Source organism: Melitaea cinxia, chromosome 4, assembly GCF_905220565.1.
Source record: "Melitaea cinxia chromosome 4, ilMelCinx1.1, whole genome shotgun sequence".
NCBI lineage: Eukaryota > Metazoa > Arthropoda > Insecta > Lepidoptera > Nymphalidae > Melitaea > Melitaea cinxia.
In genome coordinates this window covers 12827557-12891014 of record NC_059397.1, presented here as the reverse complement: position 1 = coordinate 12891014, position 63458 = coordinate 12827557, and the positions used below count along the sequence as shown (strand labels likewise).

Here is a 63458-nt window from a genome sequence, read left to right as displayed (position 1 = left end):
GCAGTTCAGCTCAGGTACTCTCCTGGTTCGCCGTGCAGGTGATATTCCCGGGAGTCACGTGGCAGGATTCCGCTATCGACCGGGGGCGGCAGGAACGGGTAGTTGAAGACCCGGCGGAGTGCACTCTCGTCGTTGGGGTTGGGTGGAAACGTCGAAATTGGTGACCCAATCGTCGAAAGCGGTGACCCAAACGTCGAAATCGGTGACCCAAACGTCGAACCCTGGAACGCGCCATCAAAATATAAAAATAAGCGTTCCAGCATTATTTGCAAACATCCACGGCACTGCGTTATAAAAGAAAGCACCTATATTGTAGCAGTAGTGCCGTGGAATCATAAAGCCAGAAGCGGAGATAATTATTTTTTAAAAGTAGGTTAACTTATATTTAAATATACAATTATAATAAAAAATATTAAAAATGAGGGTAGATTTGAAAGATGATGAAATGTAAGAAAATAATTCAAATGAGATTTATGCTACTGAATACAAATGTTATATTTTACAATAGGCATGATTACTTGCATTAACTACATAAATTGCCCGCTATATAAAAATACGCTATATAAATTAGTCATGGGATACTCATCCCAACTTACCTGTCCGGTAGTTGTGGTATGGTATACGGGTATGCGACCCCGGCTTCCCTAGCTATTACTGCCCTATCCCTTGCACTCCTGGGTGGTAATATCCTACATTTCCTATTTTCCCACTCTAACTTACCAATCTTCCTTTTTCACACCACCTATCCTTTCCCTTTCCCTATCTCCTACCCTCCCCGCCAATCCAACGTCTGCCGCGCGGATGGATGCATGGCTAGGGGCAAGCCTAGTCGTAAGCGTGCCATATTGCCCTGGGACCGGGCGACCCAGAATAAGGCCAGCCTTACCCTGGCATGCGGGGCTCTGCCAGGGTGGACAAACTTTTCCCTAGCTACTCGTGGGAATGCAATGGATAACCGAAAAAAATTTATTCACAAAAATGGCGGCGGTGTGGTTCGCCACCCATCACGTCTCGTTTCTCGCGGGGGCGAAAAGCGGCCCATGGAGAGCCGCTTCGCTACGTTGAATGTAAGAGGAGGAATGGATGGTAAGGTAGATGAAGTATGTCAGATGATGGATGAAAGATTCATAGATATTTTGTGCGTGAATGAAACCAAGAGGAAAGGGTGTGACACCACGGTACATGGACCCTACACGGCATACTGGTCGGGAGTCCCCCAAACCAGCCGAGCCTGTCAGGGAGTTGGTGTGATCCTTTCCTCTCGAATGGTTGAATGTGTGATGGAGCATGAATGTGTAAGCCCAAGACTCCTCTGGATTAGGTTGAAAGTCGGACTCACTCGGTTGTTTATCCTTGGGGTCTATGCACCGACGGATCTGCGCGGAGGTGGGTCATTAAAAGACCAACAAGAGAGAGAGGAATTTTGGGATAGCATGAGAGAGGTCTTGAGTAAATGCGGAGGAAATGAACGGATCGTAATGTTAGGGGACTTTAATGGGTGGGTTGGAGTAAAGCGTGATGGGTATGAAAGAGTTCTGGGTACGTTTGGGGACGAAAGAGTGAATGACAATGGGAGAAGTCTGCTTGAAGTATGCTTGGAATGGAATCTTTGCGTGGTCAACACAATGTTTGAACACAAAAAGATCCATTTGTATACAAGAGATGAGGGTGAGTCTAGAAGTATGATTGATTTTGTAATTGTGGATGAAAGACTGAGAAAGAAAGTGCTTGACACTCGGGCATACCGCGGTGTTGGTCTCGACACAGACCACTTCCTGGTCATAGCCCGAATACGTGGCCTCTTTAAACGATGGCGCCACCGAAGGGCCGAGCCTACGAGTGTTTTAGCCAGAATAAAAGTGGAAAATCTACAAGGAAAAGAAAAGAAAGATGAGTATGTAGAGAAACTGAAAGAAAGTTTTAAAGGCATAGAAGAGATAGGTGTGATTGAGAATTTGTGGGAGACTTTTAAGAAAGGGGTCGTGAATAGTGCTATTGAGGTGTGCGGGGTAGCTAAAAGAAGGAAAGGAAGAAAGAACTATAATGTGTGGATGGATAAAGATGTACAAAAGGCTGTGCAAGAAAAGAAGAAAGCGTGGTTGGATTGGTTAGCAACAAAAGCTAACCAAAAGGTTCAAAAGGCAACGGATGACGAGGTAAAGGAAGCAAGAACGAAGTATAAAAGATTGAAATCAGTAGCGAAAGAAGTTGTGTCTAGAAAGAAAGAAGAACGAAAGGATGATTTTGATAGGAGGCTCACTGAAGATTTCCAGTCAAACATTAAGTTTTTCTGGAAATCCATCAAAACAGCCAGAGGAAAAATTTCGCCCTCGGAGCTGAGCACAATCAGGAGTCAAGATGGGAGCGTTATAAATGGAGAAGAATGTGTGTTAAAGAGATGGAAAGAGTATTTTGAAAGTGTGTTTGAAAGAGAGGAAGTGCAGGTACAACATCCGGCACCTTCCATTGAGAGTAGTATAAATGTCGATGAAAGTGAGATAAGCATGGATGAAATAGTGAAAGCGCTGAAAAGTATGAGATTAGGTAAGGCTGCAGGGTATGACAGGATCACCGTCGAGATGCTGAGGGCTGGACAGGGTATAGTGGCTAGCCAGCTGTACTGCCTTTTCAATTTGTGCTGGCGAAATGGGCAAGTACCGGAAGACTGGTGCAAAGCCGTAATCGTGCCGTTATATAAGGGAAAAGGGTCACGGCAGGACTGCATAAATTACCGCGGTATAAGCCTTCTCAGCGTCGTCGGTAAATTGTATGCGAAAGTGTTGATTGAAAGGGTTGTGAATGAAACAGATGAAAAAATATGGGATGCACAAGCGGGATTTAGAAAGGGAATGGGATGTACGGATCAGGTCTTTTCCTTGCGGTGCATAGCCGAAAAGTTTTTAGCAAAAAACAAAAAGGTCTATTGCGCGTTCGTGGATCTAGAAAAGGCCTATGATAGAGTGGTGAGGAATGAATTGTGGTCAGCATTGTCCGTGTACGGTGTGAGCGGCGCACTCATGCGAGCACTACAATCTCTTTATAGGGATTCTAGTGCTTGTGTGAGGATAAACGGGGCATACACTGAATGGTTTAATATCGAAAAAGGTGTTAGACAGGGATGTGTAGCGTCACCGTGGCTGTTTAACTTGTTCATGGACAATTGCTTGACAGAGTTAAAAGAGAATGAAAGTGGGTTGAGAATGGGTGAGTTACTCGTCAAATGTCTTCTCTATGCTGATGACCAAGTACTACTTGCGTCCTCGGCCGAGGAGTTGCAGGAGATGGTAACTGCTATGAGTGGAGCTTTTGTTAGAAAGGGAATGAAGATGAATGTAAAGAAGACGAAAGTGATGGTGTTTGAAAGAGATGAGGTAGTGACAGACTGTAATATCGTGATTGGAGATGAACAAATCGAACAGGTGAATGAGTTTGTGTATCTGGGTTCGAAGTTTACAAGAGATGGAAAGTGTGAGAGTGATATTGAAAGAAGAGTGAATGCAGGAAACATGGTGAACGGAGCTTTGAACTCCTTTATGAGCAGTCGGAAGGTGTCTAAAAAGGCTCGTTTGGCTGTGCATGAGGGGGTGTTGCTTCCGACACTTATGTACGGAAGTGAAAGTTGGGTATGGCAGAAGAGACATGAAAGCAGAATAAATGCAGTTGAGATGAGAGCGTTAAGAAGTATGATAGGAGTTAAACTGAGTGACAGGATGAGAAATAGTGAGATAAAGAAACGGTGTGGTCTGAAAGAAGATGTAGTGACAAAAATTGAGAAAGGTATGCTGAGATGGTTTGGTCATGTCGAGAGAATGAATGAAGAACGACTGACGAAAAAAGTGTATAAGGCGAGTGTGAGTGGAAGTGTTGGAAGGAGTAGACCTAGGCGGACATTTCAAGACCAAATCGGGGACGTCTTGAAAAAAGATCAGGTCAAGAGTACCCTAAACCGACGAGCATGTATGAAGGGAATAATGAAAGTGGATGAAGCGAAACAAGTATGTAAGGATCGTAGCAAGTGGAAAGAAGTGGTCTCTGCCTACCCCTACGGGAAAGAGGCGTGATTATATGTATGTATGTATATAAAAATACCACTTACCCAGTTGGGGGGCGATAAACACTGACACTATAATATTTGTTGAATCGAGACAACGCTAAGCAAGGATCACACAATTTTATAAAGTACGGTTACGATGCTTAAATATATATTAGCCACCGTATAGAGACCGTAATAAAAGGTGTGATGTGCGTTAACTATTTCTTGAGACAAAATTCCAAAAATGAATGACGCGGCGGTGACCAGTACTGCCGTTTTTATAAGCCGAGACAAAAGATTCATTTGAATTTTTGAAAAAAGATAAAATGTTGCCCGCGCGAATATATAAATGCCGGTTGATGAATTTATTATTTTTTTTTTTGTAGAAAAAAAATAATTTATGATAAAATAGTGTATCATAAATTACTGTAGATTTTCATTTCATTTAAATATAATAAGCTAATGTTTTTTTTTTGTAAGAAAAATCATTTCACGTATTTAAAATATTAAATTTAAACATATTTTAATTTAGCAGCACAAATAATGTACGTATAACGTTACACAGTCCACTGCTGGACATAGGCCTCCACAAGTTTACGTCAAAAATAACGTGAACTCATGTGTTTTGCCCATAGTCACCACGCTGGGCAGGCGGGTTGGTGACCGCAGTTACTGGCTTTGTCGCACCAAAGACGCTGCTGCCCGTCTTCGGCCTGTGTATTTCAAAGCTAGCAGTTGGATGGTTATCCCGCCATCGGTCGGCTTCTTAAGTTCCAAGATGGTTGTGGAACCTTGTTATCCCTTAGTCGCCTCTTACGACACCCACGGGAAGAGAGGGGGTGGCTAAATTCTTTAGTGCCGTAGCCACACAGCACACTAAGGTCAACCAGATTAAATTAACATTTCAAAAGTTTTGTTTGCAAATTATCTCGTCATAAATTAAAAAATGTACATATACATTTATGTATATCTTATTACTTATTGCTAGAAATAAAATAAAAAAGTAATTATTACAACTATTTACGTAATAAAAGATAAAAAAACCAACTGCTTTATTTACACGGCCTACTGCTACAAAATTTAGAAAAGTCAAAGAAAAAAATATAACAATTTTTTTTAATAAAATTTAGTTTTTTTTCATATTTTAAGTTAATTTTTGTAAATATTTAAATATATATTATATACCTATAGTATTGTATTCTTAAGTACTATTTTTGCAGGACTAACTTTAATAGATAAAAATAAAACGAAATTTATGTTTTATTTATCCCTATACTTGGCAAGAAAAAATATTTTAGAAATATTGAAAAAAAACATAGTAAAACACGTTTATATGTGGTTATTGAAGGGATAAAAAATAATAAAAAAAATATAATATAAGTAATTCAACAGTTATTGAGTGTATCACATTAGATACATTGCCAGGCCCTTAACAATCAACACAATAAAGTCTTCGTATCTAATTTGCTACACTGCCAGTCTTTGACTGAAGCTAAAATGAGTTTTAAACATAATAATATAATATATAAATAACATAATAAAACCTAAAATGTCAATATTCTCTGTGAAATAACAAAATATAAAAAAACAAAATTAACATAAAAAACAGCCTTTGCATATTATAAATCTAAATTTTTGGTAAATTGAGATCAATGATTAAAATCAAGTCAAAAATCAGTGTTAAAAATAGTTTCCTTATAATAATATTTATAAAGTATTAATTCTTGGCATGATATTCTATGAAACAATTACGTTCTGGCAATAAGCACAACCTCAATTTGCAATTTTGACAAAAAAATTTAGTCAACCCTTTTGTGCAACCTTCCTTTGCTGGTTATTACAGTTAGATAATGAGTAACTTGATCATACCGAACAGTATCTGACGGTCTTTCAGCTACTGGGTTCTAAATAGTCTTGGTTGATTTCATACCAGGCCTGCTGATATCGCTCATATCAGTTTTTTCAAATCTCCGTAGGCTTTCAAAAATTTCAATTTTAAAGGTTTTTAGGGTTTTTTGTTTTTTGTCCATCCATCCTGGCTTTTCTATCACACCGATATAGAAGCCAGGAATTGTTTATACAAATGTCGAGCATTTGAGAAAATATTGGTAAATACCAACGATGGCCTCGGGGTGGTTTACGATATAGAGTGATCAACATATCGGCGAGATCAACATCGCCCATGTAAGAAGTGTTAATTTTTTTATTAAATTGGGGCAAGTCACTCGCATTTTTCTACTTTGTTCTATTTTGTAACGAACCACAGTCTGGGTATGATACGCATCTACAAAGTTACTTGCAGCAGTGACACATTTGTTATCTAACCATTTAACGACAGCAATCTTATTTTTATTACAAACGACTTGTGCTCTACCCTTTTTTTTGGATTTTTATCCGTGGGTAGTTTTTTCTCCGCTCCTCGTAGCCTATTTGCTCGGATTGTACCCATTGCAAAAATGCTGCATTCATTGCGTAAATATTGTAACAGCTCAATAGATGTGAAAAATTTATCGAAACAAAAGACTTTGCAAGCAGGTTGTCGAATAGACTTTGACTGTGAAAAGCGTAGGTCTCTTTGAACGAGTAGCTGTTGAAGGAAAATATGCAAATAATGGCGACGACGATGGTGACTGATGATGCCGCTTCAAGTTACTAACTCGTAGTGCAGGTACCTGTGAGGGAGTAGCTAGTACAGATGGAGATGAGGGTGATGGTATCAGACACTAAGGTCTAGTCTCATTTGCTGATGGATTAGGCGATAAAATTGACGGTGAATAAGGGTTGATCGATGGTGATGACTCTTGACTGTATGACTGTACCAAAGACTGAAGTAAGCACTTGATTAAACTCAATATCGTCATCAGAGAGAAGTTTTAGGTTTTCTATTGAAGATGACAATGATAGAGGTAGTGAACTGCTGTCAGAGTGCGTAAGGCGGGTGTAGTATTGAACTTCATCCTCAGATGATTCACTTTCGTCCAAATCTGATTTTTCTCCCAGTTTCGGAACAAGAGCTACGAGTTACCAAGCTCTTCTTTGTTGTTGCATAATAAGGTGAGGAAGTATCTTCGAATGAAAATAAGAAATAATTGTAATAAAATTGTCATCTTGACTATATTCTGGTCACAATAGCCAATCCAATCGTAGCCTAGTTATAAGCGTGGTTAGGAAAGCAAACTCAAGTAGTATCTTTACAAATCAGGCAATGTCACATATTTGATACACAGCAAAAAATGTCTAGACTGTTCGCCATCTGGCAATGTATCATATTTACTACACTTGAAAAACACAATAGATTACATGCACTTACAATTCATTTAGGTACAAGAAAATAAAGTTAATGATTAGAGTATATAATAAGCTTTGGCAATTGGACTACTTTTGAAAACAATTTGAACAAAAAATAATAAATAATGATTATTTTTATTTTGCGATGCGTAGACACATTCGATCGGTCCACCATTTTGCGCTCTTACGGCTGATTTTTCGTTGAAAGCACTTAAATAGTATTTTTGGTAGAAATATATGTGTATTTTCTATCATATTAAACAACAAAAGTTTTAAAAACTCGTTAGAAAAATTCTCGAGATTTTCTAAAAGTTGAACGTATCAAATTGGACACAGTGTCAAGAATAGGGTTATGAATCTTATCATATAGGCAGACACCAGGTCTTAAATAATTGTGTTTGCTGGCAAACGAAAAAAACCGACTTCAATTACATCGACAAGTAATACAACGTAGACGAAAAAATAGTCAACCAGATACGCATATCTCGATGAAATTCAAATGTGACCACATGATGAACATCGGCTTTCGATTAAATTAAGAGTCATCAAAATCGGTACACCCAATATAAAGTAATGCGATTTTCGAGGGTTTCCCTTGATTTCTCTGGGATCCCATCATCAGATCCTAGTTTCCATAACATGGTACCACACTTATGATATCTACTTTCCAACAAAAAAAGAATTATCAAAATCGATTCATAAACGACGAAGATATATACGGTCGAATTGAGTAACCTCCTCCTTTTTTGAAGTCTGTTAACCCTTAACTGGTATCGTGGGGGCCGCGCGGCCCCACGCATGACGTTTTCTTGGCTTTCTAATAAACTAAGTATTGTGAGCAGCTGCCATTTTAAGTATTCTCTTTTCGTCATTATTCGCGGTGGGTGCCGAACGTTCAGCGCAGTATCACTTACTAGGACCCAGGTATGCACGTGTTGGGGTCCGCGCGGCCCCCACAATACCAGTTACGTAAGTTTTTTTAGGCCAAAACTTCATAAATAATAATTAAGAGATATACGCACAATATACATCTGCTGATCTTTTTTTTTAAAGTCACTTATTCCATAATTCCATAAAATAATCGAGTCAAGGAAAAATATGGTTCAGCTTAAGATTGTGGGCACAGTGGGACCGTTGTATCCCTGCATACAGGAGATAGATAATATAGTAAATTGAAAAGGTTTTATTTTTATTTTCTTGTACCATTAGCTCACTTCTTTTAAAATCCCAATATAAACATTATTTTTTAATTTTAGTTAGTAAACAAATATTTATATTGTCTGAACAGAAATTAAAAAAAATCGTGGCTAATAGTTATTTCTACAACTTAATTAAAAAACTACAATAAAATAATAAAACTATAGCAGTTGTCTATCTATTTATTTTCAAAGATACATCTTTTCTATAACACAACAATTTAATTATTATTATTCTACATAAGTTACTAGGCTTCGTCTTTCTTACCGAAGGGATTCATTTTTGACAGCCAAGATGTTGTCGTCCTGAAAACATAGAAAGCAAAGCAATATAAGTTTTACAGCTTTGATATTTATGTCATTATTTACTACATAAGTAGGTTCTGAATTTAAATTTCCTAAATATACTATTTTTCACTGCATTACACAACTATTTTATAAATTCATACTTGAATGAATATGCTGTGGTTTTCAAAATATAATTCAGAGTCATGTGTACAAGAATATGTACAAGAGTACAAGAATGTAATAGAGTTAAACTATGCATACACGCAACTCCTGAATGTCTCACTTTGCTGTAAGCAAAAAAACACTAAAATGTATAAGAACACATTTTTAAGGCAGATTATTTAAGGATTCACTTGGTTCCTTCATTTAATAAAAAATAATCGTGTACTATACTTCATTTAGTAGTTTTGCCACCTTTTAGACAAAGCAATGCAACTCACGATATATCATCAGCAGGAGACTTGTCAGCATCTATATTGGCAGCTTTTAACTTCTCTACCAAATTTTTCCTATAAAGACTCTTCAACGGCAAGGGCTTATTGGCAGCTTCCTTCATTTTGGCTACTTTGCTGAGAGCCTCGTACCAAGTTAGCCCATACCACTCGATTTCCTCGGGCGTGTACTTAAAAAATAATTAATATTTAGTTTTGAAGGGTTTTTTGTTTTAATTTAGTAATCTATAAACCTTTTAAATACAACTTACGGAAGATAAATAGGTCTTATATTCTTCATAAACTTCCTTTTGTTTTGAAGGATCATGAGCATATCTCGGGCAACCGTTCATCAATTCAATAAGTATTTGTTTTTTTAACTTCAAAGCTAACATCGATACCAAGTCGCAAGCTGGTGTTTTAAGCAGATAGTGGTCGAAGCCATAATGATCATTTATAAGTTTTATGGTTCTATCGGTTACAGTAACGGATAAGTGTGTATTAAGGATTTCTGACTTTACAACAGTTCTCTTAAGGACGGGTACCCAATAGTGAGGAACTCTACGACGGCGTGGGTCTCGCTTTTGAAAACCTAAAGATAATTTTTATTTATTAAATTCAAAAATACAACATTTAAACTTAAAATAAATGTTATTAAAACTTGATAAAAATGAAAGTTAAATTTTTCTTGGTAAGGCTTTAGATTAAGAACTGTCGAATTATCTAAGTTCAAAATTTGACCATTTATCAGCATAATTTCTTTACAAAAAAAAATAGCTCTAACTTATCTAACTTTAAAATGACGGTTCTTAATCTAAAGCCTAGCCTTTTTCTCTTTTTTAATTCAATAGTAAAAGAATTTCTTTCACTCTTTTATTGTTATTAGATTAATCATATTTAACCTTTTACTATAGCTTCTCCACCCCAAATACCCTCATGAATTTCAGTCGGATACTTCAGAGGTATTGGGATGTTTTGGACAGGCAATGTTTCTCCAGTTAACTCGTCACGTTTCCATTTACTGTCCTGAGGGATGTAATGAACAGCAGCAGGCTTTAACACCTTCCATTCACGCCAAAACTTCTTGTAAGCAGGTGGAAGTTCGGAAGCTATGCCAATTTCGAATCGGTTTTTTTTCTTAAAGGTTTTAGACAACTGGCGCGCCGTTGCCTACATAACAAAAATGAAACGTATTGCTTTTTATTAGGTAAGGTCATTATGTTTAACAATGATAATAGTTTGTCATGATGCAACAAATATTCTTGTGAAGTGATTTTTTATTGATAATACCTGAATACGAGAAGATGCCATCTAATAGATTTTTTTTATTACAACATAAACTGAAATATTATTCGTCTTTGGCAAATTTTTCTGTAGCTTAAATACTGTCAAATATAATATTGACAGTTTAAAGGTTACTAGTGAAGTATTGTGCTCTGTGACTAGTGACTTTACAACATGTAAGGTTATTAGAATTTACGGTTTATACTTTATAAATTTATATTATACTAGCGACCCACTTCGGCTTCGCAGGGGTGCAATGCTGATACTAAATATAAAATAAACATTTGCAGTGTAAGCGTTAAAAATGTGTATATTTACGACATCACGTTATAAACCTTTAAAACTATTAGTGTTTCTCTACTATATTATGCATATATTATACATATAAACCTTCCTCTAGAATCAATCTATTTATTAAAGAAAGCCGCATCAAAATCCGTTGCGCAGTTTTAAAAATCTTAGCATTCTGACAGCGGAAAGCGACTGTTTTATATTATGAAATGATAATTCCCCTATTAATCCCCTATAATTTTTTTGTGTTATAGTAAGTATTTATTTGCTTGAATTATAATTAACATATTTTGAATTATTATAAATTAATAACAATTTTTTTTACACTTCCTATAAAACCGAAAAATAGAAATTTCTGAGATAAGAAATAACCTATACTAACGTCTGTATTTCTCATCTGTGCTGACGTGGTTAAAATTCTGCAACTATATCGAAAATGGCATGCAATAACAAGTGCTGAGTGGTGGCAATTTATTAAATATTTGCATCTAATTTGCTTAGTTTTTTTAGTTTGTTTAATAGTTTAAATACACCTATAATTGATATTATTCGTTGTTCCTGGGTGTCGTAATCGCATTCGTCGTTTTAATGTTGGCAAAAGAAATACAATGTCCGAAAGTACAAACATCAATAAAATTCCTGGGCAGGATAAAAGGCTCGATGCTTCTGACTCTGATATAGCAGCGCCAAGTGAAGTAGCTAGTGTAGCAGGAAGTGTAAAACACAGTAAGGTAAAAAATAACAAGTTTAACAACAAAAATGCGTTTAAGTGATGTCGAAATCGTTGGTGTAGTACTATCCATATTGGTCAATTTATTTTCTTATCTCAATTTTTTTATTATAGATAATATAGGTACATAATTGCTTTTTTGCATAATAAGAATTGTTTCACAATTTGTTTACTTCACTACATACTATAAATTTGACGTTATTTTTTAATATGTACACATATTTTGCTTCATTTTTTAACTTTAACAGTTAGTATAAACGATTTTAGCAATATATACAAGAGTATATCATTATATAAAATGTCGACAAAAAGATTTTAAAATGTGGTGTGGTAATTTATCATAACTTTACTCTACTCGTCCTAGTTATCCTTGTATTAAACACTTACATAATAAAATACCTTTATTATCCAATTTCAAATCCTACAATAATTGTTAATGGGATAAATATCAATTTGACATAATTTAAATTTTATTGTTATTATAGCAATCAATCTCTTCAGAAAGGCAGATTAAGTTTGAAAGAGCTCAAAAGTGCCTAGAAAATGCTGCCCTGGTATCAAAAAGGATTAAAGAACACCGCAAGGCCACTGCGGAGCTATTGGGTCGTCCATTTGGTAAACAATTTAAATCTGTATCTTCTTGCCTGTTGCTATCTGTATCTATACCTATAATAAAATCAAAATTTTCAATTCTGTATCATCTAAAAAGAGTATTATTTTTGGAGGGTGCTTGACAATGATTACTGAAGTAAAAAAGTAAGACAGTCTACCCATAATTAAGCATTAAATTTATTATTATTTAAATCTCGCTTTTAGTCCATACTACAAGCTAAGAAACTGGATACTTTTTATTGTAAAATAGCATTGTTCCATTGGTAGAGAAAATGAAATTTTAAATCATGTCGAATTATTATAGCACATAAAAAATATATTTTATGACATATTATTTTATTTACATAATACAGCAAACACATTCTATTTTTATATGACATTTTAGAAGAAGATGTCGGAGACACAGCCTCGGAAATGGCAACCACCGTAAGCGAGAAAACAGGATACTCTGTAGCAACAGAAACATCTACCACTTTGTCTGTACAAGATGCATTAAATAGTAAGCAGATATATCTGATCATATTTATTATTCTAGTATAATAGTAACAGACTTAATTGAAAATACAACATAAATTACTATTTTCTTAGTTCCTGGAATCAGTGAAAGTTTGGCAAACACTCTGAAACAAAAAGAAATACTGATGGAAAGAATTAAACAATATAAAGAAATAAGCAAGAGGCCAATGAAGAAAGTAGTTACTACTGCCAGAAAAGACTCAATAAGTAATACATTAGATGTTAAAATGGTAAGTTTAACGTTAAAGTTTAGTTTAAGTTTAAAGGTAAGTAAGGTTAACGGTAAAGTTAAAGATATTTGTTTTACATATACCTGTAACTATGATTTCATCAACATTCAATGTATATATTTTATAACATACACTTACAGAATTCTGTTCCTAAAGTAAGCAACTTAATGCTTGTAAAAGCAGACTGTTATAGCCAAATATATATACATAAAAATAAAACATAGATACAAATATTAAACCCAGACTCAGGCCAACCCACACCCCACGTAGCAGAAAGTAGGGTTAAAACAAATTGCACCAAAGATATTGCAATAAGAATATTGTTTATTAATATTTAAATTCAATATTTTTGTAATTGATATATAATTAGGACATTGTTAATGACATATTTTTTAGGCCCTGTTATTAAATGTTATTATTTATACTAAGCTAGGAGACAAGTGTTCATGGTTATTAATACTAATTTTTTTGTTCTTTAGGGTCCTGACAACACAGACACCACAAAACTTACAAATTTAATTAAAGAAAAAGATAACAATCTGAGTATAATGCAAGTTAAAATGAGAGCAATGGAAACAACAATTTTAGACTTGCAGGAAAAAATTAATGAAAAAGATCAAATAATTGAAGCCAAAAATAAAGCAACAACATTAATATCAGAAAGTTTAAGCAAAAAAGGTTTGTAAAATAATTATGTTTGCTCTCAAACAAAAAAAACCAGATTTCAATTACATTGACAAGTAATACAACATAGATAGATGAAAATATAGTCGAAGTAAATACACGTTTTCGAAGATTATTCAAAAAGAAGTCACTAGATCATAATCAAATTTTTATGAGACGACAAGACAAGCATCAGCTTTCGATTGAAACAAGAATCATCAAATTTGGTACACCCAGTGAAAAGTTATGTGGTATAAATAGGTACAATATAGGTCGATGAAAAATTAGTCAAGTTAATACGCATTATTTGGGATCCGTACGTCAGGGAAAACCAGTAGTTGTCAAGCTGGTCTAAATTGACAAAACGCACAGATGGAATTAACGAATGTATTACGCATTATTAGATATAATAATAACTCGAAAAGTATGTGTCATATCTTAATTAAATTTAAATGGAAACAATTGACACACATACTTTTATTTTAAAAAAATCATTGGAATCGGTCCACTTATCGAAAGTTCTGAGGTATCCATTAATAATTTAAAAAATACAATTGAATTAAGAACCCCCTTTTCCGAAGTTATAAAAAAATTATATTCTTCTCTATTTTTAATGTCAAATACTTTTGTAGTTCGATAAATAAAACCTTAACAATGACTTTTATTTTTTTAATGAAATTTATACATATTTTTTAGAAAGAGATACATTGGATTTACTTGAAGATACTAAACAACAGATGATAAAAATGCAAAACAAATTTATAGATATGGAAAGTGAATGGAAAGAAGAAAAGTCAAAGCTAAAGCAGGAAATTGAAGAAAAAAACGATAAAATAAAAAGTCTTGAAGAAGCTAACACAATTTTGGAAAACTCGAGATTTGATATAAGTGTTGCCCATTCTAAATTAGCAGAAGAATTAGACTTGAAAGTTAAAGAGATTAATGAATTGCAATATAAAATTAGGCAATTGGAAGATGATTCTAATAAAAAAGTTAAAGAAGATGATACAGAAAGTAAAATAGAGAAAGGCTCACTTGAAATATCAAATATGGAAGAACTCACAAAAAAAATTGAGTTACTGGAACAGATTAATTTAGAATTAAGGCAGGCAAATAAAGAGTATCAAAATCAACTTACTGCAACTCAGGAGACAAAAGCTAATATATCACCAAGTAAGAAAGGCAGTCCTCTTCCTACCCGTAAAGGAGGCAGGAATGCTGCTTCGAAACTAAAGTCACCTTGGAGTCATTTGTCTTCTGAAACTGCACAACCAGAACCAGATAAAAAAGGAAAATCTGAAAAACCAAAATCAGATATGGTAATTCAGTCTCTGAATAAAGAAATTTTGCAAAAAGAATACATACTATCAGAAAAAGATGCATTGATTACAGAATTGAAATCTACAATTGAAATGAAAGATGCAACTATTAAAGAATTACAATTATTAGTTGACTCAAAAAAAGAAAAGGTACAAATGGTTGATGTTGGTGTACTTATAGATTTGACTACTAGTACTGAAGATTTGAAAGAAACAACAAAAGAAAAATCTAATGTTACTGAAACAATATCACCAGAATTGAAAGATTTAGAAGATAAATTAAAATTGGCACAAAATCAAATTGTAACACTTAACGAGGAAATAGATGCCGGAAATAAAAATATGATAAAGGTAAAATCTAATTTTAAACTCAAAATTAAGCAAATGCAGAAAACGATTGAGAACTTTAGCAAAGTATCTGATACTAATGCAGAAATTGTGAAACTCAATGAAGTAATTCACCAACTTACTCAGAAGGTAGCAGAGTTAGAAGAGGAAAAGGGCAATCTTCAATTGCATTTAGTCGATTATGATAGTGGAAGATGTAAGTATAACTATTAAATTTAGTTTTAAGTATGTGAACAAAAAACAACTTATTTTTCATTTATCTTATGTTGTCACATTACAGTAACGGAATCTGAAATATATAAACGATTGGTCGAAACAGAAAATATGGCTGAAGCAAGACTGAAATCTATAAGTTTATTGGAAACTCAGAAATTTGATTTGGTTCAAGGTATGATTAATTTTATTTACTAAAATCAATATTTCATAGCAGTTGATATTAATATTAATATGATATGACGATACAGTCTGTAACATCCCACTTCTGGACATAAATAAATGAATATATAATAAACACCTCACACTCAACAGCCCCCACTAGGATTAACTCCTGTGTCGCAAATCCAGACACATACACAATACACAAGCACAAACCTCCAGACCACGGCAAACATCTGTATGGCTAATACAAATGTTTGCCATGTGCGTGGATCGAACCCGCAGTTGCGAGCGCAACAGCCACAAACCAGTGCTGTGGCCATTGCACCAACGCGTCGTCTAGGCTGTTGTGCCTAGGCCTCATCCTCCATATAGGAGAAGGATTGGAAACAATCATCACGCTGCTCCACTGCATATATTCCCTACTATGAGTAATGATTGCTATCAGGTGTTGTTGTTGTTGTTCACGGGCTCTTTTCCGCAACTCGACGTCTTGGGGCGCCTTTTTTGCGTGATCGGCTGGTGGGCACTATTCGAAATTAAGAAAATAATTGCTATCAGGTGTATATAATAATAACCGAAACCGACAGGTTAATGTGCTCACTGAGTCACGGTGGGGAGGCCCACAAGGACAAACAATTAAACCAGAAAAGAAGACGCGTACATAGCACATGCACCACTACACCAGAGCGGTTGTTAGTTAATTAGTAGTGTAAGTAAACTTAGCGTTTTCCTGAAGAGTGACCTAAGCGACACAGTGTCTGTCTGACACTGTCCAAATAGTCTGCAATAGACGGACTAAGGCCAATTGAGATGAAGTAAACTAATGATATTTAAATGAATATGTATGTAAACACACTCTTCAGAAGAACACGTTAAAGTCACTTCGGGTAGGACGAGGAAACTCATATTTGTCTTCAAAACTCTACGCAATGTTGTTGAGGTTCTGCACTGAATACTATTCGCTACCTCACTCTAAAAAAGTCTATTATTACGTATTGCATTACTCTTTGGGGTGGGTCAACAGAAACCCACCGCATCTTGACAAGGGCTCTAAAAGCCGTCTTATAATTAAAGTTCACATAGCCTCTTAACCTACTTACTTCCCTACCCACAAATTATATGCCGATACGAGGCTTTTGATAGTGAAGCAATTTGTTACCTTGCAAGTGCATCTACACAAATATTCTCAACTGTCCTATCCTGATCCTGATCTTCTTTCCCGAAAACGAAGATTTTAACCATGCAAAAATGAATACAGTAGACTAAAAACATTTTTTTTTAAATATTTTGTAAATTATTTTCATTATGTTTCAGAGCTTCATAGTTTGCAACAGAAGAATTTAGAAATGGAAGATAAACTAGCAGATATATCTTTACTTCAAAATGAACATGTATGCTCAGAAATGAAGTCTGTTCAATTAGAAGAGCAAATAGATCAGCTACAAGCATCTAAAAAAGAATTAGAACACATTATAGAAAATTTAAAATTGGACAAGGAACAATTAAATAGTAGCATACAGATCCTACAAGAAGGAAAGGAAGATTTAATTCAAAAGCTAGAAAATTATATTCAAGAAAATATTGAACTTACTGACAAATTAGAAAAACTCAGCGCTGAGAAAGTAAGTTCAGCTGAGTCCATTGAAATCGTGGAATCATTAACAACACAAGAAAAATTAGAGCTTGAAGAATATAACAAATCTCTAGAAACAGAAAAGAAAACTAGTGATCCTAATCCAGAAGAATATATGCCTCCAAGTCAAGAAGATAATGAAAAATTAATTGAAGAAAGTATTGAACTAAAACAAAAAATAGATTTATTTTTAAGTGAAAGGCAAGAAGTTATGGAAAAAATGAATGCTTTGACATCAGAAAATGAATCTTTAAACAAAGATATACAAGAAATGAAAGATCAATGTGATACCTTGAAAAGTAGCGTAAATGTATTAGAAGAAGAAAAGAATAAACTTATTTCACTTAATAATGAACTCAACCATCAAATAGAAGAACTTAAACACGAGAAGAGCGAAATATTAAAAGAAACTGTAGAAGTAGTCAAACCATTGAGTGTTGAGGACGTAATAGACGGTACAGCAGGAGAAATAGGTCAACAAGATGATAAAACTGCTGGAGATAAAGGATCTCGAGTAAAGTCTGTAAAACAGCTTACTAAAGAAATTCTTAAATTGAAAAATATAATAAAAGAAAGAGAAGATGAAATTGCTGATTGTCAAATGAAAATATTGTCGTTAGAAGAACAACAAGAAAAAAATAAAGAAATATTACAGAACATTGCATCAAATGAGAAACTAATTAAAAAACTTACAGACGAAAATAATCAACTGAAAAGAGAAATAGAAACCATTAGTAATGAAAACAAAGCAGAACATCATTTACATCTTACTCAAACACAAGAACTTTTGCAAAATGAGATACAAAAATTGCATCAAGAATATGCATCTGCTTTGAATACTCGTGATTCTAGGATACACGAATTAGAAAACTTACTACTAGAATATGAAAAACAAGTCAGAAATTATAGTAATACCTTACAGCAAAAGGATAAAGAAATGTCAGAATACATAAATCAAATTACTAAACTAAACGATGTTTCACAGAAATTAAAATCTACGGTTGATTTACTCGAAGATGAAAAAGCAAAGGATCAAAATTCTGAACTTATAAAATCATTGAATAAACAAATATCTCTTTATCAGAAAACTTTGTCTGATTATGAAGAAAAGCTAAGATCACTTGAAGATGAAAAAGTACAGCTACTTACTTTCAAATCAAAATTAGAAAGTAAGAGCAATAATCTTGAATTGGAACTAAAAATATTGCAGGACCAGTTAGCAGAAAAACAAGAAATTATCAAAGAATCGCAAATATTACAACAAAAACAGACAGAGGAATTGTCAGCTGTTTTGTCACAAGCTAAAGAACGTGACGAAGAAATACATGAAATAAAATTACAGTTGAGAAAAGAGTCCATAGAGAATGAAAAGTTACATAATATTGTTGTACAAAAGAGTACTGAAATTAATGAACTTACAAAGTTATATGAACACGCTAAAGAAAAATTGAATTCTGTTTCAGTAGATAAAAATGCACAAAATGAGCAATACTCAGCGATTGAGCAAAAAAATAAAGAGTTAATGGAAAAATTGAAAAAGTTCGCTATAAACATAAAGAAAAAGTCTGCACTATACATTGAGTTAGAAAATCAACTTCACGAAACCCAAAAACAACTTGAGAATAAAAATGAACAGTATGAACAGCTTTTAATACAAGTTGAAACAATACCTGCGTTACAAGAAAAGCTAAAACACGCAGAAGAAGAATTAAATCGACTGCAATCTCAAAAGATATTACTTGAGCAAAAATCGCAGGAGATTTTACATTTACAATCTCAGATTGAAACGTTACACAAGAATAGTGCTAATAATGTGGAAACAATTACCAGATTAAATGAGTCAATAAATATATTGAATAAAGATCTATATTTTGCAAGTGAAGAAAATAATAATCTTAAAGTGCAAATTGAAACTTTAAATAATAAAATTGTTGAATATGAAATTGAACAAAAGAATAACGCCAACCTTTTAACAAAAATATCATGTTTAGAAGCTGATATAAATCAGAAACAGGATAAAATTTATGATTTAACTAATCAAATTCAAAATTTTAATGAAAAATTGACCCAAGTGCAATTTGGGCATGACGCAAAGGTTCAAGAAAGTGATATGTATATTGAAAGCTTACAATCAGAAATCGACAAGTATAAGAACAGGATATATCGTCTCGAAGAAAGTATATCCGCAATGGAAAATCGGCGACAATCTTTAGAGCGGAAAGCTGATAACTTGGACACTCAATTGCACGAAAAACAAAAGGCTTACAGTGAGTACAAAGATCAAGAAGATGAATTAGTATCCCGACTTGCTATACTCATGGATAATGACAGAGTTGTCGAAAAACAGTTAGTTGAAATTGAAAGTGAAAACAAAGAATTGCACTATAAAATACAAAATATCAATGATAATTATCAAAAGTTACAAATGTCATACGCTGATTTACAAAATAACTGTGATATGTTACAAATAAGAGCTGATAAAGTTGATGCAATGGAAAGCGATATATTGAACTACCAGTCTAGTATTCGAGAATTGGAAGCTAATCTTAAAAGAATAACAAATGAACAAAATGCATTGCTAGTACAAAAGAAAAAAGATATAGAAGAATTAGAATCAGAATTTAATATACAAATCGAAAATACTTTTAAAGAAAAGAAAATATTAAGTGAAAAATATGAGAAAATCAATGAACAAGTGTCAAAATTGGAGTCAAAGCTTAATGAATATAAAAATACAATAGAAAATTTGAACATAAAAATGGCAGAGTTGGCTCATGAAAATCAACTTTTAAATGAAAAATCAACTTCAGAAAAAAAATTTACACCCGATTATACTGAACAATATATAAGTGAAATCAATAAGTTAAATTCAATACTGAATAGCAAAAACCAAGAAATTATGGACCTTGATAATAAAATACAGAATTTACAAGCAAATAATTTGACTAATATGTCAAAGATCGATAATGAGAATAAGGAAATGGTTACAAAACTTGAAGATGCTACTTTACAAATTAATAAGCTATCGAATGAAATCGAATTTTTAAAAGAAAACAATGAACAGCTAAATAATTCACTATTAGAGAAAGAAGAGCAAATTAAACAAATGATGGAGAATAAGAAACTAGTCTTCGAAATGAACATACCAAAAACAGAAGGAATGACTATTTCGTCTACGATAGAAGCAATGAATGAACCAACTACTCCTGTCATAGCCTCTCTTCAATCACAGATATTGTCTGGCCCAGAATCCCATTCGCAGACTCAAATACAAACAAAATCAGGAGAGGTACGATCTGCTGCGGATTTCTTTAATTTAAAAGAAGAAATAATTGTTCCAAGTCAATGTACGGAAGTTGACATTAAAGAAGAAAATGATCCTTTTAACTCCGAAGAAGGTTGGGGTATTGAAACTACTGAAGAATCGGATGTAATACCTGGTTCTTCACATTTACATCAACAAATTCAACAACTTAATGAAACTAACAATAAATTGAAACTAGAAATGGATACTACTAATGCTAAGTTGTTGAAAGCATTAAAGAAATTAAAGGAATTAAAAGTAACTAATGATATGCTGTCAAATGAATTACAATTGACTAAAAAAATATCACAATCCTCAATGCTTGACATGGCTATCGAAAATGAGTTATCAAGCACTGTTGAAGAATTAGAGAAAAAATTACAAGAACTTAATACGGATCTAAGTAAAGAAAAGCAAGAAAAAGAAGCCTTAAAGAAGCAAAATGAAGTGTTCAAAAACGCAAATGATAGATTATTAGAAATGAAAGAAAAATTGGATAATGAATTACAAATGTGGAAGTATAATTTCAAACAAGTTAATGACAAATTCTCTTCCTTGCAATGGGGTGGTGATGGTAAAGATTCTAATGATACAACCTCTCGAGTAAGTGGAAAAACAGAATCAAATGAAGAGTTGTTAAAATTAGAAAAAGAAAATGATGAACTGCAAACAATCATTGATAATATTAACTCTCAAAATAAAGAATTGACAGTGCAGCAGGAACGACTAAAGAATGAAATAAATCAACTAAATCAAGAATTGAATGAAAAAATAAAAATTTGCGAAAATTGCCACCAACTAAATGAACATAACAAAAAGCTACTACAAGAACAGGATCTTTTAGAAAGTGAAATAAATAACCTTAAACAACAAAGTGTAGTATGCACTAACTGTGAAAAATTTAAGTTAGAGATTCAAGAATATCAATGTAAGTATGAAAGGCTTGAAGAAAAATGTGCCATGCTTAATGAAAGTGTACAACAATGGGAAGTTAAATATAATGAAGTAATGTCTCAAAATGAACATTTAAGAAAAGCTTTTGAAGAATATAAACTCTCTGCTGCCGAGAAACAAAATGAGCAAAGTGTGCATGAACCAGATATTTTAGTGCTGGCAGAAAAGTGTAATAATTTAGAAGAACATTCTTCAAAGTTAAAAGTCCAGATAGACGAAGCAAACAAAAGAATTGGTGAGCTTGAACAAGAAAACAAAGATTTGGTTGACACGGTTGATGATTATGATAAACAAGTTAATGATCTTAATGCTAAATTACTAAATCTTAATACAGAAAATGATCAACTATTGTCAACTGTTGCCGAGCTACGTTCTTCAGTGTCAAGTGCCATGGATCAAAGAGGGTTTGAAATAGCTGAATTATGGAAACAACACTTAGCCCAAAGAGAAGTCGAATTTCAACAAATAGAGCACGATCTTAGAACACAACTAACTTCTTCTGAGGCTAAGTATGAGCAACTTCTTGAAAATGTTCAGTCATCGAGTCAAGAAGAAACAAATAAAATTGTTATGGCAGAACAAATAAGTACTCTACAGAATAAGTTACAAGAAAAAGATGAGCAACTAAAAAGCCTTCAAATCAAATATGCTGAAGTTATAAATCAACTTGACATATTGCGATCAGAAATCGAAGACGATAAAGTTATGCAAGAAAATAAAGGGCTTTTTCAACAAGAAGAATACGAAAAGATAATTGAAGAGTTAAATAAAAACAATAAAGCCCGATGTGATGAATATGAAACTACAGTTAATAATTTACGAATAGAATTAGATGCCACCAGCACCGTTAATACCAATTTAAATCAACAAATTGAAGAAATACGAAACAATTATGAAAACAAAATAGTAGATTTAAATAAGCAACTTCAATTAAAAGAAAGTGAAATTTACCAAAAAACACGTGACTTCACAATATCTTTGACACAAAGAAATGAGGAATTTGAAAACGTTCGAAAACAGTTAATTGAGTTCGAAAAGAAAGTAGAAGATTTAACATATGAAAAAGAATCTGAGTTAGCAATATTAAGATTAAAAATGCATGAAAATACTGAAAGTTTTAACAAGGTAAAAAAAGATATTGAAGATGAAAAACAGGCTATTTCTGAATCCTTAAAGGAAAAAATTGTTGAGTGTACAAATCTGAATAAACAAATAAATGATTTAAATAAAGTCTTAGAGGAATATGCAAACAAAGCACTCGAAACGCAAGCAGTTTTAGAAAGTCAAGAATTAGAAATTGTTACACTAAAAGATGAAATATCGAGTTTAGAGGAAACTTTGAGGGCAGCAAGTAGTAAAATAGAAAAACATGTAACATTTTTGTCCGATACTAAACTGGGTCCAGAAGGTGAGAGATCATCAGGAAGTGTTGATAAACAACTTTTGGATGCGGTACCGCGTGCTGAATTAGATTTGGCATTGTATATGTTGCATCAAAGAGATGTAAGATGTGAAGAACTTACAATGGAATTAACTCAATTACTAGAAGAAAGAGACACTCTACAGTTACGACTCTCTGATAGCTTAAGATCTTTTGAAAAGTTGAAGTCACGTTGTAATTCTGCAGGATTAGACCTATCGATAAGCTCGAGTCAAGAAGGAACTTCAGAATTGCCCACCTTAAGTTTTGAAAAAGAAAGTCATATTGTCGACACCCATAAAGGACAAACGTCACGCAGTAGTAGTATAAGTCTCCCTGATGGGGATAAACCAAAGTTGCAAGCCAAGTAAGTATGGTTTAAAACATCCTAAATTAAAAAATATAAAGACAGAATGTTTTCCTAAACTGTGACTATTAATTTATTAGCTAGAGATACTTTAAAAAGTTCAAAAAAAAAATCTATGAAATATTAAATGCATGCTAATCGTTTTGTCTGAATTCTAAGTTTTAAAATGGACAAAAAAAAATTTTAGGATATTTAGGATGGATATTTTAGGAATTAAAAAAAAAAAACATTTTAATTATTTTTTACAGGTTATCAGAGTTACGTAGCGTTAAACACAGTCGTGACGTGCGATTACGACAAGAGAGTGAACAGCGGCAGTTAGGCATGCGACTGTTGCATCGCGACGTCGCCAACTTACCTGCTGAGGCAGTCGAACAACTGACTCAGGCGCATCACACTCTTTGTAAGTATTTTATTTGGTAAAAAACTTCAAAACTCAAATCGTGAATCATATTTCTCACAAAAAAAAAAAAAAATACAGTCGAATTGAGAACCTCCTCCTTTTTTGGAAGTCGGTTAAAAACACTAATAAATTAAAGTAAACTAAACATTCATATTCCCGTTCTCTTCCCGTGGGTGTCGTAAGAGGCGACTAAGGGATAGCAAGGTTCCACTGCCACCTTGGAACTTAAGAAGCCGACCGATGGCGGGATAACCATCTAACCGCTGGCTTTGAAATACACAGGCCGAAGACGGGCAGCAGCGTCTTAGGTGCGACAAAGCCAGCCCTGCGGTCACCAACCCGCCTGCCCAGCGTGGTGACTATGGGCAACACAGATGAGTTCACGCATTTTTGGCGCAAACTTGTGGAGGCCTGTGTCCAGCAGTGGACTGCAATAGGCTGAAATGATGAAACATTCATATTTAATTAATTTATTTTTATGATCGACCAAATTGAAAAAAAAGAACCTCATAATCGTACGTTATACCACTAAGTTTAGAAGTGTTAGGAACATAAAGTTATTTTTTTTTTAAATAATATAAGAATTAATGTTAATTATAAGAACATCAGCAAAACAGCGCTTTTAGACGGTTAAACATGAATTACAAAAAGCAACAATAGCGGTTATATTATTAATTTGAATAATATAAATGGGGAAGTAAATTTATCAAGAGAGACGAGACAAACTGCTTAGCATTCCATGGAGTCACCGTGCGGGTGTCGGGTCCATCGTGTGGCAGAAGGAGAAACAGCAGTTCCCAGGACTTGCGACCTAGGTGTAGGTTTAAGGAGAATATGTTAGTGCAGCCTTATACACTCGTTCTAAAATAGAACTTACTGCAGTTCTCGACAGGCCAAGGTCTTTCAGAAGATTATAGAGAGATTTTGCTGGTATACCTCTCGCTCTGACTTCTACCGCGTATAAATTAACCACATAACCATTTTTATTCAGTTCGTTTGTTAGATCGTAATATTTATTTAATTTTATTGTGTGGTCTTTAGGAATGTTGGTTTCCCGCGGTACAGTGAGCTCTACTAGTATTATATGTTTAATGTGTCTAGAAAAGAGGAATATGTCAGTTCTGGATGACGAAACACTAACATCCTCTGGGATTTTATAGTGCTTGTCATACGTATCCATTAAAATAGTCCAATCAGGTGCCGTACCTATGATTGAGAAAGGCTTGCTTTTAGAGTTGACAGTTGAGCCTTTATAAAGTTAATTTGTCGTTTATTTGTGGTCAATCCTTTTTGGGCTCTAGCTACTGAAAGATTTACTGCTTCACGTATGACTTCAAGTACTATATCATGTCGATGTGAATTATATCAAGCAGCACCTTGCAACCTACCAATAAGTGCCTAGCAGTACATACAGCCTCACCACAAGTATAGCAAGATTTTTCAGAGCCTTTCCCCCATCTTACTATGTTACTTTTGGTCTGGGAAGGTCATTTGAAAGGCATTAAGATAGAATTTTAATAGGGCAGGAGACCAAGCATATAGTAAGGTGCGTCATTTCAGGGCTAACGAGATGCAGAACTCACCTTATGGTTAACGACTCACTTTATTATATACACTTATAGCAATTTGTATTGTATACACTTATAGCAATCTACTTAAATCTATGTATACATAACCCTATCTTTTTTTTTAGCACGAGACACTCAAAGCACGCCTACCGTCCTTCTAAATTGGCTACGAGGGAAGAGCACACCTAAAGTAGTGCATATGTGAACATGAGAGTAATTCATAATATAAAGTACTATAGTCAAAATGATCCATTGCTCTTTGTTTTGTCACCACAGCACTGCACACCTGAATGTTTGGAAATAAAACATACAGTTACAAATTGTGCATTTAGTCAAGCTTGTTATTGAATAACGAACAGTGTCAGTACAGGTAGTAACCTTATTTTATAATCTATGTATAATAATAATTATGTATATAAAAATGTATAGATATTTCTATTCTATTTTATACTAGTAAATATCTTTCTAATTTTATTCCAACAGTCAACTTTATTCGTGACATTTATAATAAAATTATCAGTATAGTGGATAGTTTAAAAAATGTGTTTTATTTCATTTCTTATGTTAGTGTTAAAAAATTATTTCTTACTATTCTGATACTGACACTAAAAACGAATCGTTTTTATTAAAAAAGCTTAAGTTATTCATTCCAATATAAATAAATTGAATAATTGTTTATTGAAACCGTTAATAAGAAATGTTTATCAGTCTATTTAGAATGCCTTAAAATCTTATTTGATAAAATTCCTTTAAAACACTAAGGTCAATATTTTAAATTGTTTTTTTTTTCATTACACCATCTTAAACAAGTCTACAAAGTTTTACGTGAATATGTGTTAGTAGATACAGACTTTAACTTAATGTAGGTATTTCTCATAAATAATTTGAAATAGAACTACAAATGTTGAGAAACACCCAAGCCGATCGATTCGAAAATTACATAACGAGTAGAATATAACTTCCAGAATGATAGCGTTGTTGCTTCGGTGACTGTGAGCTGTTACACAATGTATTATTAACTTGTAAAAATTTTAAATACGATATAATTTACTGTTACTCTATAGTTGAAATATAATATGATACCTGAACTGTCAGTGTATAAAAATATACGATACTAAATTATGTGCCTTTTATTTTATTGAATTATTTCTTATATTGTTATTTACTGTATTTTTGGTAACTTAAAAACTACATTTAACAATGCTATATATTATTCATTGTAAATAAATTAATCAATACATAAAGTGTTAATGCGGACATTGTATATGAAAATGTAAATTTGTTTTCCATTAAATGGTAATTATTTTAAAAGAAGTTTTATTTCATCTCGAATTAGTTGATGCGTTTCCACAGTGAAAATATTCATTCTAGACACGCATAGCGTCTTGCGTGCAAATCTCTATAACCATGCCAGCAACACGCTAGACGTGTCGTGAGAATTTTCGTAATATCTTAAAAAGTAGACCAGTTTATGATTCAAACTATCAGTAGACAATTTGTAGGCTACAATGTATGCAACTTAAAGTGGTCCATAGAATTTCGCTAAATTTGTATCATATAAAAGATCTGGCACGATTTGGCGAGTCAAAAATCTGATGAAAGCATGAACAAAAGCTATCATTTATATTTATTAAGAAGTGTGATTAATAATTGTGATAGATATTACTGGTTAATGGTGGTAATGCCCGAGCATAAGGACTACGTTTTCATAAAATTTAAATTCTGTACTGCAAAACGCTTTGCGTATAAGTTTTTTGGTGAATCAATTTATAAGAGCATATTCATATGAATAACATTAGTAGGATTGTGGAGGGAATGAACGTGTTAATAGATATTTATTTTGGTAATATATAATTATGTATAGTTTTGTTATTTTACCTAAAGAGCGCAAACAATGAAAATGTGCTTTTAAATAAAATCCAGACTGTTTCTTGCAGATTATAATATAAGAGAACTTTTGTTTAATAAATAATAAAAAGATGTATAGTTTTACATATTTTATTGCGTATGGTTTTAAATATCTACATCTCAATTTGCAACATCCACACAATACTCTTAACTTAAAATTTAATGATCACATATAAAATCAAATTTTTGCAACTTCGCTTGTCATATAACTTTAGAATTTAATTTTCTATAATATATGTACATAATCAAACCGCCTTGGCGATGAAAACATCACTTGTATTAAGAGTTTTACAACTCGATAAATTATATACAAGACACCGTTGGGAAAATCATGTTTTCCCACTACGTACTTTTAAACTATTTCATAACAAACATTTTTCTTAATTCTATCAAAAAGCCAAAGATAAGCAAGAAAATTAATATTTTAATGCGTATATTTTCCCACATACATGTAAACGTTTATATACCGTATATAATTTCTATATACATATAGTCAAAATGAAGATTCTACGTATTTAGGTAGTAGTACCACAACCATATATACTATCTATTAGTATTGAAATTGTTTCACGGTGCTAGCTAATTTAAAGAAAATTAATTTTATTTTTTTATTTTTTTGATATAATATAGTCAATTTAAATTTACGAATACTTTATAGTAGTGTTACTTATGGCACCACATGCTTATAGAATAGTATATTTACATTTATACCTAGAAAATATATTTATACAACGTAATGGCTAAATAAATATATCTGAATGGTATTAAAAATATGTTAAGTATAAATTGTCTATTGAACAATGAACATATACTTTAATATCAGTTATTAGATTTACATTGTGCCACTACTTTTGATACATATTATTTATATCTTAGAAATGGAAGACATTGGACTATTCTATAACATATTTTCAACTTTATATAAATGCAGAGCAAACAATTAAAAATAAATGTAAATCTTACATAATATTTATATATACCATTAGCTTTAACACTTAATATTATAATAAACATACTATTTGCATTCTCCACCCGTACTTATGCTCTATAAAATATTAATTATCTGTGGAAATTATATCACATTATTTTATGTAGGTAGATAGTATTAACTTTCTTCTTCGTTCAAGTATGGAATTATTAAGTACAAAACTATTAAACTTGACTATTGCATAATTTTATGTTCAGTAGTTGTAGGAACAATTAATTTCACGTTAAAAACTACATCTAAACCTAGCTTACCAATGTTACAAAAATCACATATTTTTTTTTTCTTAAATTAAAGACTGGAAGTGACTATGATTTAAAGTTAAATCAACTTTTTAACACTATCACATTAAATGTTAGGTACTTAAATGCTAAAGATAATAATAGTTGGTACAACGTTTGTCAAAAAGGAACAAAAAGAGAATCTTCAAAACAAAACATTTAGCCCTTCGTCTACTTTATATTAATATTAGGTATATTCATGTGTACATGAGAAGAATCGAGTTGGTTGTGCCATTTATCTATTTGTGTGTGTTAAAGATTGACGTACTATACATATTATATTAAAGTTTATACAAAATAAAAGCGTAATTTATTGCCTTCCCCCGATATACAAAAACTGTTGTTGAATCTAATACAAATTACGTAATTTTTGTCAGATTTGTAAATTTGTATACAAAAAATGTCTAAATTATTTAATTTGCATTTTTGAATGGATTATATTATAATCTACTTATTTATCAAAGCCGTCGATCATGCACGTATCTATTTCAAACAAGTAGATCAACTCCCACATGATACGTTTTTGAACAAAATTTCCTTTGGTCCCATATAAACAATTTTGCTACGACCGACATAATACGAAATTTATATTTTGTGCATTTGTCAAGCAAAATTGAAATTTTATCTTAAAAATAAAGAGGTAGATTTTTTATTTCAAGATAACAACTAGAGCTGGAAAATATAATCATATTTCTTAATTTAAGTGAAATTTTGTATATTTCAGTGCAATGCCTCTGCCTAGTTTCTTGCTCTATTTTAGGACTAGAGGCAAAAATGTAGCACGCAGGGCTCACTCACTATTAACGAAAACTATGTACATATAAATCCTTAGACTAACCGCGGTGTAAGCATTACCTACGTTAAACACGTGCATATGTTGTCAGTCTTAGTTTCAGTCCTCGATCACGGATGCACCGTCTAATTTATTCTTGTAGTTTATAGTATTTGCGTACTAAATTAATTAAAGCAGTCTCCTCGCCGTTCAGAAAACGAGAATACTTGCTACTGGATTTTTTAAAAATGCACGTCACGGACGTCAGTCGGGGTGGCGGCATTGCTGTGAGCTTTGTCCTGGGTCGGAGGCGGCGTCCACCCCGCCGCCTCCCGGCCTTGTCCGTTTGGGACAGAAATTACGCGCTCTTCAATAAGAGTTTGCACCATCTCTTCAATTTGTTCTAAGCAAGTCTGTAGACAATCCTACAAAGAGAATATTAACTATGATAATAAGATTTTAGATTAACATGGTTACTTCTATTACTAAAACTATTCAAAAACGGGATATTTACCATGTTTTTTTTCATTTTGCGGAGCTCGATATTTCGACATTAGCTGCGAATGTCTTGGTCACGAGACTCGAGATCGAGCTCCGCAAAATAAAAATAAAAAACATGGTAAATATCGCGTTTATGAATAGTTTAAGTAATGACAATATGGATAAATATAATAAATTTAACATTATATTGTTACGTATGGTTAATTAACAATGTTAAATAATATATTACCAGGTCGATGCCGGTTAACTCGTGCAATCGTGATAGGTGTCCGTCCAATCCCAGGCCGCGTAGTGCTGCTGCGATGCTACAGGAAGCAAGAGTACTAGCAGGATACAACGTGAATTCATAATCTGTAACAAGCGTAATATAATTGAATAAATTATATATATACTACAGATAAAACTAATAATTAATTATTCAAATTTCCTGCTGCAATCTATTATGTGCTATGTCATTTAGTTCACCATTGCTACAAATCAGTCGAACTAATAAATGAGCAGTTTGCCTGCATATCAGTCAAAACCAGGTCACATACGCTTCAACTAGGTACATGTGTATGTGGAACGGATGTAAATAAATCTATTCCGTAAAATACCGTGAGTATTTTATTGTTAAAACAAAGGGCTACAAATTGCTAAAGCAACGACTTGCGGCTACAAAACGCGAGTGCGAATACATTAGTGCGTAGAGGCTACACACGTATCCGATAATGAAATGCTCTTTTCTCCTTCCCGCAGGTTGTTGGTCCCTTTCTGGAGAGTGTAGCCTCAAAGGAGCCGGCATCCGCCCTCGCGCCCGCATTCCATAGCCCGCGCCCGTTTTACTGGAATATTTCTCACGGACTTGCTTTAGCAAAACCATTATACGTATACAGATACCTCTTAAAAAGGCTCTACTGTAGACCGATTTGGGCCTGAACAGCTTGAGTTGTATGGAACAACCTGTATTTGTAACCGTAAAATAATTGGCATGTAATTAAATGTGGGGAGAAATTTCTAGACGTAATTTAAAAGTTCCGCCATAGTTTTGACTTATGAAAGTATATTGTAACTTTATCCTGGTCGCAATGCTGTAAAAAAGTTAAGTGAGAGTGCCTAAAATAGTTATTGTATATGTACTATAGAAAATTATACGTATTATTTCATTAAAATTTTTGTACATTGATATAATTTGTCATAGTGTACCTACTAGCTGTAATGCTAATTTTATTAAAAACGATAACATAACAGGAAATGTATTGAAAAAACATAGCTACATGACCTTGGAGGGCGAGTGGACTTAAGTTAGATACATTAACTATTTACATATTATACAAAATAAGTATATGTAGCAGATTTTTATTTTATAATCGTTAATTACTAACAGCTTATGAAATTTTCGTCACTTTAAAATTATTATGAATTTAATTATTATCAATTCCGTACAGATCCTTAAGAACTTATTTCATTGTTTTGTATGTCTATCTGCTCCATTATACTGAGCAGTGTATGGATACCGAATACTCTTTCAGCTTCATTTAAGATTTTTTGTGGCGGCGAACTCAAAATAAAAGGTTCGAGTAGAGTAGGAACAAAACGAAGGAGATGAAACAACGAGAGCGGCCGCTCATTGGAAGCATTTGCATAATCTGATGTTAATCAAACGTCGAAGCCCTACCGCCTCTACGGCGGACCGACCGGTTCGCTTTTATTGCAACGGATATTATGGAAGACTGAGCACTGAAAATAACGAATCCTTATGTGAACTTTTGAACTACAAGACATCAACATTGTATTAAAACGTATTAAACTCCCCTTTTGCATTGCGTACGTTATACGTAAGTAATGACGACAAATTTAAGCTAAAACGTATTTTACCGAATGTTAAATATAAAATTCCTTACAAAACCAGCGAGCTGTTCGCATGAGCCTCACGACGGTGACATAATCGTCGTATTATCCTTGAACGTGAAGTGTAGGTACCGATAGACGGTGCGGGCGGGCGCCACGACGTTCAGTCTATTCGCAAGGTGAACGATCTCGCGAGGCCGCGCCGGTAGTACATGTATGTATGTAATACCCACCGGAACAAATATGTGTTCTCCGCACCTACGATCCTACGTTCCCTGTCTGCTGATTTCGAACGTTAACAGAAATGTCCGCCCGACATATAATCATAACGTTTTGATATGATACCTGTCTTCTAGTAATCAACGCCGCCCCCATCCTATCTTCTACTTAGTCTGAAGATACCTTTATACCGTTCATTTTGCAAAATCCTAAATATTCAAAAGCTTATTATAAGCATATTACTATTTAAAGTGATACGTGCTTTAATAACATGTTAGCAAGTTGGGTTCTTATATTGTAACAAATTGAACCATTGAAATAATGATACATAATGTTGGTCTGCCTGATACAGGAATTTTTCTTGCAATTCTTTCGACATCAACTTTAATGGGCTCGAAGTGAGCATAGGTATTCTGTAAATGTAATTTTCTTGATTTATGATATATCGTCGTTGATATGCAACACCGCGTAACCAACAGTGGCAAGAAGGTCGTAAGTACACAGTGACGAATTTTACAAGAGGGAAAAAACTCGATTTTTTTCTATATTTCTACGTTATGTGGTTTTGGAAATACTATTGGATGATCGTTGCTCACGCGGTTTTGACTTTTTATTCTTTTGAAGCTTTTTTATTAGATGAAGCACTCTGCTGACCTCATGGGACGATGCCAACTGCTATAAAGATCCTCCACGCAGGAAATCATTTGTAGTTACGCGGTATTGCAATATATCCGACGATATATGGCTCTATAGCCGTAACGTTCTGTTATAATTGTTTATTGTTGTGTAAACCAGTTTCAATAAAAAGATTAGAGCAAAAGAGATATTAAAAGTATATTATAGTATACTGAATTAGTCGAGCCGTTGCGTTATAAGTATGAGATGATATCTGAGGAGCAAGTGAAATAAACCAAATGTAGCGTGAACTTCATCGGCAAAAAAAAACAAGACGACAGCGGCGGCGAACAACAAAAACCGTTGCACAAAAACATATGATCCCACGAGGAATACGGGGGGCCTGGGGGGTGCGGGGAGAAGCCCTGAGGCGTGCTGGAATGCGCTCGGGCGAGCGGCGTGGGAGGCGCCGCCGCCGGCGCGAGCGCACCACACACACGCGCCCTAGCCCTCACTCTACCCTCACTGTAAACAAACCTATTCACATCTCACCGCCTCACCGGTCCTTGCGCCCACTATTCTTATCTTCTTCATAAGAAAAGATTTTATACACATATTAGCCATAGTTGCTAATCGTTTCTATAGATTAATATATTTTTTTTTTCATTGTAGTGAGGTTCTTTTCCCAGAAATTTGAAAGATTATTAAATAGCAATGACAAAGCACATATACTTCTAAGTTAGTAAATTTCCTCAGTACCTAATATTTCGTAGTTATTTCTATCAACGCTGGAAATTAAAATTGAAGGATATAGAGCATAGGGACGGGACTTGTAATATAGAATCAAAAACGTTACCCACTTAAAAGATAATTAATTTAACAACTTGAAAAAAATCTCATTTTGGAATGTATTTAACTTATAAGGAGCTGTATCTATAGAAACTTCCCTTCTGATAAAATAAATAAATACGTATGTATATCAGATACAAAAAAAAAACGTGTCGAACCCAGACGAACCATAAAATATACGAACGAAATTTTTATACATTTATGTTAATTCCTAATTCTTAAAAAATACAAATAGCTTGCATTAGTATAAAAATTTAGAAGTTCAGTGACACATGAAATACACATGACGACTGCGGCGGACCTAGTGCGACATTGTCGTGACATGACGTGGTATCGAGATGCTAATTAACGTCTACCTCCGCAAACAAAACACTTCAAAGAATGTATATTTTTACGATCACTACTTAAGCTGATTGTTTACGATTTTTAATTTAGTTAACGTGCGCTTCATTATAACACATAATTCGACAAAGATCAACAATAGCTTAGCCTTATTTTGGCAGCCAATACTAACGTTGTTTTCATTAGCAACCTAATTTGCCTAGAAAAATGTAGTAAGTAGAACCAACCTCTAGCCGCAAGCGCGATGAATGTCTGCGCGTGCCTTTGGACCATTGAAGTGTTAACGTGTCCTCTTAGCGGCAACCGTGACAATAGCAGCGGTAAGAAATCGTGCGCCGTCACGCCCGCGACATCCCATTTCAACTTGGATAGCACCAGCAGTTCCCAACTCTGTTGACAATAAATTCACAGTATTAATTAAATTCTCAAACATTCACGTCCCACACACGCCAGATTACACGATTCATAAATAAACTGATTGTGAGAACAATATTCAGACAGACCCATTTGTTTTTGTAATCAAACTATTTGTGATATATTATATCTAAGTATGATAAACAAAACGCTTTAACCTGTCGTTATTTAACCGGAAGTTGATTCAGCAGTGCCTATTTGATCTTTGTGAAAGAAAGTGTTGATCGTTTAGGAAAATAATGCTGCATTCCAGCCACCACATCCGCTGTACTCATAAACATGCCGTTTTGTTCGACTTCCCGGAAAGGCGCGTAGGTAGTCCCCGACTCCCCTGACATTGTTATGTTAGCAAGCTTCTTATCCTATTTTTTTTATTATTATAGTTAATGAAAACAATTGTTTTTAGGCCGTTACTTTCTTAACACAATGTACAATTACAGTGCAGTAAACAACGTAGTAATAAAAGTTTTACATCCATTAAAATCACTTAAATTACTAAGTATTTAAATAGTGTAAAACAAAGCTTTACGTTATATTTATTAATATTTAAAATTGTGGAGCAAATGTATTAATTTATACATCATAATTATATCAACAGAACTTTATCTGCTTTGTAAATTGACCTAAATTAATTAACAATTCTAACATATTAGTTCCTATACAGATGCGAAAGTGGTGATATGAATGGTTGATTTTATGAATAACTTGATTATTTCGTGTTCGCACAAACGCATACATGTAAAGGCAATGTATGGCCGTTGACAGATAATACTCGATGTTTACTTAACTCAAAGGCGGGGTCGGCCGCAACGGCAATCATTGCATACTCTCTATGGCTAACGATTTTATCTTTTATTGTTAATACTTTAGAGTTCAAACTCACGTAGCAAAAAATGAATCTTAGAACCTATCGGTTATTGATAAGAATAGCTTGTGAATGAATGAAGTCTCATCAGTGGAACTCACACGATATAGTATCGTGTAATAGACAGTTCGCCTGAACATAGTGAAGCGACAACTTACTTAGAGTTTTGATGGAGAAATATTTTATAACAACAATGGACTTGGGGGTTGTATAGAAGTGGGCAAAAGCGGTTACCGTGGCAGCGGTATGCGGGTCGACCGCGGACTGAAGAGATTCCGTATCTTTTGGCTCGGGGTCGTTGAAAAGCTTCAAAAACAATGAGATCATAAACTATTCACCGCAAAATCTTCGGCACGATGAAAATTGATCTAAATTCCCATTCACCAATTATGTATAATAAAAATAATTTAAAATTCATTCTTGTATAATGAAATAAATTATGTGTTTAACCTTGAATACGTATGTCTAACGAGAAAACTAAAAAACAAAGTATTTTTTTAGCTTTTTGAATGTTACTATTCGATTTTGTTAAAAAAGTTTTAATGACATTAGCTTCTTATTTATCTACATGCGACGTTGTAATAACTGGTTAATCCTATTTTAGTAGATATATAAATATAAAGCGACTTCAATAAATTCATATATTTGAAGTTATGCCGAGAGTAATAATCCGCCAAGGAACGGTGACGAGCATTATCCGCATCATATCGTAAATTTATGGACGGTGTTCATTAAAAAATACAAGCCGACTAGGGCATGGCGCGGCGGTAGCACTTACCGAACCGCGTTTCAGCCAATAAAGTAAACTATGCAAACAGCCCTCACCCGCGACACACTGAATTCCACGGTCGGTTCTTATGCTTTATCCTATTCCTATTCCTAACTGGGTGACTGCGGTTACATTAGGAACAAATTAATAAGAATAAGTCTAGTGCCATATCGTCATAAAAATAATAATTAATATTGAGATATCGTATTCTAAAGAAAAATGAATAAACAAAAAATATTTTGAAGAGTAATTCCGATAATTTTAACATTGCATTAAGAAACGCTTCCAGAAAACTATCAGTATCTGTTGGGCCATTAGATCTACTACATAGTCAAGCAAGTTTTACGTATTGCGTTATAGGTGTAAATGACTATAAAAATATTTATTTCTGAATAACAACAGGTTTATAATTTATATATGCGTATTTAGTATTCAAAATTTGGAATAGCAATATTAAAACTTTGAGGTTACATGTCAAGCATTTATTAGCCACAAAAATTCGTTTCTTTTTTATAACTACATACACAGCACACGCCCGCATAGAGGAACAATTATTACCCCAACGGTACATACTTTTAAGCGTAGAATGCAATATTTCTGATTATAGTGTTGGGGAGACATCTTTTTATAGTCACTTTAAACAACTCTTTTAATTTAAAGTTTTGTTTTCAGACCAACTTAAGTTATAGTATAGTAACTACGAAATGAACATGCTCCGATAATATTGAGAGCGATGGTTACGATTTGCAATAGCTATAGTAGGTTGAATTATCTTTGGCAAACGACGTAGACTGTCGTCTACAGTCAGGCCACCACATCTTGATTGGAATGCGACTGGTTCTTGTCACCCCCTTCCCCTCTACTCTTCCCAATACTCCGACGACTGTACTCGTGGGAAATAATAAGAAAGTATAATGGAAATGGAATAACCAAACAAAGACCTTTTTATTGTTAAATGCTCTTACGTGTTTATTTTGAAAATACAATGGACAAAAGGGTTCAAGGTTTCATCTGTAGGTATAGGTTTTCGCTGTGTTTTGCCGGGGATAGTTCGTTTGACAGGAAATGAACGAACGATGATGAGATCGACATGTATAAAGTAATTGAGAAAGTCCTGGAAGAATTTTCCTTACGTAAATAATAATATTTGCAATTTGCATGCATAAACAAATTATTGATTGATATTAATGTAAAAAAATAATGTTATTAGTCTGAAGCAACGCAAATATAATGAAGATTTTCAAAACCTTTTAAAAAAGGGAAATTATGTATACCTATAATAACAACTCAAACCATTCCTTACTCAGCCAACAGTTCTTTAGGTATTGTTAAATTAAATATATATATATATATATATATATATATATATATATATATATATGAAAGCATATTTATTTTAGTTCGATGAATCAAAATAAGAGAATCTAGTAATCTGCCTCTTGAACTTCTATCTTCACAGTGACCCGAGTGAGATAAGCTGTATTTACGACGTTTTTTTTTGTATTAACGACGTCTTGTGCCCCTAATATCTTTACAATGTTTACATTTATTAATCATATTATCAATTCTGCAAATCAATTGTTTTAATAACAGACAAATATATATATATATATATATATATATATATATATATATATATATATATATATAGTATAAAATACTTATAGACACAACTAGTTCTAAATATTTTGATATGAGTGGACGTTACGTTACGTTTACGTTGGTCTAGAATTCTAGATACAGTGAAATTTCTCCCATTGTTCAAATGGCTGTAAACAGCGATTATCTCCGGCAGTCTCACTACAATTCTCATTAAAGAAAGACGAGACGTAGTACATTGAATATTCTTATGTCAAAGCTCAACGACGGCTCATAAATTTATGCTTCAATTATAATAAACGTACATTGGATGTGAGAATGCACGGGTTTTATGATCGAACCCAGACCGCGGGAACCCTGTATTAAAGCTGGCACGGATGCCGGAGCGTGCGTACTCTTTTTGCTCATTTCTACCCCGTACATTGAGCTTCGTAATCAAAGCTAAGTCCCGATCCAATTTAAACTTACATAATGCTAAGGTCGAAACCATTCGAAGCTACCTATTTTTAATATGCAGTATTACCATAAAATATTAGTTCGTAATGTAGGGGGGTTACGGTTGGATCCTGCTATCCGACACACTTGGATGAACTTCTCGTAAGAGCATAATTTTATATTATCCATTGAGTGTGACGGCGCCGTTACAACAGGTTGAGCTATAATTATTAACGTTCACATGCAGCTGAGAGAAAAACGTACTATCAATTAGTATTTTTCTCTTGTTTTACTACTAAAACTTCTCAGTATGTATCTTCTCAGTATGTCTACGAGTTTTTGTAGAGGAGCTACGAAAATGCTACGAAACGTATTTCAGTAGTACTTTTATGACAAATATTTTCAAAATCAATTTTGTACTCTATTTTTAAATGTTATCATAAACTTCACAGTTTATAAATGCATTGTTAATATATTTTTTAATATAAAAATTTGTGATTCAATATTAAATACATGACTTAAATTTTATTTTATATATGTTGAATATGTATAGTTACATTATTAGAATAAATGTTTAATACGAGTTGAATTTGCATTCAAGAGGTTCCGCGCGTATGATATAGAGATACGTATGCGGTCGAGTAGAGAGCTCCGAATAACGAAAAGGGTTTACTTTTTCTTTTATGTTAAGAACATGCATTTTTAATATCTTTTGGTATCGTAGAGGCTTAAAATTCTTAAGCTGGCATGTCACTAGACGACCATTAAAAGTGAATCATGTAAAATTAAAAATAGTAAATTCGAAATACCCATTTAATGCGGCACAGTATATCTGATAGCACTGATGTGACGAACGAGCAAGGTTAGCAGCGGTCGCGGGCGTGAGAAAAAATAAGCGGCGTGCTTCGCCTGTAATTGGCCTGATTGAAACGCGCTTCTCGTTCGGCGGTGTTTCCAAGAAGGCTGTCGGCTCGTTAGGGGACACTGTCCGCAGGGCAGCCCTCCTCTCAGACCGCTCCCTACCGCATTCTTCATCGACCTGAATGGTCTTGCTCTGAACGCTTTTCCATTACATCACATACACAGTGGGGTAATCTTGTACAAAATTATTACTTTTTTTAGCCGACTTAAAAAAAGGAGATTGTCAATTCGATTGTATTTTTTTTATGTGCGTTACTTCAGTAATGAGTGGAGCGATTTTTTTTCTAATCGAAAGGTGGTTCTTGACATATGGTCCCGTTTCAATTTGATCGAAATCTGGTAAGTACTTTTTGACTAATCTTTGATAACGAGTATTTACTTGACTTTTTTTTTGTCCAACTGCGTTGTATTACTAATCAATGTAATTGAAGTTGTTTTTTTTTTCGTATGCGAACAAATATAATTATTCCCTAAAGCATTGGTTATCAACCTGTCCTTATTGAGATTATACAGGGACAAATATTGTTTAATATGTTAAAATAAAACAGGTCGAGTACGACATAAATGTATGACGCACAAAGATGTGTGGTGCACTTATTATCTACTGAGCGAGTGGCGCTTGAGGCCCCGCCGGGTGGCCACGAGTCGCCCGAAATGCAACAAACCACGACACACTATAATAATGCATCGTAAAATTGCCTCACAATTCTTAACAATTTATAGAAAATATTTGTCTGAAATCATATAGTAGTTAGAGTTAAGATTGTTATTTGTGATAGTCACATTACAAACATTATATTCTAGCGTCTTAACTACAAAATTAAACTACACTTTAACTGTTATAAAATTTGATTTACGACAATTATCGCGAGAAAATATTGACCATTCATGCTTAAATGTTCATACTTAGGTACAAAACATGTGCTATTTCGAAAGCTAACGAATGCCAACGCCTTTAGAATCAAGAATTTTACGACACTTACGACACGAGGCTAGATTTAAAACTCGAGAACAATTCATTTTACTTTTCTTTATAACCGAGAATATAATATTAATAATATAGAATATAATATTTATTAAGTATACGAAATAAAATCACAGAATTACCAAGTTAAATATAATATAACAATAATAATTGAATCTTAGCCAATATGAGTTGCTTTTCATATTACACCTTCCTATTCCTATTTATAAAAAAAAAAAAAAATATTTATATCTTTTACGTCTTCTGAATATCGTGTCACTTGAATATTTTAAGTATAATTTATTTTGAGTGCTACATTATTAAATTTAGATACAATGATGACGACTTAGATTAAAAATATAATTATTACTGGAGAAATTTTGAAGTAACACCGTTACTAATGCAATTGAACCGCCATAAATCTGGAATTTCAATCTCTCACGTTCGCTGAGAAGCAAGGTTGTTAGAAATCAGTCGAGTAAGCGACACGAAAGCGTCTGGCAGCTTCTTGAGCGAACCCCTATTATATCAACGTGCAGCATTATTTACACAACAATGTTTCATTTAATTGTAACTGTTTTTTACCTACAAGTATATTATGAAAAACTTTTATAATAAGACAACCAAGATTAATATTACTTTAAAATACTCAACAGTCGTAGCGCAAGTCGAATCAGTGCTTGTATTATAGAAAACGGACGATTTTTTTTTTTGTTTAACGCTCTAATTTCGGGATCTCTTGTTCCGATTTTAATTTTTTTATGATATTCCTTATTGCGTTAGAAAGCCGTTTGTTTATTGGGAAAGGTTTGATACTAACGATACATCACTGTTAGACACATAAAAGCAGAGTAGTAAACATATAAAAGCGTGGCGCCAAGTAGTTATATTACTTTTGAATATATGTATATGTAAAACTTACACAGAGATCGGTGAGCGTAATGCTGTTGGCAGTGTAGAATACGAGCAGTTCTGCAGGCAGACCGTGGGAACTCGGCTCCCGCAGCTTGGAAGCGAGCAGTAAGCAAGCCGTTCCAAGGAGTTGTAATTGGCTTTTGCCCACCGTACATGTACTCAAAAATCTATCCAAATACGACATTGCCAATGGAAAGACTTCTTCTTGGCAGCTTTGGTCTTCACACACCTGAAAAAGTACATCTAGTTTAATAATGGTCGAGTATTTTTCAACAGACCGCGGCACACCTAATAATAAATTTATCATCTGGAATTCCTGATAACCTATATAATTCATAAATTGTAGTACTCGTATTGCGATAAATACAACGCGCATTACTTTCCTCCTAGTTAAGTTTCTTATCGACAATGGTTACTGAACGTTATTCGCTAAACAGTTTTCAATTTGTAACAAATCTTAAGTGTTTGTTATGTGTAACGGTACACTTATCGAGTATAAGCACGTATTGACGATAAATACACACAATTTCCAGTAAGGGATTGTATTTTGAAAGTTACGGAATTATGTAACTAACTAGAAATAACGCATCGAAAAATAGATCGTAAAGGTAAAAGCTAATAATATTGTAATGGTCCAATTGTTCAGTAAGCAGAGAATGACATGGGAGACGTAACTTGTCCCCACATACTTTCGCACGGTGTAATCGGAGTGCTGGGATTCTGATTCTATTATAGCTTCAAGAGAACATGCGCATCCCATGGCGAGTTTAAGTGAGTCTCACGCTTGTTTGCTGCGGCTCCTGATTAACGTATGTCACAACGAAACAGGCTATTGTTCTGTTGCGAGCTTCCTACTTAGCGTTAGCGTACATAAAACTGTTGTGTGATAACACGAATGTTGTATTGTTTTAAATTCCTTTAAGTTGGTATATGCTGTGTTTTATGAATTTTTTGTGTGTTCTAGTGCTGTTTCTTTTTTTTAATTTAATTATATTTGTATTGTATCCTTATTACTATTTTAAACGTAACTGACTTTGTGTAAAAGTGTTTTAAAGTGATAATAACAGAATATGAATTTAAAACTACAAAATCGTTTACAAAAAACGGTTGTTGGGAATATGTTCTGTACTTTAAGACTGAACTTGTATTTTCATAATTGTAGTAACGTTGAGATGTCAGTGACCTCAAATTCACGGGGAGTTGTTTCGGTCTGCTTGTGCTGAAATTTGGTAGGTATGCAACTGGTTTAGACGGTACGTAACCACGAGGTGTCGGTAAACTCTGTAAAGTAGGAGGCACATGCGCGCTCCTCCGCCATCGTGTTGACGTCAGCAACCGTCGCGCTCATTGCTCGAAACCCACGTGGCCGTGCTCGATTTTACAGCTGATTGAATACATTCGCCTTTAAAACTACTAATCTATATCTTTACAATAATTATTTATTTATTACAAAGAAGGACACCACAAATTAGTTCAAAAACTTATTTTGTAACAAATCTACTAATAGTAAAAATAGCATATATAACAATATGCGATGTTTTTATTAAATAATCTTTTTATAAAATATATTAATGAAATGTAAATTTTGTGCAATCCTGTGTTTATGTGATATAAACGAAAGATAATGGACGTCCGGCGTCAGCTGTGTGCGTGTCAAAATCAGCTGATTATTCAAATAGAACAAGCGAGTCGCATCGGTCGGCGACCGCCTGCGCGTTCCGGCCGGAGCCCCTCGCGCGCCTCTCCGCTGACTCCCGACCAAACGCTATGTACACCACTTTCCAATGACTAAAATACAGTATCTACCTATAAATTCTACTTTCTATACTTAACGTATGTATCTAAACTATATTCATGTTGTAAGGTGTAAGCAGACTGTGTTATAGTAATGACATAATTGTTTTAAATATTTTCTCTCATAATTTAATATATATATTTTTTTGACATGATGTACTTTATATTAAGTGAAAATTGTAACAAAAATATAATGTAGTTTTGATTCAGTCCAAGAAACGTTTTATTCGAAGATGACGACAGCCTAATCAGCTGATCGCATAAACAAAGAAATAATTTTGAACAGTTCTAAAATTTGACTGCGTTATATTAAATTTTAAATCGGCAAGTCATAATTTCATTATAGGTATTTACTTGTTTTTATTTTTTGGTACTTAGATATTCATATGATAATGATGAGAAGCATACGTGAGTCACCGTTACAGCTGATACAGAGACCATACACGTGGTCTGCGGTGCTGAGTAACAAAATGGCGAACGGTCGACGAGACGAGACACCAAGCGAATGGTAGTGACCGGGCGATGTGGGTGCGGCTGCGCATTCAACGGATCGCACGGAGCGCTTACCTCTAGCATCCACTCGGCGACGAGTCTGCGCATGTGGGGGGTGATTTCCGTCTGCACAGTGCCGAAGTAGTTAGCAGTTACGGCGTAGCGCTCCTCTGTACGCAACAAGTTATCAAGCACGCGCCGGCGCAATAGCACCGGGTCGGAAGCAGCCGCGAGCGACGCCGGTGACGGCCCGGGCCGGGCGCTCTCTCCGCTCCCTGGGCTCACGCGCTCCGCACACAGCAGCTCCATGGCACACCGCACTGCGGTTTATGTAGCTCTTTTTCGCTTTGCGTGTCGCGGAATTTTGTTGTCGCGGACAGCTGATCGAACGCGCCGAGCGAATACGTTGTGTTGCTTCGGCGGCGAGAGCCTAAGTCACAGTGATCGCCGGTCGTCCGTACCCGTACCGCCCGGCGAACATATGATCGGCGGGGCGCGGGGCGCGGGGCGCGGGCGACGAGCCGCCTGTGAGGCCCGCACGCAGGTTTCTCCCGATTCGACGTTCGAATAATAATACATAACACGTTTTCTTACTCGCTCACACTCTAGTCATTTTTGCCTCTCGTTCTAGTATTTACAAAATGAGATGGATTCCACGGACTGATTATAATAAAAGTGACCATACGACCACAATACCTATCTGTATCTATCGATAGATGACTACTTTAATTATAGACTGGTTACATATCCTTTTGACCACTCGTTAAGAAAGTACCTATCCCGTGCACTATGCACTACTATGTAAATAAATACAATATAATACTATGTTAGTGTTTTACAGCAAAATGTGCTTTATGTAATTCGATATTTACAGGGAGATTAAACTAACCACATGTCTAACTTAAATCTAATACATTATTTAGTTTTTAAAATGATTTTAAAACATTATAATTAAATTGCTGAAATAGGCAAATAGGTACCTATTTGTGAATGGTTTTGTGACAACCATTCCTTTTTTTCATAGGTACATACATATTTAATTTTATAGAACGATAATATATGTTTTACTCGAACTGCCATTTACCTTATTTAATCCTTCAAATCATTGTTCCGTAACTTCACTATAATACAGAAAATTAGAACCCACAGATTAGGGTTATTGAACTACCTCTATTTAGTTCTGTAGGAATCCGAGGAAGTATGCAATTTACGGTACCTTGAATAAGATTGTAACGGACCTAGTTTGAAGAATTTATTTTTAAGAGAATTAGATTACATTTAAATATAAAGAATTAGCATTTAAGAATTATAAATTTTTGGCCTATAAAATAAATAAATAAATAAATAACTTCGTTTGAAATCAGTTTTGATAATAAATTATCTTATACAATTACTGTACTCCTCGATATTTACGCACACGCAGCGCATTACGATCAGCTGTCTTCGTCAGCTGATTACTGTAGAAGAGCTGTGACAGCGCTCTTTTTGCATATCTAATTAATGACGAATATATTGTGAAATATTTAAGGTTTAACTAATCAATATAAAGTGAAGTGTATTGTTGTACTATTTTTTTTTTCTTTTGTAAATGGACGAACTTACGAAGTACGAAACCGAGGATTTTAATGATATATAGTAGGTAATGTATTATATAATTTGAAATATCCAATAGTAAATATGGCTATAAAACAATATCTATTGAACGCCTCACACTTAATCGTAAGAAAGTACTATTGCAAATAAGTCAAATAGGCCATAAAACATGATGTCATAACTCAAATCAAAAAACTTTAGTTACAAAAGTTAACGCAACTAAAACCACAATAAACATTTAGTCATATAACACACATAACGTGCTTTTAAATGAGGTCTGTGCTATTTGTATCAGCAAACTGAAAGTATATTTGTCTTACAAAAATGGAAAAGGACCAACTGTAATTATACATGACTGACAAGTGACCTTATTGGTCAAGGTAGTTATATTTCTAATAACTGGTAATTACTAATTGTGTTTTGTATTCATGCTTTTTTACGTTGTAAGCTGATTTTCAATTAAAGACATAAATTGATTCATATTTTAATATGATACTGATTGTCTGATGTAGTTTGACCCTGGCACGGTGTAACCTATGTACCCCTGCTAGAGGATGGGTTGAGATGGATGTACGGAGGGCAGGGAACCTACTTCAGTCAGTATCCACAATATCCGAACTGAACACAGTCGTAATCCAATTCTTCCCATCGATTATAAACAAACCTTTACTCTCAATAATGTTATTACAAATTAATAATAATCAAAATACTTTTCTGCTTAGGACGAATTGACTCAGTGGTCACAGAGATGATTACTGTGTTCCCGGCACGGGTTTGATATCCCCTTTTGGTAAATATCTGTATGTCATAAAATCCTTTCTCGTGGTTTAAGCATTTATGTTTGTGTTGTGTGTTTCTAAACAGCCGACATAGCATTTTCATCGTACTGGGGCCATGGAATATTAAAAGTTTATTTATTGTCGTCGCGTTAGAAGAATAGATCTTTTAGCACAATTTGGACAAAAATTATATTAAAATTGATACCATAATAGATAAAATCATGTAAAAGTTAGAGAAAACGGTCGTTACTTGGTGGGCTTGCTGCCTATTAAACTATAGCTTCTAATAAATCTATACTAATATTACAAAGTGAAAAGTTTGTTTGTTTAAACGCACTAATGTCGGGAACTACTGGTACAAATTCAAAAAATATTCTTGTATTGAATAGTCCATTTAGTGAGGAAGGCTATAAGCTATATAGCATTAAAGTACGACCAATAGGAGCTGCGCATTAAGAAGAAGTCTTACGAAAACGGAAAAATATTCTTTTTTGAGAGCTTTTGATGCGTGCGTTTGCGTAAACGGTTATGGCCACCCAAAAATTATGTATGACAGGATTGATCGCCATTTAGAGTTATTAAAAATGCAAGGTTGAAGTGGATAACAAGGGGTATTAAAAATATTTTGCGTATATAAGAAAATTATAAATAGTACAAATAATCAGACTTTATTACCAAACTAATCAGGCTACATCTGTTAGGTCAAAGGAGCTAGTTCTAGTATTTTTTTTTATATCCAAAAACAGAAGACGAATTGTTTAAGATAATAGGCATTATAAATATACCAAATCAGTCGGTTATGATGGTACAGGTGTATGTTGTACATGTAGTTATAATATATATTCAAACTTATTCTTAAATAATGCGAAAATATCATAGGTCCTGATTTGTCAACAAAGCAAAAGCAGATTCTTCTGATAAATTAAAAAAAAATTGTATTATGAATCCATCGTTTTAAAAGGGGATCGTAAAAATGTTAACAATCACAGGCCAATAACCTTAATTTGAGAAAGCCATGCATGATGACGAATTGATTTAATAGATAAAAATAACATAATAAAAGAACAAAATGACTATAATTAAATAGTTGAATTTGCGAAACAACTCTTGAATCCCTCAAGGAAGCATTTTGGACCATTACTATTCATTTTGTAAATAAATAACTTTCCTGACAGTACAAAATATCAATCGGTTTTATTTGTTGATGATGGAGCATTAGTAGTACCAGACTTAAAAACTACGAAAAAGTAGTAAATAAAACTGTAGACTTCGTATTATCCTAGCTTGAACCAAACGATTTATCAATAACACGTATTATTCATTATTTAAATGCTAGAATAATAAAACTTAAGTTAAAGATTAACTGTGGCGGAATTCAACTTGAGACAAGCAATGATGACATGTACAATATTTACTAGGTATTCAGCTAGCCCACTTTTCACTTATAACAACGTTACAATTACACTGGTCAACAAAATTTTAACTTTTTTCTGTCACATGAATACTTGTATCAAATTTTGAATGTACTAGGGCCACCAAACAATAATATGTGAATAAAAAAAATTGACACGTCAGGTTTCCTTGTGACATCAAAACATATTTTCGTAAAAAGTACAAACATCAGCTACATTTAGAGAAGTTATTGCTTAATATACAATAAATATTTATGATTTTCGCTTCTGAAAGGTCTTTTTTAAGTCTCCAATAATAATCTATAATATATATAAAAGCGAAAGGTCACTCACTCATCACGAAATCTCCGAAACTATAACACCTACAAACTTGAATTTTGGCAGATAGGCTCCTTATAAGACGTAGACATCCGCTAAGAACGGATTTTACGAAACTCGACCCTTAAGGGGGTAAAACGGGGGTGGCAAGTTTGTATGAAAGTCCTATGTTTTTGAAATAAGAGACTTGAAATTTAAAATGTATACTCTATAGATGGTGAAAAGGTATCCAAATAATGTATTTTTAGAAATACACTCCCTTTTGGGGTTAAAACGGGGGATGGTAGGTTGACTCATTCATCACAAAATCTCCGAAACTATAACACCTACAAACTTGAAATTTAGCAGGTAGACTCTTTATAGGGCGTAAACATCCGCTAAGAACTGATTTTACGAAATTCGACCCCTAAGGGGGTAAAACGGGGGTTGGAAGTTTGTGTGAAAGTCCCATGTTTTTAAAGTAAGAGACTTGAAATTTAAAATTTATGCCTCATAGATGATGAGATGGTGTCCAAATAATGTATCTTCAGAAATCAACTCCCTTTTGGGGTTAAAACGGGGTATGGTAGGTTGACTCACTCATCACAAAATCTCCGAAACTATAACACCTACAAACTTGAAATTTAGCAGGTAGATTCCTTATAGGGCGTAGATATTCGCTAAGAACAGATTTTACGAAACTTGACCCCTAGGGGATAAAACGGGGGTTGGAAGTTTATATGAAAGTCCTATGTTTTTTAAGTAAGAGACTTGAAATTTAAAATGTATGCTCTATAGATGGTGAGAAGGTGTCCAAATAATGTATCTATAGAAATAAATTCCCTTTTGGGGTTAAAACGGTTAGGTAGACTCACTCATCACGAAATCTCCGAAACTATAACAGCTACAAACTTGAAATTTGGCACGTAAGTTCCTTATAGGGCGTAGACATCCGCTAAGAACAGATTTTACGAAACTTGACCCCTAAGGGGATAAAACGGGGGTTGGAAGTTTGGCAGAGAGGTATATTATAGTTAGTAGACGTCCGCTAAGAATGGATTTTGCGATATTCCACCGCTAAGAGGGTTTAATTGCGGTTGATAGTTTGTATGAAACATATACAGCAGCTATAAGTTCGTCGATAGGTTATTTATATTGCAGCCTGAAAATAAAACTAAGAATGTGGTGTATAGAGAGGTTTTATAAAAATAACTATTAAATTATACTAAATTGTGCCTTTTAAAAAGTTACTCAGTGTAAAAAGCATTTCAAGTGATCGAAATAAAAAAAATGCGTTAAACATCTTAATAGTAATGCATATCTTCATAACCACGCGGATGTAGTCGCGGGCAACAGTTAGTGTATTATAAAACAATGCCCCCAAAAGTGTATGTGATCGATTTCCTCAAAATCTACTGAACGGATTTTCATGCGATTCAAGAGGAAGGTTTACGAAACGGCTAAGACGATTTTGATGAAAGTTTCACTGGAAGTTTGCCAGGAAAACTTTGTGACACACTGATTTCAACGCGGGCGAAGCCGCGGGCACAGCTAGTCTAGCTAATAATAAGATAGAATTCCTGGACTCCATTTTCCTCGATAGCGCTTCTCCATTAAGGAAATATCCTGATGGAACCTCTTGCCTTGTTTGGCACTCACAGTTCCCAAATTCGCCAGAAAGAAATCCAGATGAGAGTCCAGCATATGTATTTTTAAGGACATATTACACACCCCAAAGCTTTATATGACATTATAATTTCATTTATTAAGTCTTTGTAATTTTCCGATTTATGGTTTCCTAGGAAATTTTCGACAACGTTCAGAAAACATTTCCAGGCAAGTTTTTCCTGATCATTCAGTTTTTCTTCAAAGCTCTTATCATTTATCAGTTACCATATTTGTGGATCTACAAATATTTCATCTTTAATATTTGCCTCGCTGAGTTTGAGCAATTTCTCTTTAAGAGATACAAATCCAATGACATCTTTAGACATAGTTTTTACGAAAAAATTTTTTATCACTTCGGCATTATGTAGAGTCTGTTGGCCGAAGACAAGTTTGGATACTGAATAGTGTGTTCGAAATTGGTTGTAATGCCTTTTGTTTGGGTCAAACAAAAATAACAATCACTTACATGATCCTTTGCTTCGGACAAAATCATTTTCAATAGCAAATGGCAAAAGCTGTGTTCTTGTTTAAAACAACCTAATAGCAGTCTCACACACTACGCTACACAACATTTATGTGGAACCTAGGATTTATCTTAATTCCTCACAGTAAATCCAAAATAGTCTACATAGTACTGTTCAATTATGTGATGTGAAATTTCGACGCTAAGATGTAAAAGTTACCTCTCCCCACACATAACAAAAACTGTCGGGGTTGTTAGAACACTTTCGTGGCATGTTTACGATTTAACAAACGTACATAAGATGTAAGTTAATTGAATGCAATAGTTATACAGTCGTCCAACTGAAATTATTCAAAAAAGACACGTGTATGAGGTCAGAAAGAAATATGTAGCTGTCACAAAAAAAAAACTGGACGTGATTGCATACATACCTACATAGTTAAGCTTTTTTTTAATTAAATAAATTGCACAAATATATTTAGGTGCTTCAATGCCTTACTCCCGTCTATCCACATTTACTTAGTATGTATATCAATAGAAAGAAATAACGCATACAATATAGTTTTATATGCTTATGTATTGCAGGTTTTTGTTATAAAGTACAGTATTATCATCGCGATAAGTTTACAAGTAGATACATGATACAGAGTTTGAAATACTAACGAAGAAGCGATATTGCAAAGTATTTCTTTATCAATTCGGTGAAATAATATATATAATATATATAAATGTATGTTTGTCTGTATGTATGTCCTTAATAGAATCGTAAACTATGCACTTGATCAAGTCATGATCTTCAGCAAAGTGTTGTGCATGAGCCCACAAAGGTTTCTGAGTTGAGTTCGACCAAAACAGTAAAATAAAAAAAGCGTAGCAAAGCGCGCAGGGTCCAGCTAGTAATTAATACATAATGTTATTGTATTTCAAATTATTGCTTTTAACTTTACATTTTAATTATTTTTTATTTTAATATTTATCTGAAGTTTTTTTACAACTAGGTTGGCAAAAACTAGGTTAGTAATTACCTAATTGAGGTAGGGTACAGCAGGACATATCCTGCTTACAATCTGGAGCAGACGACTGGGGAAGTACCTCAACCTTACAGAAGATCACAGCTAAATAGTAATGCCTTCCAACAGTGTTATGTTCCTATGGTGAGTAAGGTGACCAGAGTTCCGGTTGGGGGGGTATTGGGGGGTAGGGTCGGCAACGCGCTTGCGATTGCTTCTGGTTTGTCTTTACCTAAGTTACGTTAATCGCTAAGCGATAACCATACGGTAATCGTACGCTTGTTTGCCGACCTAATTGTATAAAAAATAATTAATATTCTACATGCATAAAGTTATAAAGACAAGGGCAGACAATTGGAAGAAATGACGCATTGTAATTGTTGTAAATGTAAATGCTAAAGTAACTTTCTCTTATTAAAAATTAAGGTGTCTAAAATGTAAAAATTATTATAATTTTAACAAAGGAACAATTAGGGTGAGTAGAAACTTAAAAAAAGGTATCTTATATTGTATATATTGTGCTGTAACATTATTTAACTCATACTGTGACTCTACTGAAAGGATTGTAACATGATGTGCAAAAATTCAATATACCTATTATGTTTTAAACTACTGCTCATAGAGACACTGCCCTTGTCTTCGGAACTGTCAAAGCGTAAAGTTGAAAATTTTGCAGGTTTTTGAATTTTAAAATTTATTGGAGAATTTTCTCTATTTTTTCATTCCAGAGTTTTTCAAAGCTGTTTTAGAGTTTTGCAAGTAGTCACATATTTGGCGAGTTTTTTAATTAATTTATTTGTATAAGTTAAGTCCTTTTAGTACTATTGAAAGCCATTAGTAATGAATTTAGCATAAAGAAGAAAGAAGAAGTTAAGTCCCTTAAAGATCAACATAAAAGTCGAAAAAAATTAATGTCTTTTTATTTTATTTTTCTTTTTTGAAATTAATAGAGGTATTAATAGTACAAGTTCAAGTAAGATTATAGTATTATTTTATCAGTATCACATAGAAATAGACCTTCATAGGAAGACGAGAAGTTCAACAGAAGAAGAAAGAGTTGAAAACAAACAACGTTTAAAATTACTACAGGAATATGTGTTTTCATTTGTCCTTTGGAATCTATTTCTTATTTTTTATCGATTTCGTAGTAAAATATCTTAGTAGATGCTTATTTAGAAGGGCAAACTATATTTATAGTGTATATTAAATATTCCAAATCGAATCACCCGCGCAGCGCAGCTGTCATATTCTAAAACTGCTTAATTCCTATTTCACGGTCTTTTGTATTACGAATTTGATGGAGCTGTATCAACTCATTTTTGAGTGCAACAAGTCAATGACCACTTATATGTCCAATGGGACAATATTATTAATAATAATAATAAACAACTTTATTGCAAATAAAACTAGCTTACATAGCAAACCTTAATATTAAAAACATTTAGTGTAATGGGCGGTCTTATCACTACATAGCGATCTCTTCCAGACTACCCAACAGAAAGGAGCTAGCAATGTAACGGGATTGCGCAGCAGTAATAAAATTCTCTAAAAATACATGTACAAATTCATACATACATACATACATTATTAGTGTTATTATACATATTATTAGTGTTGATCTCGGTATTTTGCTAATTTGATTGCAAGAAAGCGCGCAGATCTCGCTCAGGAAGTGCACTATAACCGCCACTCATTAATCATAATCCGTCTTTTTCAACCGCAAAACGTGAGGGTTGCTAACTTTAGCCTTTTAAAGAAGAAACGTTTTTTTTTTTTTGTTCAAAGTATTATACATGTATATAAAATATTTAAAAGGACCTAATAAATTACAATCTAAATTTCTATTGAAAATTAAATTGAAACTTCAGTGACTTTTAATTTCTTATCCCTTTCTTTTCTCAATCTCTCTCGTTCCTTCTTTTAGTTCGTTTTTTTTAGGACAAAACAAACAAGGGAATCTTGCTTACCTTAATTTTTAACAACAGCTAGGCGTTTAGTGACATATCCTTTTTATTTAATTTATTATTTAAACACTTTGTCAATGATTTTATTAACATACATTTTGTTGCTTCATCCTCTATGAGACAGCTTTATAAAATTACAATAAGCTATAAAAAATTCTTTAGTTCTCTAGCCGCGTAATTTAAGCGAGCTGCGGTTAAAACGACTTTTGCCGCGTTCATCACTAAGAAATAGAAATTAAGGAGTGAGTCGCGGTACTATGACCGGATATCGTCGAGTTTAAGAGGTGTTTCCTTGGTTGTATTAAAATGAGTTTGAGCTCCAACAATAAGCAGGATTCCAAAACACAGGCAATAAAATGGAATGCTTAGTGCGAGCGGGACGTCACTCTTTCTCGGAATCACGAGGCTGCGTAATGGAACGAGGCAAAATGGAATGTAACCGGCACCGTTCACCAGACGAACAATCGACTATCCACCTAAAAACACAACTAACATACCAAAATACTATTTATATTTGTATATCAGGTTTTTTAATGTTAAAAAACGAAAAAAGGTAAATGATTCTTATTATCTAATACTTGATTGTCGGTAAGAATTTTTAATTAGTTTACATTGATATTTTATTATAGACATTTCTATTCAGTGTTTAATCTTACCGACGTAGGTATGTTAAATATTTATAAGAACATATTTTTTAGCATTTTTTGAATTATTGAATTTATTGAAGCAGTCAATGCTTCACATTTAGTACCTACCTACCCTATAAATTAGTGGGTAATGGTTTTCCCATTGTTTAATTTCTAACTGACAGTTAGTTACGTGCGATTGTTTTTGAAACAAATGAATTTTTTTGTCAAAACTATGCCTTTTCGGACCTGAAATGGTTGGTTATTTTATAAGAACAAAACCAGACACTAATTAAGACTGCAAGGCACTTATTTATTGTGCGTTCTTTTGAACTAATACAAAGGTATAAACTAGCTGCAATAAATAATGTTTTTTGGCTGTTTCGTAACAATAAAACTATAAACATAACTTTTTTGGTCAAAGTGTAGTCGCAATTCAATACTTTTATTTCAACTGAACCTGAAGAGCACCTAAAAGTCATAACAAAGGCTAAGGGAGATTGCTTAGTATTTATATTACATAATATTGATGGTTATGTTCACCGTTGCCAATTAATAGTTTTTGCACGGGTTATATTATAAAATACGAAATTTTTATAGCACAAAAATATAATAAATCTTTTATTTTGATTATAACTCAACTACATTTTGAATAAATTATGTTTAACGTAGAAAAGTATTTAAAACGTTAAGAAAAATCATGACTTTACGATGATCATAATACAAAATTTCGTCTGATTAGTTTTTTAAAACAACTAGGTATGTACCCGAATTGCTTGCAGCTTGTGTATGTCTAAATCTAGGTACCTAATAATTAGGTACGTATTAAAAGCATATTTTATTCTTCCATAAACATGGACACAAATATTTTTTGTACTTTGTTTAAGAAAATTAATACATTTTATTTGTATTAAAAAAAAAATAAGATAAATTTTTAATCTTTTACAAACTATAAATATGATTTCTATAATAAAATTTAATCATAGCTAAAAATAATTATTTCTATGACCTTTTTTAACCTACGTAAGTATCTCTCATGATATTTATTATATATGTTATTATATAGATGGATATGGAAGGGTGCAAGATCCTCAGACAGAAAAACTTCCCAGTCATAACTGTCAATTTTTGTTTAATTTTAAATTTGAATTGGCTAAAAACGTATGTAGTCGGGCGTTGTTGTAATGAAAAACCTTTCTTTTGATCGATTCTGGTCACTTATTCTCAATTGCTTGCTTGAGTCTCAACAGCTGTTGATAGTAAAAATCCGAATCGATGGATTTGCGCGGCGGTAAAAGCTCATAATATATGAGGTCCTTCCAATCCCACCATCATCACCTATTTGCGTGTCAACCTAAGTTTCACGATTGTCTGTGCAGCTTCACCGATACCACGATCTATTTCGATTATTATCATAGGTAATCTACTTTTCGTCACCAGTGATCAATCTCTTCAAAAATGGTTCGACATCATTACGTCTTAAGAGAGAATCGCAAATCTGTACACGGTCCAATAGGTTTATTTCAGTAAGTTCTTGTGGCCCCTATATATCCAACTTTTTTGTATAGCCAGTCTTTTTCAAATGGGTAACAACTATTTTATGGCCAATTCTCAGATCTTCAACTATATTATAACTACTCAAATGTCTACGATTTTATTTTTGTGTTACCTACATAACACGTGGTTCAATAAGTCCCGAGACTAAGTACTAAAAAAAGGTCTTTTTTATAAAATTAATTTTTATTCATCAACATAGTCCCCTCCAAGAGCGATACAGTCCCTCCAACGCTTTTCTAACTTTTCTATCCCATGTGTGTAGAACGATTTGTCTTTGGCTTCAAAATAAGCCTCCGTTGCTGCGATAACTTCACTATTTGAGTCAAATTTTTTACCCTGAAGCATTTTTTTGAGGTCTGCAAACAGCCAGTAATCGCTGGGGGCCAAGTCTGGCGAATAAGGGGGATGAGGAAGCAATTCGAAGCCCAATTCGTTAATTTTGGCCATCGTTCTCACGGACTTGTGACAAGGCGCGTTGTCTTGGTGAAACACCACTTTCTTTTTGTTCATGTGAGGCCGTTTATCCGCAATTTCGTACTTCAATCGCTCCAATAAGCGCATGTAATAGTCACTATTTATATTTTGCCCCTTTTCAAGGTAGTCGATGAAAAGTATTCCATGCGCATCCCAAAATATAGACGCCATAACCTTACCGGCCGATTTCTGATTCTTTGGACGCTTCGGGCGGCTTTCACCAGCCACTCTCCACTCCGCTGCCTGCCGATTGGATTCCGGAGTGAAATTTGGGTTCATCCATTGTTACATACCAACGTAAAAAATCCTTTTTATTATGATTCATCAGCGCCAAACATCGCTCTGAATCATTGATACGTTGTTCCTTTTGATTAGTTGTAAGCAAACGCGGCACCCACATAGAAAAAAGCTTTTTCATGGCCAAATTTTTATGTAAAATAGTGAAAACACTACCAGCTGAAATCTTCACTATCTCGGCTATCTCTCGCACTTTTACCTTCCGATCTTCCAATACGATTTTGAGGACTTGGTTAATATTTTGTTGAGTCACTGCTTCATTTGGACGACCTGAGCGTTCCCCGTCATTGGTGTCCATGCGACCGCGTTTGAAGTCGGCATACCACCGACAAATGGTTGCTTTAGAGGGAGCTGATCCTGCATAACATTTTATAAGCCAATGCTGTGCTTCAACGGTATTTTTTCCCATTAAAAAACAATGTTTTATCAACACGCGAAACTCGTTTTTTTCCATTGTATCGAAATTACAACCGTAGCGTCACTTAAATGTTTCAAAATCAATAATTTTATTGTTCCATTTTTAAAAATTTGACACATATTCTTGTATTGATAGCCAGTACTTTTAAAAATCAAAAGAGTTTTTAATATATGCGCCATTTCCAGGATAGTCTCGGGACTTATTGAACGATCTAGTATTAGGAATTCTAAACATTTTTGAATATCATATCAAAAAACTCAAATTTCGACCTAGCTCCACTGTTTCAAAAATATCGTCACATTTATACGTACCTGGGCGACCAAAGCGAAATGCATCTTTGACATCAAAATTTCCTGACTGAAAATGCTTTAGCCAATTGAGTGCTACTGTATTAGGTCCATAATCGTCACAAATTTATTTCGAGGCTTGAGTAGCATTTTCCTTTTTTTTAAACTAAATCTATAAATTGTACCGAATCTCTTCGTTAGATTCACCCATTTTGGCGGACAGAAAGCCAAATGAAAAGTAGCGGGAAACTGTTTTTCAAAACCAACCAGTACTAGAAAATACTAAAACATTTTTTCCCGACCTATTACCTTCTCAACTCATCAGACTAGAAACAAATTATTTATACAAATGCAAATATTTGCCATATGTCAGCCTTAAGGGGACTTTTCACATCATCACACCAGAATGTTTGTCAAATCATAAAATATGCTCATTTCTAAGTTTTATTAATTAAACTATAAGGGGAGAAAACCTATATTATTACAAAATAAATTAAATATTTATTACAAAATAAGTTTTGTAATGGATCGGGAGATTAGGATCTTATACTATTTGGTACTACACACATAATATCTACCGATTTAAATTTGTAACAAACCAAAGCCGCTGATAATCGCCCACAAACATACAATACCAAGAAACATGTAGGTATAAACGGTTTTAATAACCTACTCAAAGGATCCCTTCACTCGCTTACGAATTGGGCATGGAATTGGTCTGTGTCCGTTGGATAACAAAAACGTTAACCGAGGAACATTTTAAGTCTATTACCAAAACGTGAACTAAACTTTCTCGTCTGTTTCATATTGCCTTTTTATCTATTTGATTTATCTCACACATTGAAAGCTAGAGAGCTGGGGTGAATTCTGATGTGACTAGCAGAAATTGACGACGTTTCTACGCAGCCTAAGAAGTTGTTAGATGCTGCGTGCATGCATGCGCCTTAATTATCTAACTTATCGTTTCACTGTCAAACTCAACTTGAGGTTCACATAATTTTTATACTCGAGTAGATGACCCGGTGAACTTAGTATCACCTACATATATTTGTGAAAAATAAAGATAAAAAATTTTCTACTTCTTCTTCTTTAGGGTTAATGGCTTTCTATAGTGCCAAATGTGCAAAAAATTTCTAAACGCTCCTATAAATATTTGACAACCAATTGATTTTTTTTTTTGGCAAAAGATATCAGATGTTTCACAGGTGAGAAAATTTTGTATCAGAATATTAAATTGTCATTTTGCACGCCTCATAAGCGAAACGGATGAGGTTGTGCTCTAGCCTTACAAAAATCAAGCGATTTATTGAACTAAAATTGTCTCCATTTATTTTCTATCACACTTGTATAAAAATATCTATAAAAATAAATAAAATTGGAGTGTCTGTTTGTAACATAAAAATAACCGCTTTTTACTAAATGCATATGTACCACACGGCACATATACCAAAATGACATTTTTTTAAATTTTTTATTGTTTGTCTGTCTGTCTGTTTGTTCCTACTAATCTCTGAAACGGCTAAATCGATTTTGACGAGAGTTTTACTGGCAGATAGCTGATGTAGTAAGGAGTAACTTAGGCTACTTTTATTTAAGAAATGTATTTATTTTATAACTCTGCGATTTAACAATAGCTTTGTTGTTAAATTCCTCGTGGATGAAGTCGCGGGCACAGCTAGTTTACAGATAAATGTAACGAAAAAAAAAACTGGTTTCAACAGTTTTGACATTTTAAAAAGACAATTTGTTTGTTAGATTAATAAAAAAAATCTTTGAGCGTCCGGCTGTCAAATGTATGTATGAAAACTTGCGTGTTCACGATAACTGCCGATAAACTTTAGTGATCAAGTCCATTTATTTTTATACGCTTCAGTTTGATTTATAACTAAGTCCTTTCACACCATTTTTGATGCAAACTTGTGGAGGGCTATGTCCAGCAGTGGACTGCGATAGGCTGAAGTGAGTGAGTGAGAGTGATAGTAATTGTATAATAATGATTAAACCATTTGTACAGGCGAGGCCGCGAGTACAGCTAGTTTTTAGATAAAATAGTCAAATCGATTAAGCAGTTCTTAAGTAATTACTTCGACTTACCCCCACGAGCATATATTAATTTTTATTGCCATGGGAGATATGAAATTGACCCACTTTATAATCGTAACAGCCGTACAATCATCATAATTTCATTGACGTAATTATTGTGTAAACAAATTCAAATAATAAATAGAATAGACGCTATAATTCGCAATCAAAGGTTTTAAATGATTACATAATAATTACTTTGAGTCAACACAAAATTAGAACAATTCATTATAATTTTTAACTTAAAAAAATATCATAAACAAAATACACGATTTTTAAAAACTCAACATGAAGCAAAAATCTATATAGAACACACAAATGGACTTAAATTTATTTTCCTACAGAAATTCATTCATTAAAGTGTAGAATTAATTAATTAGAATTCATCATAATTTTTTTAACTTTTTAATAAAAAAATTAACACTCAAAAAAATATTTTGGGGGTACTCGCTTTATTGGCTTTATTAGGCCTCGCGGAGCCATATTTTCAGGGTAAAATTAAAATTTTAAATAATAAAGATAAAACCACAAGAGTCAGAACTTATTTATTGAAAATTTACTCCTATTTATGGAGCTATTTTTTAAATTCCATAAAATGTTAATAATTTTGGAGTTATAAGCAAAAAATGAAATTCCTTTTTTTACTTAACTACTTACTTACTTAATAAGCTATTAAGGTTTTCCAATTTTACCGTCCTAGAAAATTCTTCCGACCCATTTTTCTAGACGTCTTTCTAGATCGAATGAACTACGGGCTATGTTTTTAGGAGCTTTAACTCCATTTTACACGTTATTGAACTTGTTCACTAGAGTACTACACAAAATTCTTTTGATATCATATGAAAATGACAAGTAAATTTAAGGATTCACTAAAAAGCCTACCTATATTTTGCATTCCATATTTCGTATTATAGTTTTCGGAAAGTTCATATTAATGAAAGAACTATAAAACTCGGTCTTATTCCACTTTTTAGATTTTTACAATAAGATAACGTAATATCAGTTTTTTAATGAATGTAGAAAATAGACAAACAAAAGAGCACGTTAGTAAGACAGTAATAAAGAAACATTTTGTACTTACCCCAGTACATAACCTTACCATAACAACGTACTTAATTTAGAAATTCCAGTTCACCCTATTCATTAAAAATAAAACGTTGAAACTAGGAAGTTACTGGACATTTCTAGTAAGATTTCCTATCAGTCATTATAATTATTCATAACAAAGGTGAAGGTGAATTAATTCATATTTTATACATAAGAATAGTTTTCAACGGACACGTTAACAACAATCGAGGGTGCCCCAAAAATCTTTTTACTAAGGCTCCAAGTCTTTGTATATTAGTTTTCCTACAGGAATAATATTTTGTAAACTTATTAATAGACACAGACTACATATGAATGATTTTGTAGAAATATATTATAAACCAAGCAAAAAAAAAAAAACTATTAAAGGGTTAAAACTTCAGCCTATCGCAGTCCACTGCTGGATATTGGCCTCAACAAGCTCGCGCCAAAAATGGCGTGAAAGGACTTAGTTATAAATCATACTCTCTGAAACTCATGTGTTTGTGTATTCATGTGTTGGCGTGGACACATGAGTACAATTACTATGTAATTGTGTAATTGAAGATACTAACTAAACGCTATCTAAAGAGCATCGTCAGCACCATCTACTATGAGTGTCTAACTTCAAAGCGTTGAATTTTTAAGTATTGTACCAAGAGTAAATCACAATTCGAGATTTTGATGTTTTTCTTTTATCTTTTTAACTTTACTGAGTATGGAATATGAATGTTAATTATTAATTAGTATTAATTAGGTTCTATCAAACCAAATTTTATAGACCACTAAATGACTCGGTAACTTTGTATCACCTACACATTTTTATGGAAAGTATGGTAATTTTCTTTTTTTTATTCATAAGAACCTTTAAAAATTATAAAAAAACCGAAAAAAATATAGTAAGAATTGGACTAGCCATTCTCGAGTTTTGCGCTTAGTAACACATTTAGCGATTCATTTTATTTATATAGAAGATATTAGAAAGATATAGACATCGATTAATAAAACATGCCACTACTAAAACTGGTTCTTTTCTGTGAAATTTGGAAATGACATAGTTTGTCGAATCAGTTAAAGGAATTTAGCACATAATGTAAGGTAAAGTAATAAAACTGTTTCATTTTTTCAAAATAATATGTTCTTATTCGAAAAAAGTAGAGTCAAGCCGTGGCCCGTGACGCATGCAGCTCAGTACTAACAAAAAGATAGAAGTTGAATATTTTGATACAAAACATAACGTCTAACAGGAAAACAGGATACAGCCTTAATACGGTTTCCGTTGACATTAGTGTGGGGTCTTTAACGCTTTTTGAAGACATTTAATATATATTTTATTTTTTAAACATTATTATTTTTAGGCTTATTTACAATGGTAATAAAATAGATGTTACTTCGATAAGAAACCTATATAATATTCTCAAGAGTAATTTAGAAATTAATTAAATTAAACATAATTCATCACATCACATCATCACATCAGCCTTTCGAAGTCCACTAGTGGACATAGGTCTCCGCAAGTTCACGCCAAAAATGGCGTGAACTCCTGTGTTTCGCCCATAGTCACCACGCTGGGCAGGCGGATGGGTAACCGCAGACCTGGCTTTGTCGCACTGAAGACGCTGCTGCCCGTCTTCGGCCTGTGTATTTCAAAACCAGCGGTTGGATGGTTATCTCGCCATTGGTCGGCTTTTTAAGTTCCAAGATAGTAGTGGAACTGTGTGTTATCCTTTAGTCTCGTCTTACGACACCCACGGGAAGATGGGGGGGTCGCTATATTCTTTGATGTCGTAACCACACAGCACCACAAAGTACCACACGTACGTACGTATCACACAGTACGTAACCACACAGCGTAAACATAATTAGGTAATTAAAATTAAACGATTTTAATTAATATCTGAACAGATAAAAAAATGGGACACTGGTGATACTTTTCTGTGTTCACCGTGAATAGAATGTGCTGTAAAGATTACTTCCGTGAATGTAGACGCAAAAAAAACTCGAGAAAAACGTGGTTGAAGTTGCGGTAAGTAAATTCATTTAGTGGGCCTCATTCAACTACGAGGTTCTTGGCAGTTTAGTCGTCAGGGTCGAACCGAAAAAAAACGACTAGAGACGGTAGCGAGCGTTGACCTGATAAATGTTTACTGTCCTTGGATGGCGCGGGCGCGGAGTCGGTCGCGTCCGGAGTCCGCACTGACGTCACTCTGGAGGTGCCGATGGGTTTTCAGCAGATCTAAACCCGAAAATCGACATATCGATATATCGTGTCAATAAAGTTACACTTCACGTATTTTTCAGTTACAGCAGATTTTTTTTTGCATTTCCTAAATTTAAAGTGAACGGGTATCGTCGATATAGTGGAACTGTTTTAAAAGTATATTTTTCATCGGACAATTCAATATGCTAGTTATTATTGGTCTAAACTGATATGAAGTATATTTGTAAAGATAATCTATATAAATTAGCATCAAATTTTGTTGATAAGCAAATAATGATATAATTTAAATTCAGTAACAACACGCATAGTGATGAGGTCGTTGACGTTAGCCATCCGGTGTACAATGAGATTTTGAGCAAATACAATCAAATGGCGTAATATGTTTCACACTAATAAATCAATTATTTCAGGTATCCCTTGTGTCTTCAGTCCGTAGCTGAGTTATTAAGTATTCGATCATATTACGAAAGCACTCATAACCAGTTCAAGCAACAAAGTCCATTAACTTACTGTAAGTTATTTTATCAAGAAAACTTTTTGCGACTCATTGTATCTTCAATTCTCAGGTATCCTGAGAAATGATTAACTTAATTTACGCTATTATATAGTGCGGCGTCTGGCAATGTAGTTTTTTTTCCTTTAATTTATTCATAACCGTTCATTCATCGAGACGAGCTGCGAACTGCATATACCATATGGGACAAAAACGTTGTCCATATCGAGGCTAGGTTTGTAATATATGAATAAAGCATGGTTTTATCGCATGGGAGACGAAGTACAGATTCTGGTACCTCAACATAGTTGTGTGCGAGGCACGATGGCTCACACACTTTTTGCGGAGCGAGAAGTGGCGAAGGTCGGTCGAGGCGATCCACGAGCAATCTAGCATTCCTCATGCTATGAATGAATAGTTGCTCGACTGGTCGGCTAGCGCATACTAAGTAAATTCAGATTAATTTGACAACAAACATACAAGTTAGCGAAAACCGGAATGACTGCCGGTACCCGTTCCGTGGGAACGCTCTAAAGATTTTTCTCTGCTTATTGTTTTATCAACACACACATATCAGCTGGATGATTAGTTCACGAGGTATGTTCCGCTAATTTGTCAACTAATTTAGTGCTGTCATTACAGCCGCAGGTATGTGCACATTGTTGATACAATGCAACATACTATATTGTAACTAACTGATAAATATTGCTTTGATTAATGCAGTAGTTCTATTTGTAAGGAAAACGAATTACGTAAGAAGTGTATTTAAATCAGAAATATTTGTGTATAGTTTTTTTCATTCATTCGTTCTTTCATTCAAAATGGTATTCTATAGGTTGAACCAGACATATTTACTTTACATAATTTTTTGTCTTCTTGTTGCACGTGACTTGACAGATAATATATTTATTTCACTCCTATGCCAATAAGATCCTTTATAAAGAGTATATACATTAACGTTGTGATAAATATATAGGTTAACGAAGTAGTCATTCTCAATACAATTTTTAAATTATAACTTGTTTTTTATTTCTTTTTTAATTTTCCCTTCCTCCGTACCGAGAGGACCGGAAATTAATGATCACATATTCTTAGTATGCTGTCATATAAAGGCTAACCTTGAAAATAACACTGATTATATCATGTATCTTACATAACTTATTCACAAGTCGTATCATAGTAATAAAACGACGGCATCCTGGCTCTATTTTTATATTCATTCTTAATTCTTTAACTTACGAGAATAATATATAGAGAGCCCTTATCTCCATCTCCAATAATTATTGTTTTACTTAATTTTGTATATAAAATTTAACATTTTCTTTGAACTGAGGTAGGGCACAGCAGGAATTTCCTGCTCAAAATATGGAGCAGCCCGACTGGGTTAGTACCTCGACTTTATAGAAGATCACAGCAAAATAATACTGTTTTTAAGCAGTATTGTGTTCGTGTTGGTGAGTAAGGTGACCAGAGCTCCTGGGGGATTGGGGATTGGGTCGGCAATGCGCTTGCGATGCTTCTGGTGTTGCAAGTGTCTATAAGCTACGGTAATCGCTTACCATCAGGTGAGCCGTACGCTCGTTTGGCGACCTAATGACATAAAAAAAAGACACGAGACAAATTATTACTCTGTCGGGTGTGTCTTGTGGGTCTCTCCAACGTGCCTCGATGAGCAAGTAAAGCTGTCGGTCCCGTTTGTTATCATAGACAACTTACAACAAGCGTTACTCATAGTACAACCTACAGTGGGGCAGTATGGTGGATTAATAAGCCCGTCTGGGGAATTGCCTCAAACTTACAGGAGATTACACGCCGACGCCGCGTTGGCGCAACGGTTACAGCCATGGATTGTACTCGTTGCGCTGGCGGTTGCGGGTTCGATCCCCGCACATGACAAACATTTGTATTGGCCACACAGGTGTTTGCCGTGGTCTGGGTGTTTGTGCAGTCCTTGTGGGTCTCCCCACCGTGCCTCGGAGAGCACGTTAAGCCGTCGGTCCCGGTTGTTATCATGTACACCTGATAG

General features: G+C 33.9%; 3 protein-coding genes across 3 annotated transcripts; 1 reads left to right on the top strand and 2 right to left on the bottom strand.

Moving 5' to 3' along the window:
* Positions 1-8684: 8684 nt before the first annotated feature.
* Positions 8685-10641, bottom strand: LOC123669916 (39S ribosomal protein L28, mitochondrial). The gene is made up of 5 exons (XM_045603432.1): positions 10527-10641; positions 10139-10406; positions 9509-9828; positions 9246-9427; positions 8685-8823 (listed from the first exon to the last, which is right to left on the bottom strand). The coding sequence occupies exons 1-5, from the start codon at positions 10545-10547 to the stop codon at positions 8766-8768; spliced, it is 849 nt and encodes a 282-aa protein (XP_045459388.1). The 5' UTR covers positions 10548-10641; the 3' UTR covers positions 8685-8765.
* Positions 10642-11197: 556 nt separating this feature from the next.
* LOC123670228 (protein lava lamp-like) lies at positions 11198-26378 on the top strand. The gene is made up of 10 exons (XM_045603737.1): positions 11198-11542; positions 12027-12156; positions 12539-12652; positions 12742-12899; positions 13379-13577; positions 14259-15425; positions 15510-15617; positions 16922-23285; positions 23534-23688; positions 25382-26378. The coding sequence occupies exons 1-10, from the start codon at positions 11420-11422 to the stop codon at positions 25459-25461; spliced, it is 8598 nt and encodes a 2865-aa protein (XP_045459693.1). The 5' UTR covers positions 11198-11419; the 3' UTR covers positions 25462-26378.
* Positions 26379-29333: 2955 nt separating this feature from the next.
* LOC123670409 (G1/S-specific cyclin-D3) lies at positions 29334-44154 on the bottom strand. The gene is given in 8 exon segments (XM_045603906.1): positions 29334-29627; positions 29933-30054; positions 33786-33948; positions 40448-40669; positions 42802-43077; positions 43112-43243; positions 43246-43331; positions 44121-44154. Coding segments are annotated over 8 exon segments (1218 nt in total). The 3' UTR covers positions 29334-29444.
* Positions 44155-63458: the final 19304 nt, after the last annotated feature.

Bases quoted from the DNA above. Each gene is read 5' to 3' on its own strand.
- LOC123669916 (XM_045603432.1), bottom strand. From the start codon at position 10,547: ATGGCATCTTCTCGTATTCAG. The intron at 9,829-10,138 runs GTTAAATATGAT...AATTATCTTTAG, and splicing joins TGGAGAAGCTATAGTAAAAG to GTTTTCAAAAGCGAGACCCA. The intron at 9,428-9,508 runs GTAAGTTGTATT...TTATTTTTTAAG, and splicing joins ATAAGACCTATTTATCTTCC to TACACGCCCGAGGAAATCGA.
- LOC123670228 (XM_045603737.1), top strand. From the start codon at position 11,420: ATGTCCGAAAGTACAAACATCAATAAAATTCCTGGGCAGGATAAAAGG. The intron at 13,578-14,258 runs GTTTGTAAAATA...CATATTTTTTAG, and splicing joins AGAAAGTTTAAGCAAAAAAG to AAAGAGATACATTGGATTTA. The intron at 23,286-23,533 runs GTAAGTATGGTT...TATTTTTTACAG, and splicing joins AAACCAAAGTTGCAAGCCAA to GTTATCAGAGTTACGTAGCG.